Below are 70,843 nucleotides of genomic sequence, written 5' to 3'. Positions count from 1 at the left end.
AGACATTGGGGCGGGGGGAGTCCTGCTAAACCGACTTCACAGGATTCTTGCTACAGACAGACGAAGAACTTAAATAGCAAGGATGGGGATGATGGGGGATGTGATCAGATATCAAGGGTGGGGCCATCGTCCCTGAACCGACTAGCAGGATTCTTTACTAAAACGGGACTCGGCAGACCAAAGACTGGATGGGTCCAAGGTCAAGGCTGAGTGGAGAGGCAGGCTCTGAGGAACTCGACTTTGGTCCAGACAATCCCTCCCCCGCGACTCGGCTCCCCAGGCTGCGGGCACAGGCTTTCCTCCTGATCGCTCTTTCCTAGCGTGGGAACAGCGCCCTTTCTTGCTCCCCTGGGTGTCTCAGTTGCTCTTGTTGGCTCTTCTAACCCAGTTTTCTAAACAGTCCCTTGTTTACAATCCCTTCAGAATTCCACCCGATGTACCTTCTGCTTGGTTTCAGCATCCTGACTGTCTACACTGGACACTTTGACTTTCAATCAATTTATCTGTCATTCTCCGGAACGGCTCCCAGGACAGCCTGTTTTCTAGGTTTCAACTTGGAGAGCCTGAACTTCTGTTCTAAAGGGAAGGTCAATCTGAACCTACAGCATTTCATAGAGAGCGTATCAGGATCCACAATCAGGAGTCCTGGCTTCGGGGGCTGGCACTTTTACTTACTATTTTTCTTTTCTTTTTTTTGGAGATTGAGTCTTGCTCTGTCGCCCAGGTTGGAGTGGAATTGCACAGTCTTAGCTCACTGCAACCTCCGCCTCCCGGGTTCAAGTGATTCTCCTGGTTCAGCCTTCCAAGTACCTGGGATCACTGGCGTGCACCATCATGCCTGGCTAATTTTTGTATTTTTAGTATAGACAGGGTTTCAGCATGTTGGCCGGGCTGGTCTTGAAGTTCTGACCTCAGGTGATCCACCCACCTCAGCCTCCCAAAGTGCTGGGATTACAGGCATGAGCCACCGCACCCAGCCTACTTTTACTTACCATGTGTGTGACAATGAACAAATGGCGGAGCCTTAGTCTTACCACCAATAAAATGGGCACAGCAATACTGACCCTGCCAAACAGCCTGCAGCAAGCACTGTGTCTAGTGTTGTGAGGTCCCCAAGGAGATATTTGTTGAATGAAAAAAATGAATGGATGGGCCATGCGCAGTGGTGCAGGCTTGTAATCTCAGCACTTTGGTAGGCTGAGGCAGGAGGATCACTTAAGCCCAGGAATTTGAGACCAGCCTAGGCAATACAGGGTGATCCTGTCTCTACAAAAATACAAAAATTAACTGGGCATGGTGGCGTGCACCTGTTGTCCTAGAGACTTAGGAGGCTGAGGCGGGAGGATCACTTGAGCCTGGGAGGTTGAGGCTGCTGTGAGCTGTGATTGCACCACTGCACTGCAGCCTGGGTGACAATGAGACTGTGTCTCAAAAACAAAAACAAGCAAAAAGAAGGAATGGATGATTGAATGAAATTAGCCAATGCATGAAAGACACCTCTAACTTCTAATGTCTAATCAAATTTTAATTATTAAGCCTTTATTTAACACACTTTCTTAACCAACTTCTGCTGCACTGACTCACCAGATTAATGGACTTGTCCCATTTCTCCTGTGAAACATGCCAGCAGCTGCACACAGTGTGCCGAAGCCTCCTCCTGAGCGTCTTCCCTTGCCACCTGGGCTCTGTGCTTATCTAGAACTAGCTGCGTTTGCTCCCAAAACTTTTCGTGCCAGTTGTGTTGATTATGGTCATTAATTGATTTAATTAAATGTGACTTAAGTTGTGGGAACATGAGGATAAACAGAAGGAATATAATCGCTATAAAACTCAGATGAAACTTTGGATGATTTGAAGATGTAACTAAGATAATTGATACTGAATTAATTGCAGAAACTGTGGAAGGCTGGGTGGAGGGAATTGTGAACCCTGGAATGATTCTGTGCATACATGATTTTGAAAGTGTCTTTGTGTAAAGAGTAGGAAGTGGGAAATTGTAGCAGAAGGGTTACGGATGTGGTCTATGGGAGAAGAGAGACACAATGCCTATTTCAGCTAGGCCCCTCTCAAAGAAAGGATGCACTTATAAATATTAGGGCAAGTAAAAGATATATGATACAAATGAATTTAAGGTGACTCCCTGAGTTAACTGACTTCTTAGATTCACAATTAGCTGACTGACCAAAGTCCTGATTTCACAGGAGAAGAAGGCTTCCACATCTTTCTGTTTTGTTTTGTTTTGAGACAGGATCTCTGTCACCCAGACTGGAGTGCAGTGGTGCAATCTTAGCTCACTGCAACCTCCACCTCTGGGATTCAAGCGATCTTCCCACCTCAGACCCCAGGGACTACAGGTGGACACCACCACACCTGGCTAATTTTTGTATTTTTTGTAGAGATGGGATTTCACCATGTTGACCAGGATGGTCTCGAGCTCCTGAGTTCAAGCAGTCTGCCCTTCTTGGCCTCCGATAGGGCTGGGGTGACAGGTGTGAGCCACTGTGCCTGGCCCCACATCTTTGTGAAGGTCTGTCTTGTCTTTGCTCCTATTTCAATTTCTTTGTCTCTTTTCTCTGCTATTTTCTCTACCTATTATATGTCCAAATATGGAACTAAAGATCATTAATTTATTATATTTACTGAATTAAATGGGGTATGCTGTGTTAATTAACTTAAACAACATTTCTTTACCTACTGCAGACTGCTGTTATAGGCTTAAAGTGAAGGGCAGGCTTACTTTAGAGCCAAAGGCGTGCTCACTTTAGCAAATGCTGCAGATAATTGTGGCCTCTTATTTGCACTTTGTTCACATTAATTTCTTCCTCTCTGTGGGCCACCCCAGTGTAATACTTTCTCCTTTCCAGCATGTAATAAGCGTCTCAGAAAAAAATTGTATGAACCTAAAATTGTATTTTTATTGTTCTAGGAAAAATTACTGTTTAAAGGACTTCTGTGGTACATTTGTGTGGTTTTGGTAAAACCAAAACCTCAGATTTTCTTTCTGTCTTTCTTTTTTCTTTCTTTTTTTTTTTTTTTTGCCCAAAGTCACACAGATAAACAAGTCTGACTGCGGGAAACTTGCAGCCGGGTAGTGGGAAATAGAACAGATAGTTTTTACAAAGCAAAAGTAAAAACTCAATGAATGATACAAGATCCTCTGTGTCACCATAACTTCTTTGATCCAGCAAAAGGAGAAACCAGTTCAGAATGGCCACAGTCACTAGGTCAAGAATTGACTCCTGGTTGGGTGCCGTGGCTCACACCTGTAATCCCAGCATTCCAGGAGGCCAAGGTGGATGGATTGCTTGAGCCCGGGAGTTCAAGACCAGCCTGGGCAACATGGTGAAACCTCGTCTGTACAAAGAATACAAACAATTAGCTGGGTGTGGTGGTGCACGCCTGTAGTTGTCCCAGCTACTTGGAAGGCTGAGGTGGGAAGATCACCTGAGCCCGGGAGTTCCAGGCTACCGTGAACCATGATGACGCCACTGCACTCCACCCTGGGCAACAGAGTGAGACCCTGTTTAAAAAAAAATTCTCTCCGAAGTACTATTAGAGGCTGAGCACAGTGGCTCATGCCTGTAATCCGAGCACTTTAGGAGGCCGAGGTAGGCAGATCAATTGAGGTAAGGAGTTTCAGACCAGCCTGGCCAACATGGCGAAACCCTGTCTCTACTAAAAATACAAAAATTAGCCGGGTGTGGTGGAACACGCCTGTAGTCCCAACTACTTGGGAGACTGAGGTAGGAGAATCCCTTGAACCCGGGAGGTGGAGGTTGCAGTGAGCCCAGATCACACCACTGCACTCCAACCTGGGTGACAGAGTGAGACTCAACCTCAAAAAAAAAAAAAGAAAAAAAAGAAAGAAAGAAAAGAAAACAAAGAAAAAAAACACAAAGTACTATTAGAAGTAAAAAATAAATAAATAAATGAATAAATAAATACATAATAAATAAATAAATAAAATTCTCAGAGCCCTTTACTGTCACGGGGAACTCACTACCTCACAGAGGAGTGTATTTGGTCTCAATTGGAAAGAACTTTATGTTGACCCAAACACTCTCTCTCTGTAACTGGTTTTGTTCTGCTCTCCAGAGGTTCATGTAGGAAGATGACCATCTGTGGCAAGAGAGAGATCCTCAGGAATGGGGAGACGGTTCTCAGGTCTCATGGACCACACTTTGGGAACTGTGTTCTGATGTGCTAAAGCGGGGATTAGCTGACACAGGGCGGGCTTAGGAGGGGAGGAGAAGCTATGGGTGTGGGTTTATCATGCAGAGGAGAGGCTTCCCGAGGCCCTGAGACCTGAGAACTGTCTCCGGTTCCTGAGGAGCTCTCTCTTGCCACGAAGTGTGGTGCAGCAGCTTACGGTAGGGCACCCTTGTTTGGGGTGTGAGTCCTGTTCTAGGACTTGTTAGACCTGCTCCCCCCCTTGCCCAGCCTGCTCTGCTGGGAATTGCTGGGATGCTGGGGTCTGCGGTGGGGAGGTGCAGGGTGGAGAGGAGTCACCCTTTCAGGCTGTGTTCCTTAGTCCCTGGTCAGTGGCTCCCGGCTGGAGGGCAGGAGGGAAGAAAAGGCGGGGGTATTTCAACCTCTCTCTGGAACAAATCTCCAGCAGCCACAGCTCTGCCCTCCAGCAATCCCTGAGTGATGCTAGGTCCTGGTCTCCAGGGTCCCCCCCTCCTTCCCCTGTCCTTCTGGCTCAGGGTCGTTTGCTAATTTCTGTGCTGTGGCCAGTCTTGGGGGGCTTCACCAACCTGCTCAGCTTTTCAGCTTGCCCGTCCCTGATGTAGCCAATGCCAATACTTTGCATTCATTTTTTCCTAGTTTTGTTTGTTTGTTTGTTTTTTGAGACAGACTGTTGTTCTGCTGCCCAGGCTGGAGTGCAGCGGTGCAATGTAGGCTCACTGCAACCTCCGCCTCCCAGGTTCAAATGATTCTCCTCATCAGCCTCCTGAGTAGCTGGAATGACAGGTGCCTGCCATCATGCTTGGCTAATTTTTGTATTTTTAGTAGAGATGGGGGTTTGACCACGTTGACCAGGCTGGTCTCAAACTCCTGACCTCAAGTGATCCGCCTGCCTCGGCCTCCCAAAGTGTTGGGATTACAGGCGTGAGCCACCGCGCCCGGCGTCCTACTTTTATATACTTCATAGTTTCTGTTTTCCAGGGTGAAGTCTAGCACCGCGTGCTACTTTTGGTAATGTAGTTGAAAGTTGCATACAGATATACAGGTTTGGGAAGCTAGCACTTAAAATACCTGCTATCGTTACGTATGTTTACATGCATTTTTCTACTGTGATCCTCAAAAAATAAAAACCCTCCATGAGAGTTGCTCCATTCACAGAAGAGAAAACTGGAGCTCAGGGGTATGGCAGAGCCAGGGTTTGGGGGAACAGCTGCCCTAACCCCTAACCATTGGAGCACACTTCCCAGCTACGCGACCTGGGCTCCCTGTGCCCCCTCTGCCCTTCCTCACTGGAGGCTGAAGCCCCAGGTCGCGGTGACTGGGGAGGACCACTCAAGACTGCTGTTTGACACTCCCTCAGTCAGGGGCTCCACGTCTGCATCTTCCAGTGTTCCTGTGAGCCCCTTTTCAGAGACTTGACAATCAGTGAGATCAGCACAGATTCCATAAATATCATTTTCTATAAATAGCCATTTCGTGTAAGGCACCTGCTTCAGAATGACAACTACCTTGCTGAGAAAAGCAAGTTTCAAGGTTATGTTTTATTTCCAGTCTCCAATTACAGCTCAGGTGGTTTTTTTTGTTGTTGTTGTTTGTTTGTTTTTTAATTTGTAGCCCGAAAGAAAATGTGGAAACCAGGACGCTGACCTTAAAGAGTCTGTGAGGTTTTGCAATGAAAGAAATAAAGTCCATGCAAAACCAGGTTCTTAAAAAGCCGGCACAGATTTTTCAGTTGCTTCAGAGCACATATAGTGAGCTACCCTGGTTCAACGTCAAGGTCCCCAAACGCTACTTCTTGGTGTAGAGGCCAAAACCCTCGGTTCAAAAATGTTCCGACATGAGGAGGTACCTTCCCGTCTTGAGGCCTGGGTTTCTTCATCTGTGTTGGAGGAACAGTTGCAGTATCTCCTCGGGTTGATGTAAGAATTCACTGGGAAAATAGCCATCAAGCACTTAGCATACACCCTGGCACATAGCGCACAATATATAGGAAGACGTTTCTTTCTTTTCTTTTTTTTTTTTTGAGACAGAGTCTCGCACTGTTGCCTGGGCTGAAGTGCAATGGTGCGATCTCAGCTCACTACAACCTCCACCTCCCGGGTTCACGCGATTCTCCTGCCTCAGCCTCCTGAGTAGCTGGGATTACAGGCGCACACCACTGATTCCGGCTAATTGTTTTTATTTTAGTAGAGATGGGGTTTCACTATGTTGGCCAGACTGGTCGTGAACTCCTGACCTCATAATCTGCATGCCTCGGCCTCCCAAAGTGCTGGGATGACAGGCGTGAGCTGCTGTGCCCGGCCAGGAAGATATTTCTATTATTAGTTTTACATAATGTGGTTACTATATAACATATATGATATAGAATAGGGTTACTATTAACGTATGTTATAATTGTATAGTTTATAATTTTTTTTTTTAGATGGAGGTTTGCTTTTGTTCCCCAGGCTGAGAGTGCAATGGCGTGATCTTGGCTCACTGCAACCTCTGCCTCCCGGGTTCAAGCGATTCTCCTGCCTCAGCCTCCCAAGTAGCTGAGATTACAGATGTGTGCCAACACGCCTGGCTAATTTTTGTATTTTTAGTAGAGACAGGGTTTTACCATGTTTGTCAGGCTGGTCTCGAACTCCTGACTTCAAGTGATCCACCCACCTCAGCCTCCCAAAGTGCTGGGATTACAGGTGTGAGCCACTGCACCTGGGTGACAGAGTGAGAATCTGTTTAAAAAAAAAAAAAAAAAAACAAAAAACAGAGTGAGAATCTGATTCAAAAAAAAAAAAAAGGAAAAAAAGTCTTCCTCCTGCTCTGGACAATCCTGTCTTCTTTGCAGGCTCCTTTCTCCATAAATGCTGGTGTTCCCTGAAGCTCTGCCGCAGACCTTCTTCTTCCGCCTAAGCATCCTCCACAGGCCAACTCAAACACCCTCGTGGCCTAATCACATCCCAGAGCCCTGTGGCCCCCAGATCCACATCTCCAAGCCAGGCTCTAGCCTGAGTCTCAGACCTGTCTGGCTGCTGGACGACTCCACTGCCATGTCCTACCAGCAGCTCAAATGCAGCGACCCCAAGCACGATGCAGCACCCCATCAACCTCCCACCTGGATGCTCAGCCCAAAACCCGGGAGCTTTCTGTGATTCTTTTTTTTCAGTTCAAAAATATAATTTTGGGGCCAGTGTTTTGCTGAGCTTAAAAAATATATAAGACTTTGGTCAGGCGTGGTGGCTCACCCCTGTAACGCCAACATTTTGGGAGGCTGAGGCAGGTGGATCAATTGAGGTCAGGAGTTTGAGACTAGCCTGGCCAACTTGGCGAAACGTAGTTTCTACTCAGAACAAAAAAATTGGCTGCGTGTGGTGCCTTACACCTATAATCCCAGGACCTTGGGAGGCCAAGGCAGGCAGATCACCAGAGGTTGGGAGTTTGTGACCAGCCTGGCCAAGATGGCGAATCCCGTCTCTACTAAAAATACAAAAATTAGTGGGGCATGGTGGTGCGTGCCTGTAATCCCAGCTACTAGAGAAGGTGAGGCAGGAGAATCACTTGAACCAGGGAGGTGGAGGTTTCAGTGAGCCGAGATCGTGCCACTGTACTCCCGTCTGGGCGACAGAGTGAGACTCTGTCTCAATAAATAAATAAATAATAAAACATAAATAATAAAAATACAAAAATTAACTGGGTGTGGTGATGCACATCTGTAATCCCAGTTACTTGGAACGCTGAGGCAGGAGAATCACTTGAGCCCAGGAGTGGAGAATGCAGTGACCTGAGATCACACCACTGCACTCTGTCTCAAATATATACATATGTATGTATGTATATATATGTATGTGTACATATATGACTTTTATATATGTATGACTTTAAAGTGTACAATTCAGTGATTTTTGGTGCAACCAAATTCACAGTTGTGCAGCCATCACTATTGAATTTGAAAACATTTGCATCAATCCCTGAAGGAAACCCCACACTCACTAGCAGCCACTCCCCATTCTTCCTCCCCCTACCCCTGCAGCTACCAATCGGCATTCTGTCTCTATAGATTTGCTTATTCTAGACTTTTCATATAAATGGAATCATACAATGTGTGGTCTTTTGTGACTGGCTTCTTCGACTTAGCATAATGTTTCTGAGGTTCGTACATGTTGTAGAATGAATCAATACTTAACTCCTTTGTATGGCTGAATAATATCCTATTATACAGATAAACCACTTTTGTCTATCCATTCATCAGCTGACAGATATTTAAGTTTCCACTTTCTGGCTATTATGAATAGTGCTGCTATGAACACGCACATACAAGTTTTCATGTGGACATATGTTTTCATTTCTCTTGGGTATATTCCTGGGAGTGGAATTCTTGGGCCACATAATAACTCTGTGTTTCACATTTTGAGGAACCGGCAAATTGTTTTCCAAAGCAATTGCACCATTTTCCATTTCCAAAAGCACTGTGTGAGAGTTCCAGTGTGTTCACGTCCTCACCAATACTTGTTACGGTCTGTCTATCTTCCGGTGTGAAGTGATTATCTCTTGTGCTTTTTTTTCGAGATGGAGTCTTGCTCTGCTGCCCAGGATGGAGTGCAGTGGCTCACTGCAACGTCTGCCTTCTGGGTTCCTGTGATTCTTCTGCCTCAGCCTTCCAAGTAGCTGGGATTGCAGGGACCCACCACCACATCTGGCTAATTTTTTTTATTTTAGTAGAGATGAGGTTTCTCTATGTTGGTCATGCTGCTCTACAACTCTTGACCTCAAGTGATCCACCCACCTCGGCCTCCCAAAGTGCCGGGATTAGAGGCGTGAGGCACCGCTCTCAGCCGCCTTGTGCTTTTGATTTGCATTTCCCTAATGACCAATGACACTGAACATCTTTCCATGTGCTTAGTGGCCATTTGTAAAACTTCTTTGGAGAAATCTCTCTTCAAATTCTTTGCCTATTTTTAAATTGGGTTACTTGCCTTTTTATTGTTGAGTTGTAAAAGGCTTTTGTTTTTAATATTCTGGATACTAGACCCTTATGACATATGATTTCGCCCATACTTTCTTCTTTTCTGTGTATTGTCTTTTCACTTTCTTAATGGTGCCCTTTGAATCACAAAGTTTTAGTTTCGGCTGGGGGCAGTGGCTCATGTCTGTAATCCTAGGACTTTGGGAGGCCGAGGTGGGTGGATCATCTGAGGTCAGGAGTTCAAAACCAGCCTGACCAACATGGTGAAACCCCAACTCTACTAAAAATACAAAAACTTAGCTTGGCGTGGTGGCTGGCACCTGTAATCCCAGCTAGTCGGGAGGCTGAGGTGGGAGAATCTCTTGAACCTGGGAGGCAGAAGTTGCAGTGAGCCAAGAGCAAGCCATTGGACTCTAGCATGGGTGACAAGAGCAAGAAACTCCATCTCAAAAAAAGAAAAAAAGAAAAAAGAAAAAACTTTTAGTTTTGATGAAGTCCAATTTATCCAATTTTTTTATCACTCCTGCTTTTTGTGCCACAGCTAAGAAATCTTTGCTTAATCTAATATGACAAAGATTTATGCCTATCTTTTCATCTAAGAGTAACTCTTATGTTTACATCTGTGATCCACTTTGAGTTAATTTTTGTATATGGTGTGAGGTAAGAGTCCAACTCCATTCTTTTGCATGTGCTATCAAATTGTCTCATCACTGTTTGTTGAAAGACTGTTCTTTTTCCATTGAACTGTCTTGGTACCCTTGTCAAAAATCAATTGACCAAGCTGGGCATGGTGGCTCATGCCTGCACTTTGGCAGGCAAAGATGGGTGGAGACCAGCCTGGCCAACATGGCGAAACCCCATCTCTACTAAAAATACAAAAATTAGCCGGGTACAATGGCAGCTACTCAGGAGGCTGAGGCATGAGAATTGTTTGAACCCAAGGGGAGGAGGCTGCAGTGAGCCCAGATTGCACTGCTTCACACTCCAGCCTGGGAGAAAGAATGAGACTCTTAAAAAAAAAAAAAAACTGGCCATAAATTTTAACAGTGTATTTCTGGACTCTCAGTTCTATTCCATTGATTTCTATGCCTGTGCTTTTGTCCATACCACCTTCCTTGAGTCTCCACTCCCTGTCGCTCTGCATCCTTCCACTCAACAACAAGTTGTGTGTCTGTCTGGAACTGGTGCTGTGCTGGGAGCTGGCATTCAATGGTGAGCAAGATGAACATTATTCCTGCCCTCATAGACCTGATGTTCTAGGAGTGGATAGACAGTATTCGAGTAAAGGGATAAATGAAAAAGGTAATTTCAGATAGTGATTAGTGAGTACTATGGAAAACAAATAATGGTTATGTGATAGTGGCTGCAGGAGGGTTACAGAAGGGGAGTTTTTAACCTTGGGATGCTGGAGAAAGCCCCTCTGAGGGAGGGGGTAACATCTGAGGTCAGAATGAGAAGTTAGCCATTCAGATTTTGGGATGGGGTGTGCCAGGCAGAGGGGTAGAATTCGCTTGAAGATGAAACTGATACACAAAGGAGGGCAAAGTAGAGACATGCAGAGCTACAGGGCCAGGATTAAACCATGCCTGAATTCCACCTTCATCTGGACTCTTGTCAGTGGGTCTTACTTTTTTTTTTTCCGTTGTTCAACCACATTTGAATTGAGTTTTCTGTTGCTGACAACCAACAGTGTCCACACTGAAGTAAATGCTTGTCACCCATAATAGACTTTAAGCCCTGAGAGGACTGGAAGATATTAGTCTAGTTCACATTTCCATACAAATAGCTCTTGTATGTCACATTTTTATCACCAAAATGTAGGAATAAGAGATTTCACAGAGACATCCAGATTTTTTGGTTTGCTGAAATAACCAGAAACTTGGCATTGTGCATAGAAACTATGGCAGAGCTGAGAACCAGTGACCCTCTTTGGATGAGGAAGCTGCTCTGAACATGAAACTTTCACCTGGAGGAAGACAGAACAGAGAGGATCACCTTTTCCGGAACAAATTTTCTTACATGGTCTGTGCTTGGTTCATTTACATTTCATGCCTGCCCCCTACAGGCAAGTAAGTTTGTGACCCCCATTGGAATTTTCCCTGATCAACAGGCTCAGTGCCAGGAAAGAATGAATGGATGGATGGATGAATTTATAGCATTTCCCAATTCCTTTTTTTTTTTTTTTTTTTTTTTTGAGACAGGGTCTTGGTCTGTCGCCCAAGGTGGAGTGCAGTGGCCTGATCATAGCTCACTGAAGCCTTGATCTTTTTTGGTTCAAGCAATTTTCCCACCTCAGCCTCTCGCAAGTTGGGATTACCGGCATCTGCCACCATACCTGACTAGCTTTTATTTTTATTTTTATTTAGAGACAAGGTTTTGCCATGTTGACCAGCCTGGTCTCAAACTTTTAGGCTGAAGCAACCCTCCTGCTTCGGCCTCCCCAATTGTTGGGATTACTGTGCCTGGCCTACTTCCCCAGTTCTTAACACAGTGCATAGCACATAGTTAAGTGTAAAATCCTTTGATTTCTCTTAAAGAAACATTAATTGAATTAGACTGTTTTATATCACATGGATTGCAATTTAAATAAATATTTACACAGAATATTTATTTCTGATGTGAGGTTTATTTTTCTCCTTTAGCTGGGCAAATGGACAGCAAGGTGCTCAAAATCAGGGTTCTCTTTCAAACCAATCCCTTACACTTTCGGTCCGGTAGAGGGCGATCGCAACAAGACTAGAAAGAGAACAGCAACGAAAGGAGGACCGAAGTGGGGCTTCCCAGTTCCCAGCACATTCATGGGATTCATCCAGGAACGCTGAACCGTGGACACTGAGGATCGAATTCAGTATGGCAGCCACGTTTTTGGGTGGTAGTTTAGCATTCTGAACAGATAATACATTCACATGGTCAAGAACTAAACTGAAATAAGAAGGTATATAGCAACACCCCCCACCCCCCACCCCAATCCCTAACCCTTTTTGCCTGACTTTCTGCTTCACCTCCACCACAGGTATTGTTACTTTTCTCTTGTGTTCTCTACCAGAAGTTTTAATGCCAGTATAAACAAATGCAGGCCGGGTGCGGCGGCTCACGCCTGTAATCCCAGCACTCTGGGAGGTCGAGGCGGGCGGATCACTTGAGGTGAGGGGTTCGAAACCAGCCTGACCAACATGGTGAAACCCTGTCTCTACTAAAAATACAAAAATTAGCCGGGCGTGGTGACGTGCACTGTAGCCCCCATTACTCAGGAGGCTGAAGCGGGAGAATCACTTGAACCCGGGAGGCAGAGATTGCAGTGAGCCGAGATCACACCACTGCACTCCAGCCTGAGTGACAGAGCGAGACTCTGTCTGAAACAAAACAAAACAAAACAAATACAATATTAACACCCCACCCCATTTTACCCAAAAGGTAGTATTGTTCTGAACACAGTGTTCAGTAGCTAGCTTTGCTTATTCATGATTTATCTTGTAGAATGTTCCATATCAGCATTTACAGAGGGTCCTCATCCTTTCTTTCTTTTACAGCTTCATAGTCCTACATGGTTGACCAGCGTTATTACCTATTTGTCTAGCCTCTCATTGATGGGGACTTAGGTTAGCTCTCACCTTCTGCCTTAAAAATAAAGCTCAATGAATAACCCTGGATATATTTTGCACACATACAATTGTATCTATTATCTATAGCAGTGACTTTCAGCCCCAGCTGAACATAAGCATCACCTAGTGGGCTTTACAAAAATCCCCATATGGGTGGCGCACACCTCTAATCCCAGCACTTTGGAAGGCCAAGGCGGGCAAATCACTTGAGCTCAGGAGTTCCATACCAGCCTGGGCAACATGGCAAAAACCTGTCTCTACAAAAAAATACAAAAATTAGCCAGGCGTGGTGGCACGTGCCTGTAGACTCAACTACTTCAGTGGCTGACGTGGGAGGATCGCTTGAGCCTGGGAGGTCAAGGCTGCAGTGTGCTGAGATTGCACCACTGTACTCCAGCCTGGGTGACAGAGTTTTTTGAGGCAGGCAAGACCCTGCCTTAAAAATAAATAAGTAAATAAATAAAGGCCAAGTGCTGTGGCTCACGCCTGTAATCCCAGCACTTTGGGAGGCCGAGGCGGGCCGATCACGAGGTCAGCAGTTCAAGACCAGCCTGCCAACATGGTGAAACCCCATCTCTACTAAAAATACAAACATTAGCCAGGCGTGGTGGTATGCACCTGTAACCCCAGCTACTCAGGAGGCAGAGGTTGCAGTAAGCCGAGGTCACGCCAGTGCACTCCAGCCTGGGCAATAGAGTAAGATTCCATCTCAAAAAACAAAAAAAACCAAAAAACAAAAAAATACTCCATACCCAGGGCCTATCTCAGATCAATTATATCAGAATGTCTGGGTGTGGGATCAGGGGACCCTGGTGATTCCCATGTCCAGCCAGGGCTGGGCACCACTGACCCTATAGGGTAAATGGATTGATCAAGGGCACAGAGACTTGTAAATTTGCTAGATGTTGCCAACTGGCCTCCATGGCGGCTCTGTGGGGGTTGCGTCAATTCACACTCCCACCAGCAATGTACAAGAGGGCCTGGATCTTCACAGCCTCCCCAGCAAAGTGGGTTTGTCAAAGTTTTTTATTTTTGCCAACCTGCTAGTTTATTTATTTATTTTTTAAAGGTATCTCAATTTTGCTTTAATTTGCATTTTTCTTACTAGGAGTGGAGGTTGAGCAGCTTTTCGCATGTTTAAGATCATTTAATCTGTCTGGCCATATTCTGTGCCAATTGTTCTTTTCATTTTCTTTTTTTTTAAGGTTGACTTATCTATATTTTAGCAAGACTAACTTACTTGAGTTGCAAACACTTTTTACTGCTTTGTCTTTTTATTTTTACACCTTGCAAGAGGTGGTATTGTATGGCTTTGTTTTTGTTTTTGTTTTTTTCCTGGATCACTTTTCATATGCTTGAATGTATTCATCTTTTCAATGGCTTTTGGATTCGGATTTGGGTAACATGGTTTATGTTTAGAAGGAAGCTTCCCATATTTTCTTCTGGCACTTTTGTGATTTCCTTTTTTTGAGACAGAGTCTCACTTTATCGCTCAGGCTCGAGTGCAGTGGTACAATCTCAGCTCACTGCAACCTCCACCCCCCAGGTTCAAGCGATTCTCCTGCCTCAGCCTCCCAAGTAGCTGGGATTACAGTCGTCCACCACCACGTCTGGCTAATTTTTGTATTTTTAGTAGAGATGGGCTTTCGCCATGTTATCCAGGCTGGTCTCGAACTCCTGAGCTTATGAGATCCTCCCACTTCAGCCTCCCAAAATGCTGGGATTACAGGCGTGATCCACTGTGACTGGTCTGATTTCCTTTATTTGTGTTTAAATTTTTGATCCTTGTGGAATTTTCCCTGATCAAAGGATCCATCTTTGTTCTTCTTTCTAATGGCCAATTGTCCCATTACCCTTATCAAGGAGTTAGGTAGGAACTGCTTTGTGGGGCATGAAATGAGAATTTCTTTTTGTCTTATTTATAACAGCATCTGCCTCTACTCTTCTGAAACTGTGTTCCTGTCCACCCACCCATTCAACTACCCATTGATTGACTGACTGATTCATTCAATTTCTCGTTTTTGTTTTTTTGCTTGTTGAGAATTCTAATATTAATTGGACATTGTCCCTGACCTTTTGGGTTTCTATTTAGGATTTGTTTTTATCACTTAGTAACCAACGATGATGACATTTTATCGAATGTCTAGTATATTTGTTCCACATATCATTTCAATTAAACTTAAAACAAAGCAGTGATGTGAGTTATACTATTTTTCCCATTTGAGGAGTCATTTAAAAGAGGTTTTGAGGCTTTCCAATAGCCCCCAGTTGGAAAGTGGCAGTACTGGATGCAATTCAAGAGCCCAGTCTTCAGGATCCTGCCTTTTTACCTACCTGGACGCTGTAAGTGGCCTCTGTGGAATGGCTGGATGAGGGAATGAATGAATGAGTCAATGAAGGAATGAGGAAGGCAGAATGAGGCAGCTCTTGCTTTCAGAGGAGCCCAAAGGGAGAGGTTAAGATAGGAATGCAAATGACCAGAATCCAGAGTAAACGAGAGCCCACCAGCGTTTTGGAAGCAGTCCACTTTCTACCCCCACCTATTTAAAATGCTTCATTCTTTCCAATTCCTCCCCACCCAGAATCCATGGAACCAAACGCTGGGGTAGGGACAGTGGCCAGCCTGTCTCCTTGGGTTTGATGCATTACATCATCCACGTGGAGGTCCCCTGCGGAGCTCCGCAGCCCTGCAGCCTCAGGGGCAGGGGGGTGGGGAGCATGAGGAAGGGGGAGAGGGGGAATAGGAGGAGGGAGTAGGGGACAGGGAGGGAGGAGATGCCAGGAGGGTAAGTGGAGAAGAGGGACGGGAAGCCAGGGGGAAGCAGGGGAGGGGGTCAAGGAGGAGGAAAGAAGAGAGCTTGGGGAAAAGGAAATAGGGAGGGCGGAGAAGTTTTGGGCTGGGATAGGCAAGAAGAGGGAGGAGGAGAGAGGAAGAAGAATAAGGGGGGAAGGGAGAAAGAGGGGGAGGGAAGGGGGGAAGAGGTCAGGGAAGTGGGGGAAGCAAGGAGTGGGGGGAAGAAGAGGAAGGAGGAGGGAGAGGAGGAAGACGGGGTGGGAAAGGGGGTTGGGGTAGTGGGAGTTTCCAGGAGGGGTGGGGAGGGGAGGAGGGGAAGTGAGAAGGAGAAGGAGAAGGAGAAGGAGAGAGAAGAGGGATGTTGGAGGAGAAGAGAGCGGGGGGTGGGGGGGAGGAGGAGGGAGTGTGAGAGGGAGGGAGGAGGCAAAGCCCCTACTCCAGCCCCCACCGCGGAGTTGCGCAAGCCTTCCGGGCTGGGATTGGCCGGCGGAGAATCAAGACGCTCCGCCCAAGCAGCCCGGCGGCCAATGAAGAGGCGGGCCGCGGCCTGGGAGGCCAATGGGCGTGGGGGGGCGGGGCGGGCCGCGGCCTGGGGTCCCCGCGCGCTCTCCGTCCGCAGTGGAAGCCGTCGCCGCGCTCGGAGCTCGCAGGCGCCGAGTCGCCGTCGCCACCGCCGCCAGCCCGTGCGCCCTCGGCGCGTACCCGCCGCGCTCCCATCCCCGCCGCCGGCCAGGGGCGCGCTCGGCCGCCCCGAACAGTGTCCCGCTGCGGCCCCGAGGCGATGGCCACCAAGATCGACAAAGAGGCTTGCCGGGCGGCGTACAACCTGGTGCGCGACGACGGCTCGGCCGTCATCTGGTAGGAACTTTTCATTCCTCTCCACGCCCCGCTCCCCGGGCTTGCGCGGGGCCTCGTGCACCGAGCCGGCCTCCCGGCGGGACGGATTCGGGGCCTCCCGCGCTGTCTTCCTCGCCTTATACCGGGACGGCGTGCCAGGCCCCCGCGGGCTTCTCCGTGGCCAGCGCGTCTGTTAGATTGTCCTCTGCAAGCGCCGCGCCGCGCGGCCACCAGCGCTGATGTGTGTGTGTGTTTTTTTCTTCTCCCAATCCAAAGGGTGACTTTTAAATATGACGGCTCCACCATCGTCCCCGGCGAGCAGGGAGCGGAGTACCAGCACTTCATCCAGCAGTGCACAGGTAGGGATGCGCGCCTGCTGGGCGGATGCGCGGTCGTTGGGAGGTTGTCTGCACCCGGGGAGCCCCGGCCAGAGCGAACCCGGGAGGAACCGGTGGCCGCATGGGGTGCCCCTGGCGCATGGCGTGGGAGGAACCCGATGTGAGCGTTTTAAGGCCTCATAAAACCTTCTCCCCTCTGGACATCCGAAGCAACAGAAGTGACCCACCTGCCTCCGCCATCCCACAATGCCTTCTCCAGGCGGGGCAGCTCTTTTGCCCCCTGCGGTTCACTGATTTTTCCAAGGTCAACTCCTGTGTTTCCAAACTCCAGTGTCCAGCTCTTCCCACTGTCCCCTTTGATCACTCACTGAGCCCAAATACGAACAGGCTAGGGGGCTGCTTGGAGGGGAAAGAAACTCAGCCGCGCCCTCCTTTCTCCCACTATCATTGTCTGCTTGTGTGCTGATTTTATGTGACTTTTAATTTGACGAGTAGAATCAGATGCAAAGGAGTACACACCATATGATTCCATTTATAAATTCTAGACAAGGCGAAACTAATCTATGGTGTGAATGTCAGAATCGAGGTTAGCTTTTGGGGGTAGATAGCCACTGATTGGGAGGGGCACACCACTCAGACCGCTGGGAGCTGAAAATGTCTCTGTAGACATTTGTTGATCTGGGAGGGGGTTATGCAGGTGTGTACCCACGTGAAAAATCATCAGACTGTATACTTCAGATATGTGTGCCTTAGGCATTTCCCTGTGGTCTGTGAACCATGAAAAGAAAGACCACGTGGCAGGCATCGCTATAAACCCCTCAGTAGTGGCAGAGGCTCTGTGATGTTGGTAATGGGACCTTTTAAAGAGATTGGAGAATGCGACTGCCTCCCATCTCTGGTCTTTAGTTGGATGCAAACTTTCGGACAAAGGCAGCACAGCCCGGAGGTTAGGGCGTGGACCCTGAGCCAGACGGTGTGGGTTATTTATTTATTTATTTTCTTTTTGAGATAGAGTCTTGCTCTGTTGCCCAGGCTGGAGTGCAGTGGCACAATCTCAGCTAACTGCAACCTCTGTCTCCCGGGTTCAAGCGATTCTTCTGCCTCAGCCTTCTGAGTAGCTGGGATTACAGGCGCCTACCACCACATCCGGCTAATTTTTTGTAATTTTAGTAGAGACGGGGGTTTCGCCATTTTGGCCAGGCTGGTCTCTAACTTCTGACCTTAGGTGATCTGCCCACCTTGGCCTCTCAAAGTGCTGGGATTACAGGCGTGAGCCACCGCGCCTGGCCGACGGTGTGGCTTTGAATCCCTGAACGGCTGCTTCCTGGTTGTGTGGTTTGGAACAAGTTCCTTAATCTCTGGGGGTCTGGGTTTGCTCACCTACACTCTCACAGTGCTGTTGTGAGGATAAGTGAGTCAGTATGTATACAATGCTCAGAACAGTGCCTGTACAAGCTACATGATTGTTTGCGAAATAAATAAAAAGTACAAAATTGTGCCAAGGGATCATGTGGGTGTTTCTTTCCTTAACTGCTTCCATAATCAAATTACATTTTGCATTTAGTTCAATTCAAAGGATATTTGTGGAGTGACTACTAGAGGCTGGGTGATACTAAGAACCCGCGTGCGTGCACTCACACACACACACGCGCACACACACACACAGACACACAAAACTAAAATTATTCCTTGAGCGCTGCCTCTAGATATTCATTCATTGCTTTGGTAAACAGTTGGCCTAAAATAGCAGCATAAGGCACTGCAACGATGTGGAGAGTTGGCAGGGCAGGATTTGAACCCAGGCCTCTGTCCCTCCGCCTCTGTGGTTGAATGCTTTTGCAAGTGGAGTAAGTGCAAACTCTTAACTTTCTCCCCTCCAGTTAGTGAACAGCCAGGGGATTCAGCAGTATTTCTGCTTTGCCGGGTCTGAGGCTATGCGTTACAGACCAGCTTCCCTCCCTAAATTCGGCTTCTTTCTTCCCGCTGGTCACCCATCGCTCCCTTCCCCCATCAAACCATGTTCTGCCTCTGAAGCCCCTGTTCTCTCCAGCAAGTAGAAGGTGATGAGAAAAAGCATCCATCCCATCAGAAGAATCCTGGTAGATGCTCCCAGGCCTCGGCCCACTCTGGTGTAGTGGGAGAACACTTCCCTCCTCCCACAGGCTTGTGGTTTTCTGCTCAGACCCACCCCCTGCCCCCCAGGGACGGGAGTAGGGAGTGGCGCGTCTGGCGAGGAAGCTAAAAATGCTCCCCTGCTGTGTGTGGATCCTCATGAATGGGCCATGGGAGCTTCAGCTGCAGTGCTTTCTTTCCCCAGCCATCTGTTGGACCAATGCATAGGAGAATTATGGTTGCCGTGTCTGCTCTTGTTCCTCTCGGAAAAGCTTGTTCCTTCCTGCCGTCGTGTCCTCATAACCCAGGGACAATGGACTCAACACTGGTACTGGCTGGATAGTAGTCGCCACGCTTGACGTGCGTTATCTTGGTCATGCCGCAGAACAGCCCCGTGTGGCAGATACTAAGGTTGTTCCCATTCTACAGATAAGGAAACAGGCCCAGAGAGGTTAATAGACCTCCTGCGTGCACCCAGGTAGAAAGTGGCAGAGTCGGGCCTTGAACCCAGGCAGGCTGGCTCGGGGCATGTGCTCTTGGCTTCTGAGGAGGTCGTTTAGATTCTCACCTCTCGTGGGATTGCTTGCAGGTTGCAAATGACATGTTTGCCCGCTTGTGACGCAGAGAGGACTCTTTTGTGGCCCCAATTCCCTGCCCGGTATCCTGGCAGGCCTGAGAAGAAAGGTTCCACTCTGGCTCAGGCTTCCTGCTTCCAAACATGTCACAAGGTGGCCACCAGACTTGGAAGGCCAGAAACAGCACCCAGTTTCTTCCTTGTAAACTCAGGGTGTGGGCCTTCCTGGGGTCCTGCTCTTCTCCCAACCCTCCCTGCTGTGGCACTCAGGCATTCTATCTGAAACACCCCCTTCCCTGGCCTTCCCGCCTCAGGCTACTGTCCCTTCTCCCCTTCCTCCCCCAGGGCTTTCCAAAATGGGATCTCTCCACCCAGCCTCCCCTCCTCATCTCTCCCCAGCCTCCTGGCCTGGCCTTTCCTCCCTAGGAGCTGTTTTCCGGAGGGCCACTGGGTGTCTGTGCTGCCAGGCCAGTTCCCCCCCGACCCCCGCACTCATCTTCCCAATCTTTCTGCCTGCTCTGGGTCTGCGCTGCTTCTTCCCGAGCTTGCCTGGCTCCCGGCCTTCCTCGCTGCCTGCCCCTCCACTACCTCTGCTCTTGCTTCTTGCTCCGTGGCTCAGTTTGCCTGGGATGGTCAGAGACCTTGCAAGGGTGGTGAGAGATGTCCAGTGCAGATGAACGTAAGCAGAAAATCCACTGTGGTCTCTAGGTTGGAAACTCCAGGGGAAGTTCTAGCAGCAGCAAAGGCTGCCTAAACTCCAAACAGCCTCTCCTCCTCCTCCTAGCTCTGTCTTCATCCTTCACCTCCATTCTTGCAGGGAGCAGGGAGGTTTAGCCTCTGGGCAGAGCCGTATTGGTGGAGAGACGGAGCAAGCCTCTTTGCCAGTGATTTTGGGGGTCCCTGGACTGTCCTTGGCCCTGAGGTCATGTGCCCATCCCTAGACCAATCACGGAGACTCTGGGTGGCCAGGCCTGGATCACATGCCCACCTCTGGAGGGGGGGAGGGGGGGGGGCAGCCCCACCCAAACCAGGAGACTGACTTGGGGAGGTGGCTTCCTAGGGAAGAATGGCATGCCGCTTTCACAAAAGTGTCCATTTGCCCCTTAACATCTCTGCCTTCCTCTTTATAGCAACAGTCTATTTGCCCTTAATCTTCCTTGTCTGGTATCCACTCTGTTCTCCCTTGCTGGGGTAATTCTTTCTACAGTACAGTTCTAATCAAGTCACTCCTCTGCTCATTAACCTTTTATGGCTCCCTTCTGCCCATTGGATTACACTCAGGCTGTCTGCTTGGCTTTCTAGTCGGTTCGTCCCCACCCATATCTCCTCTCTAGTAGCTCCACACAGCCTCCCTCACACACCTGCGGCCCAGCACTGTAACATTTCCCGTCTTGGTGCTTTTGATTTTGGAGGTTTCTACCATGAGGAATTCCTCTTCCCCATCTCAACTCATTTAGGACTCAGCCGCCCACCTAGCTTAGTGTGATTCCTTCTTCATTTCAACTCTGAGTACACTTTGGAATCAGAAACACTCTAGTCCGGGCGCCGTGGCTCATGCCTGTAATCCCAGCACTTTGGGAGGCCAAGGCAGGCGGATCACTTGAGGTCAGGAGTTCAAGACCAGCCTGGCCAACATAGTGAAATCCTGTCTCTACTAAAAATACAAAAATTAGCTGGGCATGGTGGCCGGCGCCTGTAATCCCGGCTACTCGGAGACTGAGGCGGGAGAATCACTTGAACCCAGGAGGCAGAGGTTGCAATGAGCCAAGATCGCGCCATTGCACTCTAGCCTGGGCGAAAGAGCGAGACTCCGTCTCAAAAAAAAAAAAAAAAAAGAAAAGAAACATTCTAGATTGACATTTCAGCTCTGCTTCTCACTCACTGTGTGTGTGGCCTTGGGCAAGTGCGTCCCTCCCTCTGTGCCTCAGTTTTTAGGTCTGTAAAATGGGGATCGTGACATGCCTACCTCCGAGGGTGACTGGGAGGGTTCACTGAAGTAATGCACCTAAAATGAGAGCACAGGCCACGGTGTGTGTTGGCTACCCTTACCACTGCTTTTCTTTTTCTTGAGACAAAGTTTTTCTCTGTCGCCCAGGCTGGAGTGCAGCCTCTGCCTCCCGGGGTCAAGTGATTCTCTTGCCTCAGCCTCCCGAGTAGCTGGGACTACAGGCATGTGCGACCACACCCGGCAAATTTTTGTATTTTTTAGTAGAGATGGGGTTTCACCATGTTGGCCAGGCTGGTCTTGAGCTCCTGACCTCAAGTGATCTACCCGCCTCGGCCTCTGAAAATGCTGGGGTTCCAGGCGTGAGCCACCGCGCCCGGCCTCAAGTAATTATTTTTACTCTGATAGCACTCGTGGAGGCATTATGCTTTCCATTCGGAAGCTTTCAGTACACGTCCCCGCTCAGCACAAAGTAGGCACCTGGCTCAGGCTGGTATGCAATAGGCATTTGGCCCCATGGGGACACACATTAGACCCTTGGCCTGGGTCTGCATGAAGGAGAATGGTGAGAGGTGCTTAGCTCAGTGGTTCAAGGTTTGGGTTTTGTCCGATTGCCTGGGTTCAAATACCTGCCATTCGTGTGCTCTGGAGCAGGTGAGTTACCCATCTGGTAAGCTGCTACGGTGCGGTCATTAGGAGGATTAAGGAAGCAAGTCCTTATGCTGCTTAGGACATCGTGAGCGCTCCATAAATGTCAATTACTGTGATTGCCATTTTTGTTTGTGGAATTTAAGTGATGTGGAAGTAGCGTTCAAGAGCACCAAGAAGACGGAAGGGGGAAAGATGATGGGAAGGAAATGGGTGCCGAGCTGGGCTGGAGGGTCACAGGTTCACCTGACAGAGCCACTGGGAGCCAGGAGCAATCAGGGCTCAACTGGCAGAGGTGGAGGGAAAGGGGCCATTTACCAGACTGGTCATATGATCTACCTGACCACAGCAGAAACGGCTTACAGATCATGTATGTGTGGCGAGGCAGTGGCTGGGGCTGTTTATGAAATCACATTTTGTTTCTGCACCATTCAAATAATACATATTCTTTGTAGCATACTCATAAACCAAGACTAAACCAAAAGAATAGAATACCAAGTAGATATAATACAGATATAGTTTTGCAAACACTCAGGAACTTGTTCCTTCATTCGTTTATTCCTTCATTCTCCTGTTTATTCATTTAATTCATTCAACATATGGGACTGCTACTCTGTGGGGCACGATTGTAGGCACTGAGGATAAATATAGAAGCAGAAAAGGCCCATGTCCTTGTGGAGCTGACATTTTATTGTCATCTCCCAGGACAGACCACTGGTTCCATTTTTATCTATATTCTTGAAATATTTTTCTGTGTGTAATTCTACTACAAAAGGGGATCATAGATATTTTCGAGCCACCTCCCCCAACAACTGCAATTCCAAAGTTTCCTCCCTATCTTCCCCTCTTCCTCTGCAATACCAGTTTAAAAATGGCTACGTAGTTTCTCTCTTACAAATGTAACATTGTTAAACCAATCCTCTATCCATGGACCTCAAATTATGTGTTGCAAGCAGTTTTATTTTAGAAGGAATCCAGGCATCTGGGAATGAGTCCAGTTTTCTGTTGGCGCAGATTTTAGAGCTGATTGGTTAAGAGCATCAGTGGTGGCGCTGGGGCGTCTTGCTTTGAACGATAGCCTTGCTTTGCTGTGTGACCTTGGGCAGATCTCCCAGAGTCTCTGTTTTCTCGTCTGTAAAGATGGGGATAATGACTGCATGTAGGTTGCCGTAAGGATAAACTGGCATATTCCATATAAAGCTTGTAGAGTACTGCCTGACACAGAGTAAATGCTCAATAAACATGGTTATTGTTAAAGTAGCACCTTCGGAAGGTGTTACATATCAATGGATAGGTTGAAATAAATTTGAGATGTGGGGTGGTTACCAGAAAAGCCTTCTTCATGAAGGGCAGCATCAGCTTGGTTGGAGGCAGGTGCCCTGTGACATTTGCTGGATGATGGTCTGGGTGGAGATGATATTCCCATGAGGCTCTGGTCAGCCAGTAGTGTTTAACCCAAAACGTCACAGAGAGAGACGTAGAGATTGATGTTATTTTCTATCCAGCATTCCCTCCTTTGGGGAACCTCTCACTTCCATTTCATAATAATCCTGGTCAGCCAATGTAGTTCCTGTGAGAGTGCATATAACCCAGACCTGTCCAATCAGAGCAAGCCACTCTTCTGCTAACTGATTGGTTCAAGGGCCCTTGTGACTCACATCTAGCCAATCAGATTCATCCCTGAGACTTTGGACAGAGTTGTTGGTAAAGAGTCTTTTTTATCTTTCTCTGGGATTAAAACAAATAAGAATGATGACGGCTTGGAGCTCACAGGGTGTGTCTACCATTTATAGATAGTACCTGCTGAGAACTCAGGAACAGAGCCTGGTGGTGGGGGTGGAGACAGGTGACGTGCCTTAAAACTCTGGGATCTAGCCATGCCTGAAGCTTTCTCTTTAGATGGTTCACTTTCATGAGCCAAATAATATTTTTTCTTAGGCCAGTGTGAGTGGGTTCTGGATTTAGTTTCCATCTACAAGAGTCCTGGCCATAGTCTCCAGGTTAGGCAGCTGGACACAGTCTCAGAGGAGAGGAGAATCCAGGCTGGACAAGGAATTTAAAGCCTCTCATGTGAGAACTGACTGAGGAAATTGGGCATATTTAACCTTGTGAGATCAAGAGGAGAGATCCTTGGGAGATACGAGTGTTGTCTTCAGATGTTTGAGGGGCTGTCATGTGGAAAGTGTGGACTTCCTGTGTTCCTACCTTACACCAACCCTATGTGGTAAACGGGACCACGCAGTAGGAATTCAGGGATAGTGTGTTAGTCTGTTCTCATGCAGCTATGAAGAAATACCCGTGACTGGGTAATTTATAAAGAGAAGAGGTGCCGGGCGCGGTGGCTCACGCTTGTAATCCCAGCACTTTGGGAGGCCGAGGTGGGTGGATCACGAGGTCAGGAGATCGAGACCAAGGTGAAACCCCGTCTCTACTAAAAATACAAAAAATAAGCTGTGCGTGGTGGCGGGTGCCTGTAGTCCCAGCTACTCGGAGAGGCTGAGGCAGGAGAATGGCGTGAACCCGGGAGGCGGAGCTTGCAGTGAGCCGAGATTGCGCCACTGCACTCCAGGCTGGGCGACAGAGCGAGACTCCTTCACAAAAAAAATAAAAATAAAAATAAAAAATAAAAATAAAAAAAAAATAAAGAGAAGAGGTTTAATTGACTTACAGTTTTGCATAGCTGGGGAGGCCTCAGGAAACTTACAATCATGGCAAAAGGGGAAACAAACACACATGGCAGCAGGAGACAGACTGAGAGCCAAGTGAAGGGGGAAGCCCCTTATAAAACCATCAGTTCTGTGAGAACTCACTATCACCAGAACAGTATGGGGGAAACTGTCCCCCTGAGTCAATTATCTCCACCCCGTCTTGCCCTTGACACTTATTACCGTTCAAGGTGAGATTTGGGTGCGGACACAGAGCCAAACCATATCAGATAGATTTTGGGTTGACCTGGAGAGGAAGAGGCCTTTAAGGTAGAATGGGCTACCAGAGGAGAACGTGAGGCCCCCATCATAGGAGGTATGTCAGGAGAGTCCGGCTAACCACTTGGCATAGATGTTGAAGAAAGGATTGAAGGAGGCTTTCCTTGCCTCTGCGCTCTCCTGTCTCACAGCCCCGTTTTCTGGCCTGCTATGCCTCCAGGAAGACTGGCTGGCCTTAGTGCAGGCCTGGGGGATGCCTCTTGGAGGTGGGATCAGCCCCACCTGGATGACAGAGACTGAGAGTGGCAGAGAGGTGGTTCCTACGGAAAACTGGAGTATAGTTACCAAAAGAAGGGAGCTGGAATGCTGAGGAGTCAAATTCACTTGTTGTGCATGACCTCTGCGTGTATGGCAATACAATACACAGGGAGTTGGCAGTCTGTTTATCATGCTGTTTTGCACCTGAATATTTTTTCCCTAGCTGCACATACACACACGGGTTTCAGAAATTTGGGCGAGAAGGGAAGGAGAGAAATTGCTTTCTTTCCTAAGGTCTAACGGAATGTGATATCAAAAAGAAGCTCCAAATCTGTGACAGGGCTTTGGGCAGTTACAAAGTGCTGAACCGTCTGTCCGTTCTGCATGTGACAAACATTTTATTGAGTTCCTACTTTGCTCCAGAAACAATGTTGGGTTTTTAATTTAATTTTTGAGACAAGGTCGTGCCCTGTCACCCAGGCTGGAGTGCAGTGGCGTGATCTTCCCTCACTGCAACCTCTGCCCCACAGCTCAGGCGATTCTCTTACCTCAGCGTCTCCAATAGCAGGGACTACAGGCGCCTGCTACCACGCCTGCCTCATTTTTGTATCTTTCGTAAAGATAGGGTTTCACTATGTTGTCCAGGCTGGTCTTGAACCCCTGCGCCCAAGCGATCCACTGGCCTTGGCCTCTCAAAGTGTTGGAATTACAGGCGTGAGCCACCCCGCCTGGCTGGGTTTTTGTTTTTAAGTGGTACCCTGAAGGGCTGCTAAAACATTACCTTTGTAATTTTCTGCACTTTCCAGTCTCCCGTTGCCTTCTTTGCCCACACATCTGTTGCTGGGAGGCCTTGAGCCACGCTGCGTAGCTTTTTTGTGTGTCCACAGGGGCGTGGGCTTTGCGGTGGCTCTTTCAGTCTACTGCATGTTGATGTTTGTGCTTTCTTTTCCGTTTGTGGCCGTGTCACCCATGATGAAGGATGATAGATGTGTATCGTCCTGGTAAGTACAGGGTCTCAAGTTCAAAAAAAGCATCCCCTAAACACTAGTTGAATTGGGTTTTTGCCCCTTGAAAATATTCAGAAGTTAATGCAAACTTTTTGAAAGCATTGTTTACAGGTTTTATAGGTGTTATAAATACCTCCTTGTCTCCCATCCTTTCTTTACCCCATTTCATTCTGGTGCCCACCCACACCCAGAGCATGGAGCTCTATGCCTAGGTCTTTGGTAATATTCCAGTTGCCAGATTTAGTGGTCATTTCTTTGTCTCTGATCCACTTTACCTCCCTCCAGCGTTTGCCAGTGGCCAGCACCTCCTGAAAAGATAGTCCGCCTCGCTTGTGCTTCTGCTTCTGCGTGGCTAGACTTGCCTAGTTCTCCTTTTATGTCTCTCTCCTGTCATTCTCACTTCCTTCTGCTGCTGCTTCTGCTTCCTGCCTGGTAAGTCCAGGCGTTTCTTAGGGCTCCACCCTTGATCATGACCTTGTCTTCTCCAGGATGTTTCTTGAGCATCTACTATGTGCCAAGCCCTTTGCCAAGTACTGAGTTGAGTCCTTTCCCTGACCCCAGTGAGCTTGCAGTCCAGGCCAGGGTGGCTTTCTAACCTTCAGGTCAGGTTGCTCCCCCGCCTGCCACTCCCAACACCTTTTCCCCATAAGGTCCAAATGCTCAGACATGACACGGAGTGCCCTTTATGACAGGCGCTGGCCAGCCAACCCCTCCAGTGCGTGTCTCCAACACACATGATGCTGACCTCAGGGATGCCCAAGTCCCAGGCCCTACGCAGGGGCTCTGCGTGTGTTAGCTCAGCTAATTTATCTTCTCTCTGAGGGAGTAATGAGCAGAGTGACACCCACAAGTAGAAGTTATCCCCACTTCGCTGAGGAGAAACCTGACATTTTCCTTGGAGAGCCAGAGTCGCTTGCTGGAGATGCTGCAGTTGGGAAGAGCTTCACTTTGAATCCAGATCTGTGTCCGAGGCTCCCAGCTCTTCCCCTGTGCCACGCTGCCCTCCTTCCCGCTTCCCTAGGCCTGTGGACTCTCTTCCCTCTGCATGCACTGTCTTCATCTGTTTTGCCTTCCTGGAGGACTCCTACACACCCATCAAGGCCCAGTGTGAATGTTCCCTCTGCTCGGATGCCCTCCTTGTCTTCGTGGTGCTGGTGTCCCGTGTGGTGGTTGTGTGCATGTCTGTTTCTTCAGCTCCTTGGCGAAGTCCTCCTGGAGAGAGGGACTTTGTCCCTTGGGTGGTATCCTTGGCGGGGAATCCCCATCCTTCATCGTTAGCTGGCTCCCAATCTCTTTCCCCCATGGGTGTGTTGCTCCCTTGAGGGGGCCCAAGTCAGGGGCTGAATCCTGGGTCATAGGCCTTTCCCAGCAAGTGCTGGCTGTCCACCCCTTTGTCTCTTGCTTATAGAAGAGAACCCATATGCCTGGGTTCACATTTCAACTCTACTTCTTATGAGCTGTAGGCGCCTGGGACAGAATCCTACAGTTACTGCTGTGGGCACCTGGGACAGAATCCCGCAGGGACCCTTAGAGGAACATGGAGGGTGCAGCCCTGGGAGGCGGGGGCACATAGCCACCGACTCTTATCCCCCATTGGTTGAGGGGTCCTTTAGGGGCTTTAGGGTTTCTGCACTCCAGGCTGTGCCTCTGTGAGGTTGAGCAGCTAGACATGGCAGGATGTCATGGTGTACCCAAGTGGCTGTGCCCACAACCACTGAAACTAGACATGGCCTTCGAGAAGGTGACAAGGAGTCAAAAAGCATCTCCTTGCAGCATTTAGCAGTGCCTAAGATCATAGCCACATGTGCGTTATGCACCTGTTTGTCATGTGACTTTATTGGGAGCATCCAAGCCCCGTGGGGCAGCAACCTGGTCAGCTTTGTTCTCTGCAGTATTGGCAGCGCTGGGAACGGTACCTGGCAGCCTGCACAGATGTCTCTGAGTAGGCAAATGAGTGACAGTCCGATGTCTGAGAGCTAAGCTCACACAGGAGGGCCCGCTGTCCCCTCCTCCAAAGTAACAGCGCAGTGGCCCACAAGGCTCCCGGCCGCTACCACTGGCCATGTGACTGCTCTGGCCCCAGGCATCTTACTCCAGAGCCCAGGCATCGCCACCTTCCTCTCCCACTTAAACAAGTGCCTGTGACTTTTCTGATTCAGCTCAGTGGCCTCAGCAGTGGCAGGTCCCCTAAGGCTGGTTTTTGAAGGCAGGCATGGCACTTCAGCATTTAATGTTTTATGTCATGAGTGCATTTTGAAATTAACCCGCCATAGATCTTGTTTTTAGTTCTGTACTTAGTTTATGGTCATCACGCTTTTCTTCATGCACTTATTCTTACTTTGTCTCCTGTGTACTTAGGTAAGCTTCCTTGCCAGTAATAAATAAATAAGTTGATAATAGCAGCGGTTAACAGTGGACCTTTATTAGGCCAGGCATTAGCCAAGGCCATTGCGTTAATTTCCTATGGCCGCTGTAACAAATGACCACAAACTTGGGGAACTAAAACAACATAAATGCATCATCTTATAGTTCTGGAAGTCAAAAGTCTGCCATGAGCCTCACAGGACTAAAATCCAGGTGTGGACAGGGCTGGTTTCTCCTGGAGGCTCCAGGGGAGAATCCATTTCCTTGCCTTCTTGTGTGCTTGGAGAGACTGCCTGCATTCTTTGGCTTGTGGCCGCTTCCTGTGTCTTCAAAGCCAGTAGTGGCAGGTAGAGTCCTCATGATGCCATCTCTCTGGTTCTGGCCCTCCTCCCCACCTTTCCCCATTAAGGACTGTAGTGATCACATGGGTCTCACCCATAGAACCCAGGAGAATCTCCCATCTCAGGATCCTTACCTTAATCACACCCTCAAAGCCCGTTTGCCACGTGAGGGACATATTCACAGTTTTGGGGTTTAGGACATAGATGTCTTAGGGGCCATTGTTTTGCCTGCCACAGTCACTTGTGATTTCATTTAAAACGTGCAGTGACTCTGCATCGCGGGCCCTGTTGTTATGCCATTTCGCAGCCGAGGCAGTATGCAGGCCGGGCTGCAATTCTTACCTGGCGCATGTGCTTCTCGCCCCCACTCCTGACACCCCCTGCACCCCAGCTTGCAATGTAAAATCTTTGTGAAACAAGAAGGGAAGACCCCAGGAGGCTCTTTTGTGGAACACCCAGGGGCAGATCTAAGGCCCAGGCCCAGGCCATGGGGGAGCCGTGGGACTGTTGAGAGGCCACTGTTGTTTAGAGGCCGTTGCTGCCATTGTTGTTGACACAGAAAACCTGTGCGTGTGTCTGGGGGAGCAATGCTCCTTAATTCCTGAACCCAAATGTTCCCTCCTGCCCTGGAGAGACTTTCCCAGGAAATCCCGATTTCCCTACTTTTGCCTGAAGGGCTCGCCTTCGGCGGTCTGATCTGACCCGGAAGCACTTTTCTCCCCGTTTCTGGCTAGAATTCTACTCTGCTTATAAAATGGAGTGTATTGTTCATGGCTTGCAAATAAAAGCTGCTGCTGCCTCAGGCGGGCCAGGGGTGAGCTGGAGCTGGGGGAGGGATGAAAAGAACCTGGCTTGAGATGCAAAGAGCCAGGCTCCTGGCGGCCCCTGTGTGACCCCTGCAGCCACAGCCCCCTCCAGGCCGCTGCCTAACAGAGGGACAGAGAGAGGGCTGTGTCCACCCTGCAGCTCTCTGGATTTGGCCAAACCTGGCTGCTGTGTGGCCCATTCTTGGGAACACCACACTCTCTTCCTGGGTGACTTTGATCACTCATCCCCCCAACAAATATAAACTGAGCACTCACGGTCTGCTGGGCACTCGTGCTGGGAGAGCTTAGTGGGATGCATCACTGTGCACAACCTTGTGAATGGACCGAAAACCAATGAAATGTACACTTTAACAGGGTGCAGTTCATGCTGCGTAAATAATATCTTAGGTTTAAAAAGCGTAAAGACAAAAGGAAGATGAGGCTCCTGGGTGGGCAGGAGGGCCGGAACCTAGTGGGGCCATGGGGTGGGGGCCGTGGGAGGGGAGCGTGGGTGGGGAGTGAGGGTGGAGAGCAGGGGGTGAGGGCTGTAGAGGGTGAGTGTGGGGTGGGGAGCAGGGGGTTGGGGCCGTGGGATGAGGGCTATGGCTGGTGAGTGTGGATGGGGAGCACAGGGGTTGAGGAGTGGGGGGTAGTGTAGGTGGGGGCCATGGGGTGAGGGCTGTGGAGGGGGGAGCGTGGGTGGGGAGTGGGAGGGGAGAATGGGTGGGAAGACGGTTGGGGAGCATGGGGTCGGGCTGTGATGGGGCAGCGGGAGGGAGAGAGGAGTTGCGGGGGTAGTAGGGAGTGGGGAGCATGGGGTGGGGGCCATCGGGGAGGAAGGTAGGTGGGGAGTGCAGGGTAGAAAGCGGGGGGTGGGTAGCTGGCAGGGCCCAGGGTGCAGTGGCCCCGGGAGCCTGGGAGCCGTGTGAGGCCTCCGGGTTTTCCTGGAGCAGCATGCATTTTATTCTGATCACTTTTGTTTCATGTCCTCCTAGAACTTTGCCTTGGCCCTTTTTGTGGCTCATTCACAGCTGGGCAGTCTTATTCTGCCACTTCTTCTGGGTCCCCAGGGATGATGCGCCAACCCCACAGGCCCTGAGCGGCCTCTTTCCCTGAGCGCAGCCCTGCCTCTCCCCACTGAACTCCCGGCTCCCCTACCGCCTCCATTCGCTTCATAGTCTGTTGCCATTGTCACCGTTGGTCCCAAGGCCGCCTTGTCCTTATCATCCTCACCTAGCGCTTCTCAACACTTTCTGTGTGGCAGGCCCAATTCCCAGGGCGTCACCCCCTCAGCTGGCTCTGATGAGGATCAACGTGCTGTGTCACCGATGAGACCTCTGGGGGAGGCTTGCTGGTCCCCTGGGCTCTTAGTGGGTCCCCCTGTGTTTAGGGCAGAGCTGTGATGCCATGTTGTACCCGCGGCCGGGTTTCCAGTGTGTTCACCCAGAGCCTGGCGCAGAGCCCTGGCTGAGTCACGCTTCGTTGCCTCAGTCCTTTGGGAAGAGGGGAGGTTCTGCCTCGGATGTTGCATGGGGTAATGAATAAGTGAATCTGTAGAAGAGTAAAGTGAGTCAGCCGTCCCCGTGGGGGCTGGTGTATGCAGGCTTGCGGGCTGGAGTGTTGTTAAAGTCCACAGGGAAGGAAAACCCGCTGCGAGTCTGCCCCCGCCCACCAGGGGCTCGCAGGCAGAGATGGAGAGGCCTCCGGAGAACTGGGGGGCAGAGAGGGGAAGTCGCTGGGCGATTGTCACATGGGAGGAAAGGGGCAGAGCCTGAAAGGACCTGAACCTTGGTCTCCAGGCTCTCGTGCCGCTGAGGTTTCAAGCCAGCTGCACCCCTCTGGGCTACCGTCCTTGGTGCATGTGAGAAAGGTGGAGAAGCAGCTTCCTCGTTACGCAGGCATCGCTGACTGTGGCATCGCTGACTGTGGCATCGCTGACTCCAGCAACGCACCCTTTTTTTTTTTTTTTTTTGAGGTGGAGTCTCACTCTGTCACCCAGGCTGGAGTGCAGTGGCATGATCTCAGCTTACTGCAACCTCTGCCTCCTGGACTCAAGCGATTCTCCTACGTCAGCCTCCCGAGTAGCTGGGATTACAGGTGTGCACCACTATGGGTGGCTAATTTTTGTATTTTTTGTAGAGACAGGGTTTTGCCGGGTTGCCCAGGCTGGTCTCGAACTCCTGAGCTCAAGTGATCTGCTCGCCTTGGCCTCCCAAAGTGCTGGGATTACAGGCATGAGCCACCGCGTTTGGCCACATGTACTGTTATTAAACCACAAATTTGTCAAAACAAATCACTTGTTATGTCTGTCCATATCTGTTCATTCCTGCCTGTCTATTCATTCCTGTTCTCTGGGGGTGGAAGTCACACTTTAAAAATCCTGAGAAGGAATTGGTTTTATTCTTTTTTTTTTTTTTTTAATTAAAAGAAAGAAAGTTTTTTGAGACAGAGTCTCACTGTGGCCCAGGCTGGAGTGCAGTGATGCGATCATAGCTCACTGCAGCCTCAACCTCCTAGGCTCAAGCGATCCTCCTGCCTTGGCCTCCCAAAGTGTTGGGATTACAGGTGTGAGCCACTGTGCCCATCTTCTTGGTTTTACTCTTATAAAATGGCACCCCCCCCCAACCCGTTGAACTGAAGCGCTGCTGCAAATTTGGAACTGAAAAGCCTCTGAGAAGTCAAAGATGCCATGCAGGTGCCCTTCATTTATTCAGGAAGTATGTATTGAGTACATGTGGGGCATTGTCTGGGTGCTTTGGATGTGCTAGGGAACAAGGTTCCTTCCCTCCTGGAGTAGGGCTGAGCAAGCTGAAGGAGCCCTGTAGCTCATTCTGAGCCTTTAAGCTCTTATTTTGCACACAGTTATAATCAATTGCATCATATGCCCTTCTGGCTTGTGGTGAGTTAGAAACAGAGAGAAGGGCTGGTGGAGGAAGGCGTTTTGAACTTGCCAGCAGAGGCTGTTGCTTTGTCTGGAGTTCTATCACACTCTCTCTCTCAAATTGTTAACAAGAACCCTCTTTGTCCTTACCCTGTTCTCTGGAGGAACTCTGAGTCATCCTTCAAGACCCGGATCAGGATGGGTGCGGTGGCTCATGCCTGTAGTCCCAGCACTTTGGGAGGCCAGGATGGGGGGATCACGAGATCAAGAGTTCGAGACTAGCCTGGCCAACATGGTGAAACCCCGTCTATACTAAAAATACAAAAATTAGCTGGGTGTGGTGGAGCATGCCAGTAGTCCCAGCTACGCGGGAGGCTGAGGCAGGAGAACTGCTTGAACCCGGGTGGCGGAGGTTGCACTGAGCCGAGATTGTGCCCCTGCACTCCAGCCTGGGCGACAGAGCAAGACTCTGTCTCGGGGGGAAGAAAGAAAGAGACCCTAATCAAACATCACCTCCTCTGCAAAGCCTGTCCTGGTCACAGCTGCCCAGGCAGAGCGGATTTCCTTCTTTCCTTGATGCTCCTGTAACTGCCAGTCACAACTCTTTGCCATAGCAGTAATGTCATGGTATTCACACACTACATTTTTGTTTGCCATGGTAGACTGTATATTTTTTGAGGGTAGGGACTGCATGTTTTTCAGCAAAATCCCTATATCACAGATTGTCAGTAAGTGTCAAATATTAACCCACAGCGATGGAAGAGGCAGCACAACAGTGAAAAGCAGACACAAGAGTATAAAGCAGTGTGTGCCAGGGCTGTTCAGTGATTGGGAGCCAGACACCGAACCCCTCAGTGGCCCAGCGTCTCCTTGTAGATGCTACAGATACTGTAATAAGGTCCTCAGAGCCTCCAGGGACTGCTTACAGCCTGTCTTCTCTAAGTCAGAGGGTGGAGTCAGGTCTAACACACTAACTCCCATTTAAGGAAGTAGAGAATTATCATGAAAGAAAGTGCTAGTGCTTTGTCATAGGGGGAAAACCTTTAGCTCTCGGTTTAATTTGGGTATCCAGATCAGCTTATACCCTGGAGGTTCTGCCGAAGTAATCATCTTTCTTTTCCTCTGGCCATCCTGTACTTCGTTTTCTTCTGTTCTCTGTCAAGCTAGGAAAGCTGGGTCATTCACACCTAGTGAAAATGCAATGAATCGGGGATCATTTGAGGAGTCTCCTGTGTTGGATATCAAACTGCATTTACGGTGTGAGCTCCAATGCAGAAACGATGTGCCTACACGCAGCTACCCACACAGTGCGGATCACATAAAGAAACAGCCTTGGCCGGGCGCAGTGGCTCACGCCTGTAATCCCAGCTCTGGGAGGCTGAGGCGGGCAGTTCACCTGAGGTCAGGGATTCGAGATCAGCCTGGCCGTCATGGTGAAAGCCCGTCTGTACTAAAACTACAAAAATTAGCTGAGCATGGTGGCAGGTGCCTGTAATCCCTGCTACTCTGGAGGCTGAGGCAGGAGAATTCCTTGAACCCAGGAGGCAGAGGTTGCAGTAAGCTGAGATTGTGCCACGGCACTGCAGGCTGGACAACAGAGTGAGACTTCTTCTCAAAAAAAAAAAAAAAAAAAAAAAAAAAGCCTTTATTCATGCCTTGTAAGGAATAAACCAAAAGGAGTTTATTTCTAGAGTTATGGGTTTTAGTTTTTATACTTTTTAATATTTTTGCAAAGTTTTTTGAGCAGGACAGGAGGGTGTTTTTGGTTTGGTTTTGTTTTTGTCAACTGGGGGGAGTTATGAAAGTCACTCTGAAAAAAGACAGCAAGTCATATAGTGATATGAGGCCTCTTAGTAATGAGAGCTCTCCCTTCAACTTCAGCAACGAACCTGGCCCCTTCCAGCCCCCGCCTCAGGTCCCCTCCCTCTTACAGACGTGGGCGCCCACTGAGCCCTCCTTCCTCTTTGGTGGCAAGAAGACATTTCTCCTTCCCCAGCCTTGCCCTCTCTCCCCTTAGCAGCCTGCTAGAAGCCAGCCGCTGCCATGGCGACTGCCCAGCTGTCCCCTTGCTCTGGGCAGCAGGATGTAAGAATTCTTTCCCATTTCCTTTCATCCTTGCTCCAGGGAGCTCCCTCAGTGGAAGCCGACAGCTCAGCTTTTTTGGTGCGTGGGTTGTTTTTTCCCTTCCTGAGCCGTGTTTGCATAACCTCTCCGGAGTCTCTGTAAAGTTAGGGCAGCTTTAGAGTGAGCTGCAATCTTGCCGCTCTCTGGGGCAACTTCCTCCTGTTCTCCCCTTCCCCCTTTCTTTGGCCTTGCTCTAAAGTTCAGTGTTGGGTGGAAATTCTGAAATGATTCTCTCTTTTTTCTTTCCATCGGCCCACAGATAACATATAAGGTGCCTGTGTCATGCCTGGCATGGTGATCAGTGCTGGGGCCGTAACAAGACCCAGACAGATGTGAAAGTAGCTGAAAAGATCAAAAAGACTTACGCTAAAAAGTTTCCAGGGTGGTGGGGGGGATCCTTAATTTCTTCATTTTGCTTTTCTGTGTTTCTCAGTATTCTACACCTAGTATGAGTTTTTGTAATGAAAAAAGGTTGTTCAAAACATTTGCAAAAGTGTTAAGAAAGTTACGCAGTGCTCAGCCCATAGCAGATCCTCCTTCCTCGGGGGTTTGGTCCTCCAGCCAGGACTGGCTTTGGCGATATGCAGAGGAGACTAGAATCTCTTTGGGGAGAAGGCAGGGCCCCCAGTCAATGTGGGTCCTGTGTCGGGCCGCCCTGGTGAGAACACTGGGTGCCTGGTCAGAATCTCTTCCTCAGTGCTGACCTGAGCCTGATATTTCAAGTTTGGGTGGGAGGGGGAAATGGGGGAGGGGCAGGCCTTCAGAGCTTAGTGGGGACCATATGCCGTTTGTAACTTTTGGGGAATTATTAGAGCGGCTCATCCTGGTGGCTTTGGTGATTACAGAGAATTCTTGCCTTGACCCCCCTTCCTAGCCCCTCTGTGGTCACCGTCTGTTTTTGTTGTCACTGGGTTTTTTCCCACATCCCCATCCCTTTCATTGCTCAGCAGCTCTGGCTTGACCACCCCCGACCCCGCTTGGACCCCCCCTGCTTGCCACCCCCCCCCACCCCACCGCCGCCGCCGCTTGGTTCCTCCCGCCCCGCTTGGTCCCCTGCTTGGTCTCCCTGTGTGGTCCCTCCCACCCCCACTGTCTCTCCTTTACCTCCTCTGGCGTTTCCCTGCCCCATCCCTCTCTTCCAGAGAGGTCGGGAGCGGGGAAGAAGGGGAGGAGAAGGCACAGATGGGGAGGAGGTGGGAGAGGCGTAAAGGCACCTCCAGGACCCAGTGGAAAGGTCAGAGGAGAGCCAGGAGAGGGAAAAGCCAGAGAGAAGAGCATGTAACAGCCACCAGGGCGGGCTGCTGAGGTCACAGCTCTGCGCCAGGAGGTGTCCTGAGAACATTAGGATGCTGCTTTGTTGACACAGATGAACTTACTTAGCAAATGAAGGCAGAGAATCTTGACGAGATGACCTGGGCATTGGCCTCAGGCTCCCTTTACCCACCTGCAGGGCCCTGCCTGGGGCTTGTAGGTCCCCACGGGTCCTTTCCAGGAGTCAAAGCTCCATCAATGGCCTCTGATGAGGCTTCATAGACCAGCGGAAGGAAGGGTCAGGCTCTTTTGAGAGTGGAGTTTTATTAATGTTAAACATGACAGCTGTGTCTTTTCACGAACAAGACTCTCTCTGGGTGGGAAGGGGAGGGCGTCCATAGTCTCCAAATCGGGAACATCCAGCGTGCAATTGGCCTGGGCTCTGAGTGCATGACACCAACAAGAAGGAAACCACAGTCCTCAGGATGGGGCTCCTGACCTTGCTGTATCCTCAGTGACGGCGGCCCTGAGATGGGGCTCAGTGTGATGCTATGATGCGCATCTGAATCCTCGTGGCTTATGGGCAAGCAGAGGAGCTAGAGGCAGCACAGGCAGAAAGGCCTCCTGGTACCCAGGGCCGATGCTCAGTAGCTCTCTTGCTAATGATGGCTGTTCCCTCTCTTGGGGTGTGGGATTTTGGGGAGGGAGCACTGGAGGGACTGTCCTGGCGGTCTTTGATGGGCGTGCTCAGGGACCACGGCCTCTGCAGGAAGCTACTTTGTGCAGTCTCTTGCTTAAAATAAAAGGCAGACAGGCAGCAAGGAGGGCGTGGGGACTGAACTCTGAGCACTTCAACTTTTCTGCTCTTGAGACCTTTGTCTCGTCCTCTCTCCCAACAGTGAGTTCTCACCATTTCCTCTTCTCCATGTCTTCCTCTAGTCAGTGGGCCTCAAGGTTTGGCAGCCTCAGAATCACCCTTGGGCTCGTTCGGGCACAGTTTCAGAGCTCCACTCCCAGTGTCTGGATCAGTAGGGCTGAGTGGAGCCTGAGCACCCACATTTCTGGTAAGTTCCTGGGTGCTATGGTGCTGCTGGTCCGAAGAGCACGCTTTGAGAACTGCTGCTGTAGACTTCAGCAGCTCTGCAGCAGGCAGGGAGGATTGTGTGGCTCATTCTCACTTCACCTCTCCAAGCCTCGGTTTCTGCATCTGTGAAATGGGACTGTGATCTGTGCTGCCCTCACGGAGGAGAAGAATCTGCAATGTGCAGATTTTTAGAGTGGGGCCTGGCCCCTCATAAGTGCTTAGTAGACTTGGGGCTCAGTTACCTCCCAGACCTTCACTATCTTCCATCTCTCCTCAAGAAAGACTCACAGAAGGAGTGACTCCGTGACTGTGTGCCTCGGAGTGCCCCACTCGGAAACCCAGAGCTGGATGCAGAAAGTTGTCCCCATTCTACAGCTGGAACAGCTGAGGCTCAGAGCATGAAGCACCCTCATCTGATGTTTCATAGCTAGAAGGAAGCCAGCTGGGGTGCGGCCCTGGCTGGCTGATCTCTGGAATTTGTGCTCTTCTCAGTGCGCCAGGTTGCCTTAGCAAACAGTTGTGTGTAAGGGGTGCAAGGTGCCAGGAAATGGCGAGAAACGGATGTCAGACTCTGCCCACCTTGTTAAGGACAGAGCAGTGGACACTTGTGAGTGCAGGGGCTGGTGCGCCAGTGTTCTGTGGTGGTAGCTGAGGTCTCCCAGGAAGAGAGTGTCAGGGGAAAGGAGAGGACGAGGTGGAACCCTGGGGAGTGTCTGTGTGGAGACAGAGGGGATGGAAGAGCCAGGAGAAAGCAGAAGGCAGGATCAGCGCTCTGAGAGCCAAGATGGCACCATGCCCTGGGTGCTGTGGGAAGGGAGAAGTTCAAGGAGGGCAAAATTGACGATGATGTGAAATGCCACCAGTGGGCATGGAGAAGATGCTGTTGGCTTTGGCAATTAGGAGGCTCCTGTGGACCCCTGAGGGCAGTTTCACTGGAGAGTGTTGGGGGTCAAAAAACAGCAATGATTCCCATCAGCCAAGCCCTTCAGATCTCATTTCTTTTTCATGTAATCCTCCCAACCACTTTATGAGGTAAGTATTTGACCCATTTTGTGGATGAGGATACTGAGGCTTAGAGACATTGAGGACTCTGGTCTGGGTCATAAGGCTAGTACATGTGGGGGTAAGTTTATAAAGGATTCTGGAATTTGAACTTGCACCCTGGACGTTGCAGAGAAGGTTAAGGGTATGGACCGCTCCAATGTACTGAGGGCTCCAGCAGAAGGAGTTCATGGCATCTGTCTCTGGTGCCTGTGTTTGGGGGAAGTCCTGGGTCCCCCGACCCCCCCTGGGGTTGCCCAGTCTCCCTGTGTCCTCTGCCTAGACCTGGACTCTGAACCTCAGTCTAAAGAGATGGACCATTGGCCCTGTTGGGGACCAAGTGGCACAGTGAGGGTGATGGAAAGCCCAGGTGCCAACCTTCTTCTGGGCAGTTTTGCCATCTTAGTGCATATACACACACACACACACATATATATAACACACATACACATACACAAATACATGAATATACATACACGCATATATGTACACCTGTACTCACAAATGTATGTATATACACACATACAAACACACCTATACACATATATACACGTATTATACACACAAATATATGTATATAAACACATACCCAAATATACACACACACACATATCACACTAATATATACATGATGGCGTTTCTCTGTGCCCTTTAGTAGATATGCTAGTGTTCCTGTGCACAGGAGTGACAATAGCCCGAGGTAGACGAGGGAGCCTAGGGCTCCCCACTGCTGATGCGGGGCCGTGACTGCCACTGGGGTTTGTGGACCTGATTTGTTCAGAAGAGGGCAAGTAGCTGAACCAGGGATGAAGAACTAGCGCTTCCCCTTCCACTGCCGAGAACCTCCTTCAGGGTGAGCGGGGTTGGGGAGAGGCCTCCAGTCTGCTGGGCAGCTGCAAAAACGGTGCGCAGACCTACAGGTTTTCCGTCTCCGACTCAGCTGACCCGTCACTGTTGTGCCAGATCTCTAGCAGCAAACATTTGTAAGCAAAATGTGACTCGGATTTTCAAAAACAGGCCTGTCAGCAATCTTGTTGACCAAACCATTGTCAGATATGCACCCAGCAGTCACCTAGCAAACCATGTCCCTCTTTACCCCACTCCCCCATGATCATTTAAATGACATCAGGCTGTGGTTCTGGAAGGTTCCCAGTGTCCTTGGGGTTGGGGGTGTGACTTACTTATTGTACGTCTATCTTGTGCCAGGCCCTGGGCTGGTACTTGGGACACAGGGGCAATGCTTGTGGTTTTTCAACAAGAACCTGTGACCCTCCAGGGGCAAAGGGTGTTGCCCGAGGTAGACCTGGGGAGGTCTGAAAGAGGGGAAGGGTGGATGTGGAGGGTTGGAGGTGCACAGAGCATGGCCGGCATGTGGAGGCACTTGGCAGCCAGCAGAGAGGGCAGTCGCTGGAAAAGCTGTGGCGCTCTATAGAGGAGCCAGCCAGAGCCGTGGGAGGGGGCGACACTGAGAAGAGAGAGGCTGGGAGAGCTGGCTCAGCCCCAAGGCTTGGCACTAGGCTGAACACATGGTCGGGGTCCCCAAAAACTGCGTTGGCCCAAAGCAGGGCTGGTAACTTTCCTCCATGGAGGCTTGGGCCAGGGATGGGCAGTTTGGATCCAAATCCCAGCTGACCGGTGTGGAAATGGGAACCCGAGAGCGGTTACCATGGAAACAGACTCACTGTGTTCTTTTGCTGCTGAAATGCAGTCGGAGGCGGATGTTCAGCCCCTCCTCCCCCTCAGGTCAAGGCTGCCATTTAATTAAGCACTTTGGTGTTGATGCTCTGACAACACTCCTCAAAACAGAGCCCTGGCTTGCCAGACACCACGGGAACTGCTGAGAAATGCTCTTGAGCTAAAGGGCTGCTCCCCCACACCCCAAGTCTGCACCAGCCGCCTGTGGCTGTGCACTTTGCACCTTACAAGTGAGGAACTGCCGTCTCTTGCACCAGTCTTGTTTCCTGTGCGCTGTGGCCACCTGGCAGCCCTGCCCTGTGTCAGGAGCTTTAGGTTGAAGGTTCCACCCTGACGGGCTAGGTGGGTTTTGTAGCTTTCACTTTCAATCATCATGGTCAACTGATAAGGGAGGCGTGAAATCACCCCATTTTGGAAGGATCCCAAATGTCTATCAACTGATGCACTGATAAGCAAAATGTGCTCTCTCCGTACAGTGGAGTGCTGTTCAGCCATAAAAGGAATGAAGTGGTGACCCGCACACGCGGCAGCAGGGATGAACCTTGGAGATGTGACACTGATTGAAATAAGCCAGACCCCAGAGGCCACATAGCATATGAGTCCATTTCAATGAAATGTCCAGCACAGGCCAATCCATAGAGACAGAAAGTGGAAGAGTGGTTGCCAGGGCCTGGGGGAGTGGGGTGGAGAATGGGGAGTGACTGTTCTTGAGGACGGGATTTCTCGTTGGAGTGATGAAATTAGATAGTAGCGATGATGGCACAACATTGTGAGTGTCCTTAAAGCCACTGAATTTTATGCTTTAAAGTGGTTAAAATGGTGAATTTTATGTTATGTGACTTTTATCTCAATAAAGAAAAGAACGTGTTTTACAGGTGAAGCAGCCCAGGCTGTTGTTTGGGAATTCAGGCACAGTCCTCAGGGCATGGGAGGTGGGGCTCTCACCCCTCGTGGTCTTCTGTGCTCTGGACTCCTCTGTCCTCACGTCTCACATCCAGTTGGTCACCAGGCCCTGTGGATTCACCTGCGCAGTGTCCCTGAGACCATCCTTCCTTCTATCCCTGCTGCCTTGTCACCTACTGACCCCCAGATGGCCATGGCCTGGTGGGGCAGTTCCCTGGAAAAAGGGGGCTGAGCACACACACCCAAGGTGTCCAGGCCCTTGGCTCTGGCCTCACCATGTTGTGACACTGGCCACATCACGTGGCCTCTGAGCCTCAAGCCCTTATCAATGAAGGTGATTTGGATGTTGATGATGAAAGTGGCCATGATGTCTCTACCTCATCTACCTCCCAGCATTGTTACAAAGACCAAATGAGATGAAATAGAAGCATGTTTTGTAAACTGAAAAGTGCTGTGCCAATGTGAGTGGTGATGATGATCAGTTTCCTTTAAGAAGTAAGTGTTGTGGAGTCCCTGACCCTGGACTGCAGTTAGGATCACGCATTCATGGTCTGCTGAGAGCTGCATGTTCCTTAGCTCCCGGGGACAAATGGATGACCCATTTGACCACCCCGGCTTCTTGTTGAAGGCGAACTTGCTGGTTACCACTCCGGTTTCGAGATAAGCACCAGGAAGTGAACTTAGCTCCAGGCCCGTGTCTCCTTTAGACAGGGGGTTTGTGTCCTTGGGTCTTGGTGCTAACTTACATGCTTTGTGTGGGATCTGCAGGGAGGTACTTAGATTCTAGGAAGAAACGCAGATTGATTTTTTTTTTTTAACTAGCATCAGCATCACTGGGGAGCTTCTTAGAAGTGTAGACCCCAGACCTGTTTAATCAGAAGCTGCATTTAGGAAGGTTTCCCCAGTGATTCAAATCCACTCAATGTTTGAGAAGCAAACATATCGCTCTACGATATCACTGGGTGCCTGGGAAACCCTCACACCAGCAACGAAATGCCCTGACAGAGCATCAGTTCATGCACGTGGCTAATACAAGGTGAATGACTCCAAACCAGTGGCATCCCTATGCGCCAGCAACCACCAGTTGGGAATTGTAATGAGATCTTGGTGATAATGGCAATTAAAATATGAACTATTTGTGGAGTAAGCAGAATAAGGATATGTGATCCCCTCAAGAGGCACAGAACTTTGTTGGAAAACACAAAACCAGTCCCAATTAAATGGGGACACCAACGGTTTAGAGCAGAGATTCTCAACTAGGGGTGTTCTGCCCCCTTTGGGGGACATCTGCAATGTGTGGAGGCGTTTTTGTTTGTCATAACTGGTGGGGCCAGGTGAGGGGTGCTGCTCAGCACCCTGCAATTTACAGGACAGTCCCTACCAGAGAGAATGATCTGGCCCCAGATGCCAGTTGAGCTGATGTTGAACAATTTTGGTTTATCCTAGTGGGGTACACATGCACCTGCATGTCACACGCACACACATGCACACAGACATTTTTATTTTATTTTATTTATTTTATTTTATTTCATTTGATTTCATTTTTATTTTATTTGAGACAGGGTCTCAGTTGGCCACCCAGGCTGGAGTACAGTGGCATGATCTCTACTCAACTGCAGTCTCAACCTACTGGGCTCAAGTGATCCTCCCACCTTAGCCTCCCTGGTAGCTGGGACTACAGGTGCCCACCACTGTGCCCAGCTAATTTTTTGGTTTTTTTTTAGAGAGGTGGTTCCTCCATGTTGCCCAGGTTGACCTCAAGCTCTTGGGCTGAAGTGATCCTCCCACTTTTGCCTCCCAAAGTGCTGGGATTACAGGGGTGAGCCACCATACCCGGCCAATACACACATCACTTTAAAAATTCAAGACTATCAGGCCGGGTGCAGTGGCTCACACCTATAATCCCAGCACTTTGGGAGACCGAGGCGGGCAGATCACGAGTTCAGGAGATCGAGATCATCCTGGCTAACACGATGAAACCCCGTCTCTACTAAAAATACAAAAAATTAGCTGTGCGTGGTGGTGGGCGCCTGTAGTCCCCGCTATTCAGGAGGCTGAGGCAGGAGAATGGTGTGAACCCCAGAGGCGGAGCTTGCAGTGAGCCGAGATCGCGCCACTGCCCTTCAGCCTGGGCGACAGAGCGAGACTCTGTCTCAAAAAAAAAAACAAACAAAAAAATTCAAGAATATCAAATGATATTTTGATAATACAGAGCAGTGGAGGATGGGAGAACTTAGCATAGTGGATTGTGAGACAGATTTTAAAGTCATGATAATAAAAACTGTGGCATTGAAATAAAACTGAATGTGGATCGATGGAACAAAATAGCCCTCAAAGCCATTTGAATAAAAATGACTATATAAGATAGAACAAGCATAACACAGCCAATGGAAACGTGTTCAGAATTCACTGGTGACCTAATTGTCTAGTCATAAGTGAAATATCCTCGGAGCCATATCCCAGGCCAAATCAAGAGCCACTTTCTTTGTTTCCTCTTCATACCCACCCCACCCCCGTCTGTCTACAGTGTAGAGTCTCATTCCAAGTAGGACTGCAAAGATTGAGGCAAAAAGAGTTGATGAATTTCTGGTCTACAAAGAGGATGAATTTCTGGTCCCTAAATAAGATCCATAATTTGAGCCTTTTAAAATTTTTATTTTTAAATTTTTTTTGGTTGGGCCCTGGCACTGCTGGCGGCGCCCACATCTGTGCAATGGGCCCACCCAGAGTTTGAGCCTTGATTGTAGGAAGGCTGTAGGCATTGCAGCCAGAAAGGCCTGGGTTTAAATCCTAGCATGACCTTGAATTCTCTCACAACCTTGAAAGTGCCGTGTGACTTCTCTGAACCTCCATTTCCCATCTGTGAAATGGGCATGAAGCCTGCAGCACTGTTGCCAGGATTCAGGAGAGAGTGACAAGGGCAGCGGATGAGTGCTTCCCTCCTGCCCTCTGCACATGGCGCTCCCAGGGAACTGCACCGGGCTCCTGCTGTGCTGCTCCAGGGGCACTCGTGGCTCATGGCCTCTCCTCAGGGACATGACGTTGGGGAGTTTTAACGGAGCACCATGTTCTCTTTTCACCCTTGGCCACAGATGACGTCCGGTTGTATGCCTTTGTGCGCTTCACCACTGGGGATGCCATGAGCAAGAGGTCCAAGTTTGCCCTCATCACATGGATCGGTGAGAATGTCAGTGGGCTGCAGCGCGCCAAAACCGGGACGGACAAGACCCTGGTGAAGGAGGTCGTACAGGTACTGAGTTCCTCCAGAGTCTGGAGGTCACAACTCACCAAGGGTCACCATCCCGCAAGGAGGGAGAGGGCTGGGTTGGACTCCTGGGTCTGTAGCTTAGCTGTGACTTGGGACAAGCCATGCTGTGTCTCTGCACCAGTAAAGCCATTGGTGAAATGTCACCAGAATTGTTTCAGGATGCTGGCTAGGAGGAGGTAACTGTGTTTGTGATCCCACCTATCCCATCACAGAAGCATGGCAGCTGGGCACTTGCCTCCGTGGGTGGGGCAAGTTGCTTGCTTCTAGAGATGGGGACTGGTGGGGGGACCAGAATAGCGGCCACTACCCAGTGGCGTCCTGACTGACTGTCGGCGGTGGTCGCAAGGATCCCTTGGGAGAATTCATTTGTTCCCTCTCTGAACAGTGCCTACTTTAAGTCTTTTCCATTCTGGCCATTAAAGAAAATGGACATTTTCAATGTCAGAAACTTCCAAGGTTGTTCACTTGGGGTACGGGTAACAGGGTCATGTTGACAAAAGAAAATCTGAACTCCAAAAAGGTAATCCTGGGGTAGGGTAGATGAGGGAGAGAGGTCTTTCCCTACTAAAGGGATCTCCATTTTGCAAAAGGATTGCTCACCACCCATGAAGTAGGGAATCTGTCCCTGTTACCGCCCCTTTAAACTGTTGTTCAGATGACCAGAAATAGTGTGTTACACGCACCTTCAGCAGCTTGTCTGTTACAGAGGGCGGGGGGGGGCGTACCACTGCCGTCCTCCACCATGCACATTGTTTTAAAGATTCAAAGCAGTGTAATTGGCCCATGATAAAACAAACGTTTAAAAATAATAGACTCAGCCGGGTGCAATGGCTCACGCCTGTAAATCATAGCACTTTGGAAGGCTGAGGCAGGAGGATTGCTTGGCTAAGGAGTCTGAGACCAACCTGGGCAACATACTGAGACCCCATCTCTACAAAACATAAGAAAATAAAATGAGCCAGGCACCACTGGTGGCACATGCCTGTAGTCCCAGCTACTTGGGAGGCTGAGGCGGGCGGTTCGCTGGAACCCAGGAAGTCAAGGCTGCAGTGAGCCCCGGTCACACCACTGCACCCCAGCCTGGGCAGCAGAGCGAGATCCTGTCTCAAAATAAATAAATAAAAATAAAAATAATAGTCTAATGATGGAAGTGGGTGATAGCTAAAGACACAGGGTTTCTTTTTGAGGTGATGAAAATGCTGTAAAATTGACTATCATGGTGGTTGCACATATCTGTGAACGTACCAAGAATCACTGAATTGTCAAAAACAAAAACACGCTGGGCACAGTGATTCACACGTGTCATCTCAGCACTTTGGGAGGCTAAGGTGGGAGGATTGCTTGTGTCCAAGAGTTCAAGACCAGCCTGGGCAACATAGTATTAATAATACTCCGTCTCTATAAAAGAATAAAAAATTAGCCATGTGTGGTGGTGCATACCGGTAGTCCCAGCTACTTTGGAGGCTGAGGTGGGAGGATCACTTGAGCCCAGGAGGTCGAGGCTGCAGTGAGCCAAGATCTTGCCATGGTACTCAGCGTGAGTGAATGTAATGAGATTGAGACCCTGCTGGAAAAAGAAAAACAAACAAAAAAATAGGCTATCTGCAATGTGCTATCTTGAATTGGACCTTAGAACAGAAAAGCTGTTGAAATATAAATAAAGTCGGGAGTTTAATTAATTGTAATGTACCAATGTTGACTTTTTCACTGTGACAAATGTACCACAGTAATGTAAGATGTTAACAGTGGTGAAATATATATGTGTGTGTGTTAAGAGGAAGGTAATAGGGAAACTCGGTACTACCTCTTGCAACTTTTCTGTAACTCCAAAGCTCTTCTAAAATAAATTATTATTATTATTATTATTATTATTATTATTTTTAAGAGAGACAGCATCTCACCATATTTCCCAGGCTGGCCTGGAATTCCTGGGCTCAAGCGTTCCTACACCTCGGCCTCCGAAAGTGCTTGGATTATAGGCCACCACGCCCAGCCCAAAGTACAACTTTTATTTAAAAAATAACAATATGGCCAGGTGTCACAGCTCACGCCTGTAATCCCAGCACTTCGGGAGGCCAAGGCAGGCAGATCACGTAAGGTCAGGAGTTTGAGACCAGGCTGGCCAACATGGCAAAACTCTGTCTCTACTGAAAATATAGAAATTAGCCGAGTGTGGTGGTGGACACCTGTAATCCCACCTACTCAGGAGGCTGAGACAGGAGAATCTCTTGAAACCAGGAGGCGGAAGTTGCAGTGAGCTGAGATCTAGCCACTGCACTCCAGCCTGGGGGACAGAGCGAGTCTCCAAAATAAGTAAATAAATAAAATAAAAAATAATGATAAGACATAATAGAGTCCTGTGGTTCCCCTGTCAGTTCCCACCTCTGGACGTCCCTCCTGGCCACTCTCTGGACGAGCTCGCCTCCTGCCTTTTGGCTTTGCTGTGGTCCCAGCCTGTAGGTCACACTCTCATCTGCAGCTGCTTTTTCCAAGGTTAATGTAATTTCATAAATGATATGGCTGCACCACCTTTGTAATTCATCGTTTTCTGGTATCAGAGTGTTCTGGTTCACAAGTGTACCGTCATGTACGAAATGTTCCCCTGTTCTTGGCCTCTTAAGTTGCTTCTAATTTTTATTTTTATAAAGAATGTTCCAACCAACATTATAATACAAGCAGCTCCTTTCTCTCTTCTGTTGAGTTATTCTTTTAGAAAACAATCTTGGGAGGTGGGGTTCCGGAGTTAAGAGGCGAGATAATCATTTTTAAAAGGTATGGGCGTCAGATTGGCTTTGAGCAGTGCTAGTGCTGTGCCTGGGACCAAGGAAATGCTGACAAAGCCCGTTTGTTTCACATGCTAGTCAGCGTTCCTGGTTGACACTGCTGTCTGCACCCTGTCTGGCCCAGGAGTCCTTGTTCTGGAAAACCACTTTTTCAACCCTACAGGCTGTTTTTCTCCAGGCCAGTTCGGTTTTAATGGTTAACCAGCTTCCAGTGGTCTTCCGAGTAGCAGCAGGACGGAAAATGAAAAAGAAGGCCTGTTCTGTGGCCAAAGGTCTCCTGCTGAATTCCGCCCTCCGTGCTTGGCCCACTCCTGGACGTAGCTGGGAGGAGAGGGAGCAGAGGGAGGGGGCACTCGCCAGGATGTGTACACGGGGCACCACATTGCAGATCTTGCGATTCCCTTTTGTCTTCCCATTTTAAAAATTGTGGTAAAATACAGGCCAGGTGTGGTGGCTCATGCCTGTAATCCCAGCACCTTGGGAGACCAAGGCAGCCAGATCACCTGAGGGTCAGGAGTTCGAGACCAGCCTGGCCAACATGCCAACACAATGAAACCCCATCTCTACTAAAAATACCAAAAAAGTAGCCAGGCGTGGTGGCGCATGGCCTATAGTCCCAGCTACTTGGGAGGCTGAGGCAGGAGAATTGCTTGAACCCAGGAGATCACGTCAGGAGATCGAGCCGAGATCGCAGCAAGACTGTCTAAAATAAATTAAATAAATAAATAACAAAAAATTGTAAAATACAGTAACATAAAGTTTACCATTTTAGCCATTTTAAAGTACAATTCAGCGGCATTAAACAGAGTCACAATGTTGTGTAGCCTTCACCGCTGTCTAGTTCCAGGACTTTCTCATCACCCCCAAAGGAAACCTCATACCCACTAAGGCAGTCTGCAGAGTTTCTTTCCTCTCTAGAACTCTTTTTCAGTTTGGGTAGGCGCGCTGGTGACTGAGGAGGATTGGAGGAAATTAATTCCCTGGTGGGAACCTTTCGGTGGGAGTAGTGGTGATAATTCATATGTTTGCAAGCTCAAGTAAGTTGAAGCACAAAGAGGAATTGCTTGGCTCTTGGTAGTGGGAAGTGCAGGGGTTTTGGCTTTAGGTGTGGCTAGATCGAGGGCTCATGCAGTATTTTCATCTCATCTCTCAGTTCTCTTTTTCTCTGGGGTTGGCGCCAGGCAGCCTCTGCACAGCCAAAGAAACGGTCCATGCTATGGTGGTCCCTCTGGGTCAGGATCCCAGAAGAGAGAAGCCTCTTTCCTCAATGTCAGTCAATCTCTTAAGAGGACCGTGATTGGCCCAGCTTGGGTCACATGCACACCCCGTTGGGCAGGGAGGCGGGGCTTCATGATTGGCAGCTCCAGCGTGATCCCAGTTGTTAAAGAAAGGGATGCTGGTGAATGAAGAAGCGCAGATGTGCACTGCAGTGGGGGAGCTGGAATACTGTCCTGAACTACAGGCTCATATTTTGACCATTATCATTTGCATTTTCCACCTCTTCACTTAAAAATGTTAATTATCTGAAGCTGCTAGAAGACCTTACATTTATGCTGCAGTTGCAAATCTAGCCATTTAGGTTACAAAGGGTCCATTCTGCTGGTATAATGCTATCTTTCCACAGCCGCTAAAACCATGCAGAGACCGGCATGCCTATCAGCTTCCCCTCTGCATCATGGGGATTCAGAGCAGATGTTCTCTAAGGGACGTTCCCGATGGGCCCATTCTGGGTGCCATGTCTTGGGGACCAGGTCACTTCCCTGGCTGCCTTTTTGCGATCATTTCCGTGTGAAGAAGAAGTAGATTGGCTTTAAGATTACTATATTAATAAACCCTTGACTTTGATTATAATAAAGTAATGCACATGTGTTCTTGTGCTTTGTGTGAAACGTGGAGAGCGTAAATTAATTGTACGGTCATTGATGTGGAGGAACTTGAATCCAGGGGGGCGATTTTTTTTTTTTTTGGAGACAATCTTACTCTGTCACCCAGTCGGGAGTACAGTGGCACAGTCTCAGCTCACTGCAGCCTCTGCCTCCCATGCTTAAGCAATTCTGGTGCTTCAGCCTCTCCAGAAGCTGGAGATTACACGTGTGTGTCACCACGCCCAGCTAATTTAGTGGAGGGATCTGTATGTCACTAACCACCTGCCTGACCGTGGGCAAGTCTCTCCCTCCCTGGGCCTCAGTGTCCTCATTTGTAAAATGAAGAATTGGATGAGTTGACTTGCTGTGTCATATTCTATTTTGGCGTATTCTGGAAATTTTTCTTTTCTTTTGTTTTAGTGGAGTAATTTGTTTATGAAGGCATTTTACCTTTAAATGAACCTTATTTTACTTTGCCAAGGGGGAAACTGTAGTACAGTAGGCTTTGGAGCCAGATGGTGTGGGTTCAAATTTCAGCTCCATCACTTACTGTGTGGCCTTGGACACATGGGTTACCCTCTCTGGGCGCAGTCACCTGATGTATAAAATGAGGGTAATATAATGCCTGCCTTGCAGGGTTGTGGTGGAGATTAAATGAGCAAATATAGGGAAAGTGCTTAGAACAATGAATTAATTTCTGGGACCCGGAAGTAGCAGCTCTTATTTCCAGTTTTCTGTTTAGACAACCCCGTGATGCACAGTTCAGGCAAGAAATGTTTCTACTCTGTAGATTATTTCCTTAGGAGATGCTAGATACAGATGCTGAGTTCCAGGGCACAGGGCGTGAATCTTGTTCACCGACATTGCCAGCCATCAGCCACACAGGAAGAGTCTGGCCTCACCCACACTTGCCAGAACGGAGCTCAAAAAGTTCATACTTCACCTGTGGCCAGCACAGGGGTGCATCAGCATACGAGGAAACTGAGGCCCACAGCAGTGATAGGACCTGCCCTAAACTCACAGTTAATGAGTGACAGAGCTGGGGCTAGAGCCCGGAAGAATTAAGAGTGAAGTTCGACTCTGATCCTCTTTAGTCTGTATTCAGAGCCTGAGAAACTGAGGGGCGTCTATGGCTGGGGGAAAACAAGACAAATGCCCGCAAGGCCACGGGGCAGCAGGGGCTGCCAGGCAAGCTGGGCGGGGTGATTGCGATGCCCAGACTCGAGTCCGGGGAATGCGCTGAACGCGCAGCACGCACGGCTGGCTGGCCACAGCTGTTGTCTGCCACACAGAAGTACCCGGCTGGTGCCCAGGACAGAACCTCGGTCCTATTGTTCTCGTGTCTCTGCGGGATTGTGGGGACAATGCAGTGACCGCTGGTAGTGACCTGCGATGTGCCAGGGCCAGGCTCTCTTGATTTAGAGCCGTGCTTGGGCAATGCTGCATCATGCTTGTCTTGCAGGATGGGTTCACTGGATCCTTTTATTTATTCTTTAACATAATATGAATGTTCACGGAGCTAGGAATCCAGAGGGCGTACAGCTCAGCTTTCAGGAACAGAGGACAACAGAGGCTGCTGCCTCCAAGGAGAAGTGGAGGTGGGAAGGACGGACCTGCCAGGGATGGTGTGAACTAGCCAGTTGGAGTCTATTCTGATGGCTTCTGAGCCCCAGGAGTAACCAGGCTTACTGGCTCACACCTATAATCCCGACACTTTGGGAGACCAAGGCAGGAGGATTGCTTGAGCCCAAGAGTTGGAGACCAGCCTGGTCAACATAGTGGGACCTCGTCCCTACTAAAATAAAAAAAAAAATTAGCTGGGGCATGGTGTTGCATGCCTGTAGTCCCAGCTACTCAGGAGTCTGAGGTGGAAGGATCGCTTGATCCCAGGAGTTGGAGGCTGCAGTGAGCTGTGCTCGTGTCATTGCGTTCCTGCCTGGGTGACGGAGGAAAACCCTGTCTCAAAAATAAGTAAATAAATAAATAAAAATAAACCCCAGGGGCAGGATCGGCTTAATTTCTGGGACCAGATTTACCCACCCCTCCCCTCTGAGGGCCTCTTTTGGGTACCAATGTGGTAATAATATGAATAACAATAGTTTTATTGTGGCCCTACTCTGTGCCTGACACTCTCTGAAGGACTTTCCATGTATTAAATCATTTGTCCTTCACGAGGCCAGGTCTGCCAGTTGCCCTGTTTTATAGATGAGGAGCTTGGGATCCGAGGAAGCTGAGTAACTTGCTCAAAGTCCGGGTGCTTGGACATGGCAAAGCTATGCCTGGAATCCAGGCTGTGGGCTCAGAGCCCCGACACGGCCACTTCACCACACTGCACATTTCCCAAGCCTTCTGGCACCGGGGAAGAGGTTCGAAGGCCGCAAGCAGGGCCGGACACTCCTTTTGTAGACTCGTGTTGCACATGCAATTAGTTTTTAAATTTCCTGATTCTCAGTCTTCCTTGGTGGAAACTTTAAACTGGCACGTGAACTTTGATGCCCTGTGCTTACTTTAAAAAAATGCTGCTGTGTGAAATGGAGAAAGTTACAGCATGTAGGGGAGTGAGACTCCAGTTGATATTCCGCCTCCATCAGCTCACAGGTGTAGGACCTTGGGCAGGTATTTATCACTAGAATTTCTGTGTTTTCGCTTAGGAAAAACAGAATGTAAAATTTCACAGAGCAGTTGGAATGATTAAAGAAAAGCAGTGGGTGTGAAAAGGGCTTCTGCATTTTGATGCCTGGTGAACTATTCATCCTTCAAAACCCTGATTTCTTATCCCATTCTCCTACCAGCCTCAATCAGAATTAATTATGCCTGTATCTGTATCTACTATGGTCTAGATAGTATTATAATTAAGGAATTATAATTAAGTAACTAACCAGGACATAATCTCCTAAAAGGCAGAAGCCATGGCTGCTTTGTGAATCGTACTCCTAGTGCTGGAAGATTACTGTGTGCTAGCACATAACAAGGGCTAAGAAATGAAGAAATGAGGCCAGGTGCCATGGCTCATGCCTGTAATCCTAGTACTTTTTGAGGCTGGAGCAGGTGGATTCCTTGAGCTCAGGAGCTTGAAACCAGCCTGGGCAACATAGTGAGACTGCATCTCTATTTTAAAATAATTTTTAAAAATTAAGAAATGGGCTGGGCGTAGCGGCTCATGCCTGTAATCCCAACACTTTGGGAGGCCGAGATGGGTGGATCCCTTGAGGTCAGGAGTTCGCGACCAACCTGGCCAACATAGTAAAACCCCGTCTCTACTAAAAATACGGAGATTAGCTGGGTATGGTGGCAGGTGCCTGTAATCCCAGCTACCAGCTACTCGGGAGGCTGAGGCACGAGAATCGCTTGAACCCAGGAGCCAGAGGTTGCAGTGAGCCGAGATTGCACTACTGCACTCCAGCCTGGGCAACAGAGCAAGACTCCTTCTCAAAAAAAAAAAAAAAAAAAATTGAAGAAATGAATTTGCTCATGTAGGCTCTTTGTGTATTACCACGACAGAAGCTTATAAATGCTCAGTAACTGTTCTCTGCATTAAATTAAATTGTGGAAGCTAATTACACTCAGGGGACTTGGGGCTAGGTTGAAATTTCCACGTCTCTGCTTCTGTTTCAATAGAAAGCAGGAGGCTGAGTGCGGTGGCTCATGCCTGTAATCCCAGCACTTTGGGAGGCCGAGGCGGGTGGATCACCCGAGGTCAGGAGTTCGAGACCAGCCAGGCCAACATGGTGAACCCTCGTCTCTACTGAAAATACAAAAATGAGGCTGGGCATAGTGGCACACGCCGGTAATCCCAGCTACTCAGGAGGCTGAGGCAGGAGAATCGCTTGAACCCAGGAGGAAGAGGTTGGAGTGAGCCGAGATTGTGCCACCTGCACTGCAGCCTGGGCGACAGAGCGATACTCCATCTCAACAACAACAACAAAAATTAGAGAAAGCAGGAGTGAGAGCTGACTGGGGCAGCTGGGAGAACCTACACCCCTCCATGGGATGAGATTTACGAGGCTGCGGTTCCCCCTTGCAAAGCATGGGTTACCACTTAGCACTCTGTGGACCATCCATAGACTGTTCGTTGCCTTCAAAGGGTTTCAGCTGTTTATTTCTATGTCGAGTGTTTACGCTTCCTTAAGCCGGTGGTTCATGGAAGGACTCTGTATTTGCATAACCAGAAGGGCCTTTTTGGCCTGATGCATTTCACCTGGGCCTGGGCTCAGGCCGGGGGCGTTTCTTGTTGCTCATGTCATACATACATACATATATATATTTGTTTGTTTGTTTTTAGATGGAATCTCACTCTGTCGCCCAGGCTGGAGTGCAGTGGCGACATCTTGGCTCACTGCAACCTCCGCCTGCTGGGTTCAAGCGATTCTCCTGCCTCAGCCTCTCAAGTAGCTGGGACCACAGGTGCCTGCCACCATGCCCAGCCTAATTTTTGTATTTTTAGTAGAGATGGGGTTTCACCATGTTGGCCAGGCTGGTCTCAAACTGACCTCAAGTGATCTGCCCACCTCAGCCTTCCAAAGTGCTGGCATTACAGGCGTGAGCCACTGCGCCCGGCCTCATGTCGTATATTTTTAAAATACAAATTGCACAATTGAAAAATAAAAGCTCCGATGCAGCCTGTGAATGGTGGGATCAGGTATCGTATCAGGCTTATTCATCCATGAGCTGGGGGCTGTACTGACCCCAATATACACATGAGGAAACTGAGGCTTAGAGAGGACTAGTTCTTGAGCCAAGGTGAGTGTTCAGGCAGAAGCCAGATGGTGGGGGACTGGAGGCCACTTTAAATGTGGGGCTTTTATAATGGGAGGGCAGTGAGGAGCCCTGGGAGGATCTGAAACTCAAGAGCAATGGGTCTGCTTTGTGGATGTTTCACTAAAGAGGTTAAAAGCCCTTAGGGGAACTCAAGTGGGAGGATTGCTTGAGCCCAGGACTTCCAGACCAGCCTGGGCAATATAGTGAGACCCTGCCTCTGCAAAAAAAATATAAAAAAATTAGCCGAGCATGGTGGTATGTACCTATAGCCCAAGCTACTCGGGAGGCTGAGCCCAGGAGGTCAAGGATGCAGTGAGCTATGATCACACCACTGTGAGGATGCACTGGCACTCCAGTGTGGGCAACAGAGCAAGACCTTATCTCAAAAAAAAAGTCTTAGAGGAAAAAAACAGTCTCCTAGGAGAAAGAAGGAGATCCCTGCACCCTAGGTTTGGGCCTGGCATGTAAATGAAGCCACCTTAATAAGCAAAGAATTCTGCCCAGCGGGCTGTGACCTGGCTGCCCTCCACCAAACTCCAGACCAGTGCCAGCCCTTGGCCAGCCTGCCCTAGCCTGGTACCTGCCCCAGGCACCTGCCGGCAGCTGGCATCCGGACGCTCTGGTGCAGTGATTCCCGACACAGTCGCTAGCACGGTGTACAGTCGCTGTGCCGTGAGGATGCAGCATTCGAACGTGTACTGGTCTTAACCTGAAGAAATGAATCTGGAGAGCTCTTTGTGTGTGAAGTGCATGTTTCCCAGCCTTCATGAAAGGCCGAAGGCTCACTGCACTCTAAATCTTGCCCCATGTACGAGTGTGTTTCCTCCCCGTCTTCTCTTCCCCTTCCCTGGACCCCTGCACGCTTTTGTCCACCTCTTGTTATTCTGTGTTCCCGGACATCTTGCCTTGTGAGATTCTCTTATGAAACAAGCACACACGCTCAGTCTGCGCCCCATGGTGGTTCTACTCCAAGTCGCTGTGGTTTGCCGAAAGGCTTCTGACAAAATACAGGAGCTAAGTGATCAGCCACTACCCCCTACCTCCCACAGAGGGGTCTGCCCCTTCCCGTGGGGCCCTTGCCACAGCCTCTAGCAGAGCAGAGATACAGCCTGTGTCCTTTCTCTTGACGTTTCATAAATACTTCTTGTTTTTATAATTTTTTTTTTAGATGGCATTTTGCTCTTGTCTCCCAGGCTGGAGTGCAGTGGCACGATCTCAGCTCATGGCAACCTCTGCCTCCTGGTTCAAGTGATTCTCCTGCCTCAGCCTCCCAAGTAGCTGGGACTACAGGTGTATGCCAACATACCCAGCCAATTTGGTATTTTTAATAGAGATGCCATGTTGGCCAGACTGGTCGCGAATTCCTGACCTCAGGTGATCCGCCTGCCTGGGCCTCCCGAAGTGCTGGGATTACAGGCATGAGCCACTGTGCCCGGCCTGTTTTTATTATTGTAATGGCCAAATATTATTTTGTAAGTGGATGTAGTACAACATATGTAAGTCTGTGATACCCATTTTGTGTGTGTGCCCACCTCTGTATGGTGGTGTGTGTGCATGCCTGTGTGTGGGAGTGGATGTGTGTGTGCCTGTGTGTATATATGTGTATGTGTGTGCACCGCTGTGTATGAGTATGGATGGGTGTGCATGCGTGTGTATATGTGTGTATGCATGCTTGGATGTGCATGTGTGTGCATACCTGTGTGTGCACCTGTGTGTGCATGCATGTATCTGTGTGTATGTATGCATGCGTCTGTGTGCATGTGTCTGTCTGTGTGTGCATGCCTGCATGTGCATGTGTGTGTGCATACCTGTGTTTCTATGCACCTATGTGTGTATACATTTGTGTGGACACATCCCTGTGTGTCTGTGTGTGTATGTCTGTGCATGCCTGTATGTACATATGCATGTATGTGTGTGAGAGGGTGTGTGCATGCCTGTGTGTGTGTGTGCACCTGTGTGGGTGCATGCCTGTGTGTGTGTATGCCTGCGTGTGTGTGTGTTGGTGTGTGCATATCTGTGTTTGTGTGCGTGCATGCCTGTGTGCGTCTGTTCCTCCGCCTGGTGAGTTCCCTGGCGTGGAGTGAATCCTGTGATCTGCTGGCTACTTCACTTCCCTTGTCCTCAATTTTCTCATCTGAAAAATGTGTATGATAGTATCTCACTCATGGAATTGTGAAAATTCAATAAGATACCATGTATAATAAGTGCCTGGCGTATATGAAGTCTTAAGTAGATAGTATTTATTTATTTATCCAACTTTTGCTAAAAATGGAAACAGCCTGGTATTTACTGGTAATGAACATCTTTGAGTATGTATGTTGTTATTTTTTAAAAATTCTGTTATTTCTTTGGGAAAAATCCCCAAGTGTGGATGTGGCTGAGGAATAAGAAATGCTGGGCACAGTTTTGATGGGGCAGAAGTTGAAGATCTGAACCTGGATTTAATCTCTGGCTTGTCAACTGATCAATAAGCCTGGGCTATTTGGAGCTCCGGGTTAAGGGGGATTCTGAGGTTAAGCCTGGACTCGGTGGGGAAAGTGCCATGATTAATTTGCGATGTCTGCTGTGGACACTGGAGAGAGGAGAGTACATTTCCTGCATGCTTTACATGCCTGGTCTAGATGAAGCCATAGTTAGAAATTAGGCAAGGTGCGTTTGGGGCTTCTGTAAATCTCTGTGGTCAGGAAAGCCCAGCCTTAGACTCCAGGCAGTTGCCCAAATGCTGAAGAGGCTGGGGGCCCTGTTGGGGTCACAGATCCAGACATAGGAACAGCCGCCCCTATTTGGTTTTGGCCAAAACACTCACAGCGTGCTTCTAGGACGTCACAGTGTGCTTCTAGGACGCCATCGCTTCCATCTTCATTAGATGGTTACCGTGTGTCCACCTGAAATACAGCCGTGTGCCTCTGTCTTGGCTTTTGTTCTCTCCCAGTATAGCAGGGTCACGTCACTCCTGAGCTACGAGGGTGCCTTTGTTCCTGAATCTGTCAAACCCTAGCCTGTGCCATTTTGATCTATTAGTTTTTCCCTTTATCTATAATGACTCTTGCCTATAATAAGAACCTGTTCCGGCCGGGCGTGGTGGCTCACGCCTGTAATCCCAGCACTTTGGGAGACCGAGGCAGGCAGATCACCTGAGGTCAGGAGGTCAAGACCAGCCTGGCCAACATGGTGAAACCCTGTCTCTACTAAAAATACAAAAATTAGCTGGGTGTGGTGGCACATGCCTGTAGTCCCAGCTACTTGGGAGACTGTGGCAGGGCAATCGCTTGAACCTAGGAGGTGGAGGTTGCAGTGAGCCAAGATGGTACCACTGTACTCCAGACTGGGCAATGGAGCAAGACTCTGTCTCAAAAAACCAAAACCAAAACCAAAACAAACAAAAAAGAACCCATTCCTTTTGAGTAAATTATACCTTGCTGGTGGAATTTTTAAAACCTCGGTCTTTCAAGCACTTTGAATAGTTGTGGGAGGGAGGTGTAGGGGCCTCGGTGGGGTTGGCAGCGGGTGCCCAGTGGGTTTCATAGCTGTGCATTTTCATTTGGCTCCTGTTCCTTGGAGATTGCCTTGTCTCCTAGCAAGATGCAGGGTGCTGGGGACTGTGGCTGCTTTTCTTTAGCAGTTCACGGTCTTTGGTTTATTCATCGTCACCCACTTCTGGAAAAGACACATTCATGTGTCCAGCACACGTCTTGTCTATCCCCGGCCCCATCTTATGCCTGCGGGAGGGGAGATTCTAGTCCCTACACCTTGTTACGGGGATTTGGGACGGACCTGAAGCCAGTATGCATCGTTCGTTGTGAGAGCCATGCTGTGATCCCAAAGCTGACTTTTCCATGCCAGGTTTCCCCATTGCCCTAGGATCTGGTGTCTGTGGTGGAACTTCATCCCGTGTCTATGCGCCCTGGAGGCTTAGGTGTAGGATCCCTGGATGACTGGTGGGGAAAGGCTGGGGGACCCTGTTGTCCAGTCTTCTTCTTTCACAGAGGTGGAAACCAGGGCCCAGAGCCATTAAATATTGTCTTCCAGGCATTTTAGAGCCCGCTGCTTCTATTTTTCTATTCTCAGTCTGTCAGAGAGACCAGTAAGTACCAGAATTTTGACTTCCCAGAGCCTGGGAGAGTGTATGGCGTATGACAGATGTTTACTAATGTGTGTTCGTGGGAAGAACAAATTGTGTCACTTTCATTGTCTTTCAATACATTGAAGATCAGTTCCTCTCCTGGGCCCCACTTCATAGAAATATGCATTCCCGACTTCACAAATGGAATTGCCCAAGAATCCCTGCTCATGTTTCCTCCCCAGAGCTTCCCCTGCACCCACACTCTCTGCATTGATTAGGAATATCCTCAAAGCCCAAACGCTCCTGAGTAGCAGACCCTACACTTGTACCCTGACAGGCCTCCTTTTTCCCGAAGCTAACCCTGGGCCTGGCTTTGGGGTTTGCAGCCGGATTTGTCGTCTTCTCTCTGCCAGTTTCACTGACTTGGTTATTCCAAGGAATTCCTGGGACTTCCCTTCGTTAAAAAATAAACGTTAGGAATGAGAAGAGGAACCAGCTACTGCTTGTGTCTTCACTGTGAGTGGCTGAGGGAACTTCATTAAATCTCAAATTCCCCGAACGATCCTGAGAATGAAGGTGAACCCACAGTCCTGTGAAACATTCTCTCTGACTGTTGAGCACTCCGCTTTCTACCAGGCATTCTCATCAAGTGTGTAAGCCTCTCTTATGGTCATACGACCCTCACAGCAGCCCTAGGATGTGAAGCTGCTATTGTCCCCATTTGCAGATGAGGAGACTCAGGCTCAGGGAGGTTGAGTCCCCAGGGAGGCTCAGGCCACTGGAGATGCCTGTGGACAACGGTGCCTGTTTGTATTTGGCCCGGACCTACTCCCAGCATGCTGGGGTTTAAACCCGGGCAGTTGGGAGCCATTAAAAAACAAAAAGGGGTGGGGTGTGGTGGCTCATGCCTGTGATCCCAGCACTTTGGGAGGCCGAGGTGGGGAGATCACTTGAGGCCAGGAGTTCGAGACCAGTCTGGCCAAGATGATGAAACCCTGTCTCTAATAAAAATACAAAAATGAGCCGGCCGTGGTGTTACGTACCTGTAATCCCAGCTACTTCAGAGGCTGAGGCAGGAGAATTGCTTGAACCCGGAAGTGGAGGTTGTGGTGAGCTGAGATCACACCACTGCACTCCAGTCTGGGCGACAGAGTGAGACTCTGTCTCAAAAAATGAAAATAAATAAAAATAAAAATGGAAAGGATGGGCTGGGCGTGGTGACTCATGCCTGTAATCCCAGCACTTTGGGAGACAGAGGTGAGTGGATCACCAGAGATCAGGAGTTCAAGACCAGCCTAGCCAACATGGTGAAACCCCGTCTCTACTAAAAATACAAAAATTAGCCAGGCGTGGTGGTGGTTGCCTGTAATCCCAGCTACTCAGGAGGTAGAGGCAGGAGAATCGCTTGAACCCGGGAGGCAGAGGTTGCAGTGAGCCGATCGCACCATTGCACTGCAGCCTGGGCAGCAGAGTGAGAGTCCGTCTTCAAAAAACAAAAACAAAAAAACTTGTCTTCTCTTGCTGGTTGCGTAATTCTAAACCATTCAAGCAGCTTCAGCTGCTAGGAGTGAGACTTAGTTGGATGAGGCCCTTGGAAAAAAATCCTGCTTTGGCAAGAAAAGAGAAGTCCCCCGTCTGGCAGCTATGAGAGAGCGACACCGAGTTCCTAGACAAAACAAAGAGCTTTCTTCAGCCACAGGTGACAGTGCCCCCAGACTGACACACGTTGCTGTGCAGTCTCTGGCAGGTTGTGGCAGCTGCCTCGAAGGCTTGGCAGTCTAGAGCAGCCCCTGGAGGCGGGATGTGCGGAGAAAGCGGGGCTGGCAGCAGCAACGCATCCCCAGGGCCCTGCCGGGAAGTTGCTGTGTCCCCTGGGATGAATTGTGTCCCGTCTCTGAGTTGCTGCTGGTCCTCTACGTAACGAAGAGGTGAATGGCAGGTCTCAAGGGTGGAGTGCAGTGGTGCGATCCTGGCTCACGGCAGCCTCGACCTCCCAGGCTCGAGAGATCTTCCTGCCTCAGCCTCCCAAGTAGCTGGGACAATAGGCGCACACCACCACTGTTGGCTATTTATTACTATTACTATTATTATTATTATTAGTAGTAGTAGTAGTAGTAGAGACAGGGTCCCACTATGTTCCCCAGGCTGGTCTTGAACTCCGGGGCTCAAGCGATCCTCCCTCCTCGCCCTCCCAAAGTGCTTGGGATTACCGGCATGAGCCACTGCACCCCACCTCCCTTCACTATTTTGTTTAACTGAAACACAATTTACATAGAGTAAAACGCACAGATCTTAGGAATACTACTCAATGAGTGTGTGTGCGCGTGTGTGCGTGTGTGTATACGTATATATATATATTTTTTTGAGACAGAGTTTCGCTCTTGTCGCCCAGGCTGGAGTGCAATGGTGCGATCTCAGTTCACTGCAACTTCCGCCTCCCCGGTTCAAGCGATTCTCCCGCCTCTCACACCCAGCTAATTTTTTGTATTTTTAGTAGGGATGAGGTTTCACCATGTTGGCCAGGCTGGTCTTGAACTGCTGACCTCAGGTGATCCACTCACCTCGGCCTCCCAAAGTGCTGGGCATGAGCCACTGCATCTGGCCCAAGTTTTGTATATTTTGAACGTTCATGGTGCATACCTTTGAAGCCACCACCCGGATCTGGACATGGCGCAGCTGTCTACCCCCCTCAGATGGGCTCTAATGCTCTGCAATTCATGATTCTCTTTGCCTGATCACATTATTCTTTCAGACTCTTTCATGTTCTGTCTAGACCTGCGCTGTTGCCGGCCACATGTGGCCACTGAGCGCCTGAAAGCACACCCAGCCATATCACCGCGTGCCGTATACCTGGTGGGCACACAGCGTTTCTAAGGCTGGGTTCAAAAGAAATGAATGTAAAGGACCTTGTCAGTAACTTTTAGCATCGATTACATTGTGGAAATGACAATATTTTGCATATATTGGATTAGATAAAATACTATTAAAATAAATGGCACTGGTTTCCTTTTTGCATTTTTCAATGTGGCTAGTAGCAAACTGAAAATTCCCGGCCAGGCACAGTGGCTCACGCCTGTAATTCTAGCACTTTGGGAGGCCGAGGTCAGTGGATCACTTCAGCTCAGGAGTTCGAGACCAGCCTGGGGAACATGGTAAAACCCCATTATCTACCAAAAAAAAAAAAAAATTAGTTGGGCATGGTGGTGTGTACCTGTAGTCCCAGCTACTTCGGGGGCTGAGGTGGTAGGACTGCTAGAGCACCGGAGGTGGAGGTTGCAGTGAGCTGAGATTGCACCAGTGCACTCCAGCCTGGCAGCATGGGTGACAGAGTGAGACCTGTCTTAAAAAAAAAAAAAAAAAAGGAAAGAAAGAAAATTCAAAATTCTGGCCTTTGGGAGGCCAAGATAGGTGGATCGCTTGAGCCCAGGAGTTGGAGACCAGCCTGGGCAACATGACGAAACCACGTCTCTACAGAAAAATACAAAAATCAGCTGAACGTGGTGGCTTGTGCCTGTAGTTCTAGCTACTAGGAAGACAGAGGTGGGAGGATCGCTTCGCTTGAACCTAGGAGGTTGAGCCTGCAGTGAGCCGAGATGGCACCACTGCACGCCAGCTTGGGTGACAGAGTGAGACTGTGTTTCAAAAAAAGAAAATTTAAAATTCTGTATATGTCCGCATTGCTCTAGGCCCTGGAAGTCTCCTTCTGATGAAGGACTTGCCTCCTGAGTCTTGCCACCTGCCCCTGCCCCTGTGGGTGTTGGTGGCATGTGGGTGCTGGCAAGTGCTGTGTCTTGAGGAGGTGTGTGTGGTGTAGGGGTGGCCATGCTTTGCATACATATGTTCCCTGTGGTTTCCAGCCTCAGGTGCAAGGCAGACTTCAGCTGCTCCACGCAGGCTCCCTCCAGTCTCAGGCATTGCTCCCAAGTCAGAGTCCGTCTGCCCAGAGCCGTGTTTGCTCAGCTTCTGTCTCATTTTGAAGACATGCAATGAAGCCCACTCCCCAGTGGTGCTTGCAACTCCCTCATCTCGCGGGAGCCGCTGGAAGGCATGGAGGTGGAGAGGTGTGGAGGTCGTTTTCAGTTGGTTTTTAGGCTGAGGCTCAGGTCAGACATTTTGGGGACATTCTGTGCAGTCCATGCCCTGAATGGAAGGTGCTGGCTCACCTTTGTAAGCCTCTGGGGGCTTGGGAGCACCCCGTGTAGGATGGACACCTGCTAGTACCCGCTCCATGCGGCCTGACCTCCTGGGCCCCTGCAGAGTTGGTGCTGGCCCTATAGAAGGTGGGAGCAGCTCGGTGTCCACTCAGGAGCAGGCTGGGGTCCAGCTCTGGCTCCAAGGGAACTGACCACTGTTGGTCACAGGCCCGTCTCACCCATGTGTCCACGTGATGTCCAGGCAATGGGCCCGTGCATGACCAGTCTGCCGGTGAGGTGACAGCAGGGAGCCGATCCCAGGGGGATGACTGGATTGAGATGCAGACACTTTATTTGGAAGGTGCTAGGAGTCACTGCCAGGCTCAAAGAACGGGGCAGGGGTGGACAAGACACAGGAGCAGCACGAGGAGGAGACACAAAGAGGGGAGGGAAGCTGATGGGCAGCGGGGAGAGATGAGCGGACCCAGGTGCGAGGGTGGAGAGCAGTGGGCTGGGGGATGACTGCCGCTTAACCAGCCTCATGGTGTCACTTGCCGAGCCTCAGTTTCCCCTTCTGAATTGAGGGGCAAGAGATGACCTCTAAGGACCACCGGCCCTGCTGTCTATGAGGCCATGGTGATTCTAAGGCCCAGAGGGAGCCCGGACCTCCAGTGTCCTCCATCCATCCCTTCTCTCTGCTCGGCTTTGCACCAGCATGGGCTGCGTCGAGTCCCAGGCTGTACACCTTGGCAGTCACACGGTGGGGGCTCTTGTGTGAGGAGGGGAGCAGAGCCAAATGCACCAGCTGTCAGCCAGACTGAAGGTGAAGGGAGCCAACAGGCTCATGTCTGAATACAAGGTCTTCAGCTCACCCCTGGAGGCAGTATGTCAGGATTCTTCCGAAGAGAGAATCTGGAGTCTATTCTAAAGGGGCCTAGAGCATGGCCATGGTCACTGTAGCTTCAGAAATGTTTAAAGTTTTGTCTTTCTTGGTCATTGGAAGAGGCAAAAAAATGAAAAAAAAAAAGCAGTAAGGAAAGAGGGAAGATTCAATTTTGCACATTCTAACTCTCTGTGTTCCCCTGAGGATAAATTGGAAATGAAATATGAATACAGGACTTTTAGGTGTGAGCCAGTTCAATGTGTTAAGACACTTGCTTTCTAACCCTTTGCTTTTTGGCAGTAATCGGATTGCTGGACGACTTGTCTTTTAAGACCTCTCCAAGTACTGACAATAAAAACAGCCCTTCTACAGGGAAAATAACCTTCCATTCTACTTTCTACTGAGCAGAGAGGAAAGAACATCAGCTGAGCCAGGAGGGTTATCAAGTTGCAGGATGACCCTGTTTATCTTGTGAGATTCAGTTTGCTTTAAACGTTTTCAGAGATCATATGGTTGCATTTGTATATACTTTTGTTTGTATAACTTGGAATCATTTTTCTGCTAATCTTTTGATTTTAAATATGTCTCTGGTATGTAGTACAAGGTTTGAGGGATTTTTTTGTAGTTTGAAACATAGCATTTTTAAAGGTAATTTTGTTCATTTACATTTATTGTTATGTTTTACTAGATCTGCTGTCTGTTTTGCTTCTTTTTGTTTCATTCTAATTTGATTTCCTAAGTACTTGTGGTTTTAGGTTGGCCTGTGCCTAGCTCCATGTATCTTTCATTTGAGATTTCTTAGACCTTATCAAACTTATTTTTCTTTTTTTGAGATGGAGTCTCGCTCTGTTGCCAGGCTGGAGTGCAGTGGCGCCATCTCGGCTCACTGCCATCTCTGCCTCCCAGGTTCAAGCTATTCTCCTGCCTCAGCCTCCCGAGTAGCTGGGATTACAGGCGCGTGCCACTACACCCAGCTAATTTTTGTATTTTTAGTAGAGACAGGGTTTCACCATGTTGGCCAGGCTGGTCTCGATGTCCTGACCTCATCATCTGCTCACCTCAGCCTCCCAAAGTGCTGGGATTACAGGCGTGAACCACCATCCATGGCTGTCAAACTTATTATTCTTAATCTAAATCTTCTAATAGCTAACCTACTTGAACTTCAAGTGTTCTTATTTCTGTAATTGCCATATATAGCTATCACAAAGCAGAGGAACTTTGGACTTTCTTCTATAAGCATCTTGAGCTGTTGGCTTCCTCCTTCTGAAAGCTCTCTGCCCCTCCCTCAAGCCGTGGGGCTCAGGGTTGAGAAATACATTAATTCTCAATTCTCCTTTCTGGCTCTTACATCCAACTTGTGTTCTTTCATTGCACTGATCACATACACTTAGTAACACACTATAGTGGGGTGGGAACAGAAAGGATCTAAAGGTTGTTTTGTCATTCTGGGCAAATCTCTTCAAGCCCAGCCCATGAGTCTTATCTTCAAAAAGTAAAATAAAATAAAGCTAATATACTGAGAGGGCTGAATGAGAACATGAGTGAGGCTGTTCCTGGCACACGTCAGCTGCTTGATAAAAATTAACCTCCCATTCTCCACTTCGTTAGTGTTGTCAGTGGCTTTGCGCGCCAGATGCATTGTCTTTTTATTGTAAAGCTTGACCTTGAGGATGCTCCTGGGCTCATCATTCTTGGCGATATGGCGACTTTTTTGTTTTTTATTTTTTAATTGTGGTGGAATTCATGTAACATAAAACGAACCTTTTTATTTTTATGTTTATTTATTTCTTTTGAGATGGATCTCACCCTGCCGCCCGGGATGGAGTGCAGTGGTGCGATCTTGGCTCACTGCAAGCTCCGCCTCCTGGGCTCAAGTGATTCTTCTGCCTCAGCCTCCCGAGTAGCTGGGATTACAGGCATGCGCCACCACGCCCGGCTAATTTTTGTATTTTTAGTAGAGATGGGGTTTCGCCACGTTGGCCAGGCTGGTCTCAAACTCCTGACCTCAGGTGATCTGCCTGCCTCGGCCTGCAAAGTGCTTGGGATGACAGGCGTGAGCCACTGTGCCTGGCCTGAACCATTTTAAAGTGTACAATTCAGTGGCTTTCAGAACATTCACTGTGTTGTACAAGCCCTACCTCTGTCTGGTTCCCAAACTTTTTCATTACCCCAAAAGGAGATGGTGGCTGTTTCAAGATGCCAGCTTTGGCGTCAACTGGACCTTCTGGTTGTCTGACTTTGGACAAGCATTGTAATCTCCAGCCTTTGTTTTCTCACCTTTAAAATGGAAATAATGTTGATCAGCGTACGGGCCTTTTTAAAAAGAACTTGATTGAGGTATAATGTATGTACCACAAAATCAAGTCATCCTAAGTGTACTTGTTCAGTACTTTTTCGTGAATTTGCAGACTTGCGCACCTATCACCACAATCCCAATTTTAGAACGTCTCTGTCATTTCCTGTTCCCATCTCCAGCTCCGCGTAACCACGTGTCTGCTTTCTGTCTGTATGGGTTTGCCTTTTTTAGACATTTATACCAATGGCAGCTGATAATACATGGTCTTCATGCCTGGCTTCTTTCGCTCAGCATCCTGTTTTCCAGGTTCATCCATGTAGTTGTGCGTGCGAGCACTTCATTCCTCTCTGTGGCTGAGGAATATTCCATTGTGTGGAAGGACCGTGTTTTGATAATCCAGTCCTCTGTTGATGGACATAGGGGTTGCTTCCACCTTCCATGATTCCTGTTTCCTACTGTGTGTCATTCTCAGTACTGTGGCACTGTGCTGGTACACATGAGTGCTTAATAATTGTGGTTGGCCGGGCATGGTGGCTCACGCCTGTAATGCCAACACCTTGGGAGGCCAAACTGGGCGGATCACTTAAGGCCAGGAGTTTGAGACCAGCCTGGCCAACATGGCGAAACCCTGCTTCTACTAAAAATACAAAACTTAGCCGGGTGTGGTGGCGGGCGCCTGTAGTTCCAGCTACATGGGAGGCTGAGACATGAGAATGGCTTGAACCCTCGGGGCAGAGGTTGCAGTGAGCCGAGATTGCGCCACTGCACTCCAGCCTGGGCAACAGGCTTTTCTCTCAGGAAGAAAAGAATATGATGGTCATTGTTTATGTTATTTCCTTATGGGCTTTTTTTTTTTTAATGTGGATGATTTTCTTACCTTTAGACTTGTTATTTGTAGTTTTGATAGCTTTTGTTGTCAAGCTGCCCGTCATCATCCTGAAATTTTGTTTGTTAAAAGTCTTACGATCCACATATGGCAGTAACTGAGTATCATCGTGGCTTAGGGCTGTCTGATAAGCCAGGTCACCTGCTTCCCTCATGCATGCCACAAGCGTTTACTGAGTGCACCATGGGTGCCTGCGGGTTCTGTGGGTGAAACCTGTGTATTCCAAGAGGAAAGAGTGACTGCATCCATTTTGCTCAGCCCTGTAGCCCCACAGCTTGGCATGCTATTTGTTGAATGAAGGCAGAGCCTCTACCCTCGTGTAACTCAGTGCGGGTGGAGAGCCCATGGCAGATCCAGGACTGGAGGCTCCTGCATCATTAGGAACATTGGTGGCTGAAGCTTGCTTGTCCCAGCTGGTGAGAGCCAATTACGCCTGTCTCCTTCCACCTCCACGTATGGTGACATCACTTTGATAGCTTGACATCAGCCACTGTGGGACTATTTACATCATGGAAATGGGCAAAAGACCAATCTGAGCTTTTGTCTTTTTCCTTTCTTTTGGAGTGCCTGGTGTTAAACATTTACCAGCACACCCGTGTGCCTTTCCAACCTCGTAACCTATTATATCTCCTGACAAGATAGTTTTTTACAGATGAGAAAGTTGAGGCACAGAGAATTGAAGGGACTTGGCCAAGGTAACACAGCCAAAATTCAAGCCCTGGCTTCCTTCGGCCATCCCCACGGACATGGGAAGATGCAGCATCAGATCGGCCCCATTCCCTCCTCCCCAGTCAGGTTTTTTTCTGCCAGATGAGTCTGCTGCCGGATTTCCATCTCTCGGCAGGGTTTTCAGTGCTTTGCTTCTCAGTGTGTTGCCTGAGCCACCCTCACATCGTGTCCCTTCCTTCTTAATAGGAATGCTGGTTTCCCTTGTTCTTGCAGAATTTCGCTAAGGAGTTTGTGATCAGTGATCGGAAGGAGCTGGAGGAAGATTTCATCAAGAGCGAGCTGAAGAAGGCGGGGGGAGCCAATTACGACGCCCAGACGGAGTAACCCCAGCCCACCCCACACCGCCCCTGCCAAAGTCATCTGCCTGCTCCCCGGGAGAGAGGACCGCCGGCCTCAGCTACTAGCCCACCAGCCCACCAGGGAGAAAAGAAGCCATGAGAGGCAGCGCCCGCCACCCTGTGTCCACAGCCCCCACCTTCCTGCTTCCCTTAGAACCCTGCTGTGCCCTATCTCATGACGCTCACAGAACCTCTTTCTTTGATCTTCTTTTTCTTTTCTCCCCCTCTTTTTTGTTCTAAAGAAAAATCATTTTGATGCAAGGTCCTGCCTGCCATCAGATCCGAGGTGCCTCCTGCAGTGACCCCTTTTCCTGGCATTTCTCTTCCACGCGACGAGGTCTACCTAGTCAGATCTGCATGACCTCACGTTGCTTTCCAGAGCCCGGGCCTGTTTTGCCATCTCAGTTTTCTTGGGCCCTGCTTCCTGTGTACCGCTGAGGGGCAGCTGGGCCAGGAGCTGCACCCGGTGCCTGCAGCTGCACCCGGTGCCTGCAGCCTTCATAAGCACACACGTCCATTCCCTACTCAGGCCCAGACCTCTTGGTATCTGCCCTGGGCTCCCTCATCCCACCTCCATACAGAGTTGCCTAAGATGCATTTCCGGCAGAGGCAGGATTGCTCGGTGGTGAGAAGGTTAGGTCTGGCTCAAACTGAATAAGAAGAGATAACATTTGCCTTAAAACTTGCCTGGCAGTGGCTTTGCTGCACGGTCTGAAACCACCTGTTCCTGCCCTCTTGACCGAAATTTCCTTGTGACGCAGAGAAGGGCAAAGGTCTGAGCCCAGAGTTGACAGAGGGAGTATTTCAGGGTTCACTCCCGGGGCTCCCAAAGCGACGAGATCATTAGGGAGAGAGGCCCAGGGTGGGGACTGGGAATTTAAGGAGAGCTGGGAACAGATCCCTTAGGTTCAGGAAGCTTCTGTGCAAGCTGCGAGGATGGCTCGGGCCAAAGGGTTGCTCCGCCCGCTGCGCTAGCTGTGAGCTGAGCAAAGCCCTGGGCTCACAGCACCCCAAAAGCCTGCGGCTTCAATCTTATGCCTGCACCATACATTCAAAAGGATCCTTTTGTTTTGTTTTTAAAGAAAGATGAGGTTGGCTTGGTTCTTCATGAGCACATTTGATATAGCTCTTTTTCTTTTTTTCCTTTGCTCATTTCGTTTTGGGGAAGAAATCTGTACTGTATTGGGATTGTAAAGAACATCTCTGCACTCAGACAGTTTACAGAAATAAATGTTTTTTTGTTTTTCAGAAAACAGTTTGGTTTCTGACTTGTCCTACAAAGTTCTTTTGTTTTTTTGCTGTAAAAACAAAGGCAGTCGTCATCACCTTCAGATTTAACAGGTGTTTGCGGAGCTGCTGGGGCCGGGCACATTCACGTTCAGTAGCTTATTTAATTCTTAGCAACCATAAGAAATAGGTGCTGCTTTTGTCTCCATTTCCTGAAAACTGAGGCTCAGAGGGGCTCATTCACCCGAGGTCACCCAGATAGAAAGTGGCAGAGCTGGGATTTTTTTTTTTTTTTTTTCTGGTGACAGAGTCTCACTCTGTGGCCCAGGCTGGAGTGCAGTGGGGAGATCTCAGCTCACTGCAACCTCCATCTCCCAGATTCAAGAGATTCTCCTGCTTCAGCCTCCATACTAACTGGGATTACAGGTACCTGTCACCATGCCTGGCTAATTACTGTATTTTTAGTAGAGATGGAGTTTCGCCATGTTGGCCAGGCTGGTCTCGAACTCTTGACCTCATGTGATCTGCCCGTCTTGGCCTCCCAAAGTGTTGGGATTACAGGCATGAGCCACCACACCCGGCCAGAGCTGGGATTTGAAATAAGTCTCTCGAAGCCCCTGGTGCCGTGGCTTGTGAGGGGAGCGGGGAGGCCACACATTTGGGATAGCGCTGGGACCACAGGTAGTGATTCTTTTTGAGTGGCCAGAACTCCCATCTGCCTTTTTAGGAAAAGCCAAGAGAAAGCATCTTCCTCGTTAGCCGTGACATCCTTTCCGAGGTTATCCTACAGCTGAGAAACTGGACTTCCAGCACACCAGACCCTGTGGGAGCCCAGAATCAGGGCAGAGGAGTTTCAGACACAGACAGCGGGGCTTGGAGGAGCTCAGTGTGGGGCAGGGAGGGTGCGGAGAGAGGGCAGAAGCCGAAATCAGGGCAGGAAGGAATCCTACAAGGTACGGGCAAGGCCCTGATCATGCTGCCCAGGGTGGCAGGGGGCCATAGGTCACCACCAGCCCCAGCCCCAGCCACATCTGGGTTCTAAATTCTGCTCATCTGTTCACAGCTGTGTGGCTTTAGGCAATTTAGTTAACCTCTCAGCCTCAGTTTGCTCATCTGCAAAATAGATAACATTGCCTACGTGTAGAAAGGCTTAAGGAGCAGCGAGGATTGTGCAGGCAAAGGGTGCTTGTCAGGGTGCAGCGTTCTTATCTCACACCTGCCACTGGTCTTGTTAGCTCTATCGGCTTCCGTCTTTTCCTATAACTAGAGCTGAGGGAGCTCAACTAGGTCCGTTCCCAGTGCACGGGTTTTAGCTCGGTTCAGAACTTGGGCTTAGTAGGTGCATGACTTCATGTCACTCATGCACTCCGTCCTGCAAGCCCTCCATCCTCTCCTGGAATCTCCTGGTCGGCCAAGCCCTCCTCCAGGCTCACTGCCCACCCCACTCCCTGCCCCAAAGCAGACTAGAAAGAATGAGCAGCTCTCAAATCTGCCCCTAGGCCTGTGGTCTCATCCCTGGCTGTGAATTGGGATCACTGGGAGCTTTGAAAATACAGATGAGGCCTCTATCCCAGACTAGTGAAATTGGAGTGCCAGATTCAACCAACGCCAGCTTTTCCTTTCCAGACAGCGGCAGAAGTGGACCCGATCCTGGGCGGGAGGGGCTGGAAGGGAGGCCTCCCTCTCCCTCCGTGGGTTCCTCTCGTGAGTGGAATCTTGTTTGTTTTTATTTTGTTAGTTTTGAGACAGGGTCTCACTCTGCCACCCAGGCTGGAGTGCAGTGGCACAATCACAGCTCACTGCAGTCTCCATCTCCTGGGCTCAATCGATCTTTCTGCTTCAGCCTCTTGAGCAGCTGAGACTACAGGTGTGCACCACCATGCCCAGCTAATTTTTGTATTTTTTGTAGATAGGAGGTCTCCCTATGCTGCCCAGGCTGGTCTCAAACTCCTGGACTCGAGCAATCCTCCCACCTCAGCCTCTCAAGAGTGTAGGGCTTACAGGCGTGAGCCACTGTACCCAACCATGACTGGAATCTTGAAGGGCAAGTGCAGACAGGTTTACTGAGCACCTACGATGTGCCAAGCACTGGCCTAGGTATGGGATTTGATCATGAACAAACCCATACAGCCCCCACCCTCAAGGAGGCTGAGTCTAGCAGGGATGATGGATATTAATTAGCTTGTCCCACCAGAGGGTGCGTGTTTCCAGATGAGGATAAGTCCCCTTCAGAGAAAAAAGCCCAGGTTCCATGAGAACTCACGAGGGCCCTGGATCTGGCTGGGGTATGGGGGAGGGTTTCCCTAAGGAGGTGGTACCTGAGCTGAGAACGCAGGGAAAGGAGGGGAGGAACAGGAAAGCGTGAACATAGCTCCATGGAATGTGTGCCCACCGGTGAGCCAGGATTTGAAGCAGCTTGTTTGTGTGTCAAGGAGCTTGGTTTTAACTCGAAAACTGCAGCTTGGGCCTTTCCTGGGGATCCCAAGGGATCATGAGACCACTGAAGGCAGAGAAACTTTGCCTTTTTTTTTTTTTTTTTCTGAGACAGAGTCTTGCTCTGTCACCCAGGCTGGAGTGCAATGGTGCTATCTTGACCCAGTGTAACCTCCGCCTCCTGGGTTCCAGTGATTCTCCTGCCTCAGCCTCCCCAGTAGCTGGGATTACAGGCGCCCACCAACATGCCCAGCTAATTTTTGCATTTTTAGTAGAGACAGGGTTTCACCATGTTGGCCAGGCTGGTCTCGAACTCCTGACCTTGTGATCCACCCACCTCGGCTTCCCAAAGTGCTGGGATTACAGGTGTGAGCCACCACACTTGGCCCTATTTCTCACCAGGTGTTTATACCCCAGAGGTTATCTGGGGCTGGTGAGGGGGTTCAGGCCCAGGGTGCCGCCCTGGCTGGGGGAAAGTTCCCCTGCAGCTCCTGCCCTGAGGATGGGCTGCCCTCGTTG

General features: G+C 49.4%; 1 protein-coding gene across 1 annotated transcript; it reads left to right on the top strand.

Annotated features, from left to right (window-relative positions):
• The first annotated feature begins 16,129 nt into the window (after positions 1-16,129).
• COTL1 (coactosin like F-actin binding protein 1) lies at positions 16,130-67,917 on the top strand. The gene is made up of 4 exons (XM_030819460.1): positions 16,130-16,387; positions 16,643-16,725; positions 43,755-43,912; positions 66,540-67,917. Exons 1-4 carry the CDS (start codon positions 16,311-16,313, stop codon positions 66,648-66,650), a joined length of 429 nt encoding a protein of 142 aa, XP_030675320.1. The 5' UTR covers positions 16,130-16,310; the 3' UTR covers positions 66,651-67,917.
• Positions 67,918-70,843: the final 2,926 nt, after the last annotated feature.

The sequence above is a fragment of the Nomascus leucogenys genome, chromosome 2 (genome assembly GCF_006542625.1).
Source record: "Nomascus leucogenys isolate Asia chromosome 2, Asia_NLE_v1, whole genome shotgun sequence".
Lineage (NCBI taxonomy): Eukaryota > Metazoa > Chordata > Mammalia > Primates > Hylobatidae > Nomascus > Nomascus leucogenys.
The sequence above is the reverse complement of the archived record's forward strand: the minus strand, read 5'-3'. Positions and strand labels throughout refer to the sequence as shown.

Bases quoted from the DNA above. Each gene is read 5' to 3' on its own strand.
- COTL1 (XM_030819460.1), top strand. From the start codon at position 16,311: ATGGCCACCAAGATCGACAAAGAGGCTTGCCGGGCGGCGTACAACCTG. The intron at 16,388-16,642 runs GTAGGAACTTTT...CCCAATCCAAAG, and splicing joins GACGGCTCGGCCGTCATCTG to GGTGACTTTTAAATATGACG. The intron at 43,913-66,539 runs GTACTGAGTTCC...TTGTTCTTGCAG, and splicing joins TGGTGAAGGAGGTCGTACAG to AATTTCGCTAAGGAGTTTGT.